The sequence below is a fragment of the Giraffa tippelskirchi genome, chromosome 5 (genome assembly GCF_054371585.1).
Source record: "Giraffa tippelskirchi isolate mGirTip1 chromosome 5, T2T-mGirTip1v1.2.pri, whole genome shotgun sequence".
Taxonomy (NCBI): domain Eukaryota; kingdom Metazoa; phylum Chordata; class Mammalia; order Artiodactyla; family Giraffidae; genus Giraffa; species Giraffa tippelskirchi.
This window is the reverse complement of record NC_137279.1, coordinates 53,139,013-53,211,101: the sequence shown is the minus strand read 5'-3', so window position 1 is coordinate 53,211,101 and position 72,089 is coordinate 53,139,013.

Sequence of the window (72,089 nt, the reverse complement as noted above, 5' to 3'; positions counted from 1 at the left end):
ATAGAACTGTTCAACTTCAGCTTCCTCGGCATCACTGGTCGGGGCATAGACTTGAATTACCATGATATTCAATGGTTTGCCTTGGAAACGAACAGAGATCATTCTTTTCTTTTTGAGATTGCATCCAAGTACTGCATTTTGGACTCTTTTGTTGACTATGATGGCTACTCCATTTTTCTAAGGGATTCCTGCCCACAGTAGTAGATATAATGGTTATCTGAGTTAAGTTCACCCATTCCAGTCCATCTTAGTTCATTGATTCCTAGAATGTCGATGTTCACTCTTGTCATCTCCTGTTTCACCACTTCCAATTTGCCCTGATTCATGGACCTAACATTCCAGGTTCCTATGCAATATTGCTCTTTACAGCATTGAATCTTGCTTCTATCACCAGTCCTATTCACAACTGGGTGTTGTTTTTGCTTTGGCTCCATTCCTTCTTTCTTTCTGTAGTTATTTCTCCACTGATCTCCAGTAGCATATTGGGCACCCACTGACCTGGGGAGTCCATCTTTCAGTGACCTATCTTCTTGCCTTTGTTTACAGGTGTTTATTAGACATTCAACTGGACATAACACCCTGGAGTTTAGTCTTGAGATCCAGGCTAGAGGGTTTCTCAGAATGTGGATGGTGATCAAAGCCATCAGATTGTTCCTTTTAGTTTTTTCAAGTATAGTTGTTTTATAACTTTGTATTAATGTGTACACCAAAGTGATTTGGTTATACATGTATATTTACATTCTTCTTAATATTCTTTTCTATCATGGTTTATCACAAGATATTGAATATAGTTTTCTGTGCTATACAGTATGATCTTGTTGCTTATCCAGTCTATAGATAATAGTTCACATCTAAAGCCATCAGATTAGATGCCATTACCTAGGGAGTGAATATAAATAACAACGAGGGATGAGCTCCGAATTCTAAGGCACTCAAATATTAAGAGGTTAGGAAAAGAAGAAAAATCAGGAAAGGTGACTGGAGACTGAAAATAAGTAACACTAGGACAAACATTAATCTTCCCAGGTGGCAGAGTGGTAAAGAATCCACCTGCCAATGCAGGAGACATGCATTCAACCCCTGGGTCGGGCCGATCCCCTAGAATAGGAAATGGCAATCCACTTCAGTATTCTTACCTGAAAAATCCCATGGACAGAAGAGCCTGCTGGGTTATAGTCCATGGGGTTGCAAAGAGTCAGACACAACTAAGTACTGAGCACAGGACAGGACAGGACAAAAATCAAGAAGGTGTGGTGTCTTAAAAGTGAAATACAGAAAGTCTTTCCATAAAGAGTGATCATGGCGGCAAATGGCAAAATGTCAAGTAAGGTCATGACTGAGAACTGATCATTGGATTTGGTTACATGGGGGTTATAGATGCCGTGACAAGACCAGTTTTGGTGGAATAATAGTGTATAGCATCTAACATGGAGGAAGAAACCAAAAAGGGGCTGGGAGACTGTGAGAAAGGGAACATATCCAAAATATTAAAAAAATAATAATAATTGTTGGGAATAAGGGAACACAAGAGCTGATGGGCAGAATATTGTCAGAGACTTTAAGGCTTCAGGGAGGAAAGCCATCCTGGAGCATGACAGCTGTTAGAGTATGGCCGTGGGTTGACTCATCTGGCTTAAGTGGAGCTGAAGGACTTTGGAACTGCGGAATTAAACACTGTGAAGTCCAGTCTTGGATGAGTTCTGCACGCGGACATTGATGCTGCCTGGTGTTGAGGAAGAGCAAGGACTGGATCCAGAAAAGCAAGGCAAGGTCTCATCATGGGCTACGGGATAAGTAGGAGGGCCACCCTGTACCATGAAGGGAACTACCCTGTATTATATAACTGCAGGCAAAATACACACCAGCCACTCTTTCTACCCTGTTACCAGGATGGAACGTATAAGGAACAAAGCAGCTGCTCAGAATTTTAGGGATTTACCGAAAAGAACAAATGTATTCTGTCGTGTGGGCTGCATCATGCCATTCCTCAATGAGCTGAGATAAGTGATTCATGGGTATGAATCACCCATGACATCTGTCACCCTGGGCCTCTGAAGCTGCTATGGGTTCGCATTGAGGTTGACCTCTTGCTTTTATGTCCCTGTGTGTAGGGTGTGTGTGTGTGTGACTGCACATGTGCACACATGTGCACACTCATTATCATATCATTATAAATTAAGAGGTTCAACAGTTTTAAATTTAAAATCTTTGGAAATAAAAAAAAAAACATATCAAAGGAATCTGAGTGCTCAGATTTGACTGTCTTTCCTCTCTTTATAGAAAAGAGCTATTACCAAAACCTGACTCTTGAGCCATTCTCTGGTCTTCTACTGAGTGAGACTCAAGGTAGTGTTTCAGGTGGCTACATAACTGATTCCTTATACTTTAAAATAAGAATAAAATAGACTATTTCATTCACTTTGAATAGGGTATAAACTTCATTTTCCCTGGACTTGGAACTCAACATTTTAAAACGAAGATTATGGCATTCGGTCCCATCACTTCATGGCAAATAGATGGGGAAACATTGGAAACAGTGACAAACTTTATTTTCTTGGGCTCCAAAATCACTGCAGATGGTAACTGCAGCCATGCAATTAAAAGATGGTTGTTCCTTGGAAGGAAAGCTATGACAAACCTAGACAGCATATTAAAAAGCAGAGACATTGCTTTGCCAACAAAGGTCCGTCTAGCCAAAGCTATGGTTTTTCCAGTAGTCATGTATGGATGTGAGAATTGGACTATAAAGAAGGTTGAACATTGAAGAATTGATGCTTTTGAACTGTGGTGTTGTAGCAGACTCTTGAGTCCCTTGGAGTGCAAGGAGTTCAAACCGGTCAATCCTAAAGGAAATGAATCCTGAATATTCATTAGAAAGACTGATGCTGGGGCTGAAACTCCAATACTCTGTCCACCTGATGTGAAGAGCTGACTCATTAGAAAAGACCCTGATGCTAGAAAAGATTGAAGGCAGGAGGAGAAGGGGATGACAGAGAACGAGATGGTTGGATGGCACTACTGACTCAATGGATATGAGCTTGAGCAAGTTCTGGAAGTTGGTGACGGACAGGGAAGCCTGGCATGCTGCAGTCCACAGGGTCACAAAGAGTTGGACACAAATGGGCAATCAAACAGCAACAACAAAGAATCCCACAAAAGCAGCTGGGATCATCTGAGACCACAGGAGATGTCACATCAAAGCCATAAATGACCGATGTCAGGTGCTTACATAAAAACACAAAAACTGGAAGAACTAGTCCAAATCCTTAATCCCATTCTAAGCACCCATGACACCTTTGGTTCCTACACCTGCCCCCATATCACCTGGAGGATTTTTACCTTCTATATGTAACACAACCCCAGAGAGCACAAATGTCAGCATCACTGTGACAGTGAATGGGTGGGGGAGGAGAGAAGCTCCCTGAGTGATGTACTTCTCATATAGACACACACACACACACACACACACACACACACACATATACACACATGCATGCGCGTGTGTGCGTGCACACACACACATTCCAGCTTGGAAACCCAGGGCAGAGGGTCCAGAAGCCCTTCAAAAAAGAAAACATTTTTTCTAAGTTTGGCCCAGCCAATTCCAGTTCAAAACACTTCTGAGTTCCAAAACAATGGTATGAAGGAGTTGCGGTGGCCAGAGCTCCAGGCCATGCCTTCTGACCTCAGAGGGATAACAGAGCCCTGTGCCTGCCATGGAAAGCCAATTCTGGAGGTGCTCAGCCCCCGGGGGGGTGGGGGTCCCCACACCTCTGATATTCTACAGAAGTATCACTGGAAGGGTGACAGGTCTACTTGTTGTGTTGTGTTTTCTTTCAATGTTAAAATCAAATAGTAGTTATGCGTGTATCTATGTTAGTATGTGTTTGTGTGGGATGTAGTAAAAGATGTGTCAGAGTCACTCAGAAAGCTTTGTCAAAGTCAACAGCTAACCTTTCCCCTACCAGCCCCTAAGATGCCAGGATTCTGATTCAATCATTCTGAAGTGGCGTCTGGACACAGTCCTTTGATTAAAAAAAAGCCCAGGTAACTCTGACACCGCCCCCTCCAGTTGAGAGTATCAGTGATGAAATGTCCATGGGGCCCTATCTATCTATTCGCAAGCCGTTTGCTTAAAGTTAAAGCAACTCAGAACTCTTTCAGGCATGGCATGACCATTCAGTTCACAAAAGGCATCCATGTCACCTGTTAATATTTTTCTACCAAAGCCTATGTAACACCTTCTTTAGTCTTGCTTGCTGTCTCTGCATTGCTTTAATCCTCGCTCCGTTTTATTCATCGCCTTTCTGCCTCTTCTCTCTCTTATTAGCTCCTGTGGATGATCAGGACTCATCAGCATAGCATTCAGGAAGTTCGCATTTGCCTCTGCCTTATTGTAATGCCCCCGCTACCCTCGCCCACAAACATGCCTCTCTAGGACCGTTGGCTCTTTCACTGTGATTCTTTGGCTGCCTATGTTTCCCACAGCGATGCAGGGAAGGGGCTTGGCTGAGAGTGTCCTCTCCTTGTTGGCCACACTCTGTCCTGCCTGGGCTGTTCCCTGCCCCTCCCTGCTGTCCTCATCATCTCCTCACTAGGTGTTCTTGCTTCTCTAGGCACCACTGCAGAGAGCAGTGGTTCTCACACTTTTTTTTTTTTTTTGGTTCTCAGACTTAAACTTCATCAGAATTCCCTAGAGAAATTGTTAGAACAGACTCCTGGGCCCCTACCTCTGGATCTTCTGATTTCTAAGTCTGGGGTGGAGCCCAAGAATTTGCTTTCCTAACAATTTCTGAGACGATGCAAATGCCACTGGTCTGGGGACCACACTTTGAAAACCACTGGTGAAGAGGCCAGGACAGGGTTAGAGAGCAAGCTCAGTTGGATTCCATTAAAAGTGTAGCCACTGGCCACTGAGTGACCCAGACAACTTATTTGCCTTCTGAGAGACTCAGTTTTCTCAGCTATAGAAATAAGATGGTAATAACCTCACAGAACTGTTTTAGGGATTAAATAAGATACTGTTTCCTGGCCTCTGTTAAAAGCAGAATTTTTATTTTATTTTTTACATATATATTCTTTCTTATATTCTTTTCCATTATGGTTTATCAGAGGATATTGAATCTAGCTCCCTGTGCGATACAGTAGGACCTTGCTACTATACAGTAGGACCTTTATCCATTCTATATATAATAGTTTGAATCTGATAATCTCAAACTCCCAATACTTCCCTTCCCTGCCACCAGCCCAGGCAACCACAAGTCTGTTCTCTACGTCTGTGATTCTGTTTCTGTTTCACAAATAACTTCATTTGTGTTGTATTTTAGATTCAACATGTAAGTGATATCATATGGTATTTGTCTTTCTCTTTCCAACTTACTTCACTCAGTATCATCATCTCTAGATCCATCCATGTTGCTGCAAATGGCACTAATTCATTCTTTTTATGGCTGAGTAGTATTCCATTGTATATATGTACCACATCTTTTCATCCCTTCTTCTGTCAATGGACATTTAGGTTGAGAAACAGAATCTGTTAAATGAGATTAGAAGACTGAGCACTCCTTGCCAGTCATTACTAGCCATGCAAGGAGCACTGGCCACCAATGCCATTGTCATGCAGCAATCTGGATTGAGTGGCCTTGGCTCATGTGGGTAACCACTTAAATGTACAAAGTGGCAGGATTAGGTCACCTTCTCCTGACACTTAGGCTCTCTAGAATGTATTGTCTAGGGACTTCCCTGGTGGTCCAGTGGTTAAGACTCTGTGCTCCCCCTAAGGCAGGGGTCATGGGTTCAATCCCTGATTAGGGAACCAAGATCCTGCATGCCACACAGCACTACTAATACAAATAAAATAAAATAAATAGATGTTATCTGCTTGAAGGAAAAATTATGATGTACAAAGAAAAAAATGCATGTACTGTCTAAACAGAGAAGGAAAGAAAAACCACTTTCATCTTCCGGGTTCCCATTCCCCTCCCTCCCTTACTCATGCCATTCAATCTGGAATCCCATGGCTAATTCCAAGGGGTACATTTTGTCCTTAGAAGGAGTGTACAGAGCTTGCGTTCCTGTACTCAGAAGAGAGTGTGGTCTAATGGGTAAGAAGTGGGAGTGGCAGGGAGGTGGATTCTATTTAAAGCCTCCCCACTGACTCACTGAGGCATCCTAGGGAAATGGCTTCATTCCTCTGGGCCTTGGGTTTCCTCTCATTAAAGGGAGGAGAGCTATCTCCTTAGCAGGGCATGCCTGAGGACAGGGTAGTTAATGTGAGAAGCACTCGGAGGCGGGGAGGTATGTGGTCATAGCAAATACGGAATCTGGAGAGGGACATTCTTTCTCCACCCTCTCCTAAGTGTTACAAAATCCCTACTCTGGCCAGTCAGGCTGGTGAAGGCTCTATCCTGACCCATCTGAAGCCCTGACCTTGGGAAACAGTGGAAATAATGAGAATTTTGCAAGCCTTCCTGCTGAAACAGCATTCCCCTATCCTTCTCCCCTCTGAGGTCTGGGGGAGGCAGACTGGGGGACCAGGAAAGCCCCGCCCCAAGAGACTGAAATAAGATATCTGAACGTGCCTCTGTCTGTCTCCACCTTGGACCTGGGGCCAGAGCCTGCCCGACTCAAGAGTTTAAAACGCTAATGATATCCAACACCCCTTCCAACTCTTTGACACCCCGAGGTTCCATAACTCTGAACCAGGAGGTCTTTCCCAACGTGGTCAAGAATTCAAGGAATAGAACCGTAGCTCTGTTCCTACTAAGAGACACGTCACCTGCTCTCAGTCTTTTCTGCCTTCCCCTGGAGAGGTTCTCTGCATTGTCCTTTCACTAGTTTACCCTGTGGTTTTTGAGTCCCTTCTTGCCTCAGTCTGGAGACTAGCCTAGACCTGGGGATTGGAGTACACAAGCTTGGCCTTCAAAGCTCTTATCGCTAGCAAAAGAAATCAGGAAGAGCTCTTCCTTCTACTCAGTGGGGGTAGTTTTAGAAGAGTCCAGAAAAACTTAAATAAAGCTTAAATTTATGTGCCTAATGGCTGCACAGGAGCACAGTGAACCCTTCTGAGGAGTTTGGAAAGACCTTCAGAGAACAGAAGGGAAGAAAAAAGAAGCTCTCACTAATAAGGCAACAGAAAGGAAAAATGGCGGCAGAGGTTTATTGATTCATCTTGCCAGGTACCAAGTGAGTTGCTTCACATACATCTGCTTACCCACTATCAATCTCATGAAGTAGATTTTTTTTCACAAGTTAAAATTAAGCACAGTTGGGCATAATAAATTTCTTTGAGCTCCCAGAGCTAGTTCGTGGGAGGGCCAGTGCTCCAGTCGATGTGGTCCAGACTCTAATGCAATGCCTCCCGAAGACAAGTCATCTGATCTGGTCTCAAACAGTCACTAAGATTTTCCCTGGAAGAGAACGGGCAGTTTCCCCAGATCTATAGAGGAGGCTAAATCAACAAAGTCCCAGAGGTACAATTGGGCTAGCATACAGGATTTAAGAACTGATGCAGGCAGTGTCAGGAAATGACATAAGAAGAGGACCGGGGAGGGGGCACAGCCAAAGCTCCTGTGTGTCCCTCCAGGCCATGAGGTGCCATGGAAATGGAAATAACTCCATCCCATTTTTCCTTTTAAAGCTTCTGCTTTGATAGCACTGTGATGGGAAAAGAGGCTTTTTCAGGCAATGATGAAGTATTAATAATATTAAAGAGAGGGGGCAGTAAGGGGATGATCAGTAGCGCAGAAGAGAAATGATGAAAACTTGGACCAACCTCTTGCTCTGCTGTCTGTAACATTTCAGGGACTAGAGGAGCCCTGGGAAAGCCCACCTGTACTTAGAATTCTAAGCATTGTCAGGCTACCTACCTTGGCCAAGCTTCTAGAAACCACATAATAGGCATGAATTTAATAGATCAAGCCCTGAAGGTCTGTAGTTTCCTAGGAGGATGTTTCAGAAGCAGACTCTCTCCTTAAAGCTTCAAAGCCTCTTGGGGATTCCAATCTCCTAGAGAAAGGACCTAGGGAAACTTGATTTAAATTTCTCAGGATTCTTCCAAATCTATACCCTCTGAACAGAAGGAAGAGCTCTTTCCGGTATTGTCAGGAAAAAGAGTGGCATTCTCAGACACAAACTCCATTCACCTGATAGACACAAGAGAGCCAGCTGGCTTGGAATCAGATCCTTTTTAGACTATATGGTATGAGACAATCAGCTCAAGAGAGTTTGGGCCACAGCTGTCCTCGGAGAAGATAGGGCTTGAGTCCAGGCCACCCAGTGGAGCCAGAGGAAATCTGGAGGGCTGACCGAGGGGATGGTAGAAGATAAGTGATGTCACTGAGCCATCACAGCACAGATCAACACAGGGCCATCTGAGGCTCCAAGGAACCCAGACAGAGGCAAGAAGATGGGAAAAAAGTAGGATACCTGTACATCCACTCATAAGCAGCTGCACTGTCTCCAAAAGTGATCAGAAAATAGAAATGATGATATATCGTGTTCATTCTGAAAATCAAGTCGCAGGCTTCATCTTTACCTCTGTCAACTGAAGAGGAAAAAAAAAAAGCACAACCTAAAAGCTGAGAATTATGTTTTATTCAGCAGACTTTCTGGGGACTTAAGCCCAGGAGGCAGCCTCTCAGGTACCTCTGAGGGACTCTTCCAAAGAGGTGAGGAAAAGAGCCAGTATATATAGGAGTTTTTGCAACAAAAACTCAAACATCAAAAGATTATAATTAATTAAAGAAAAACAGATCTCTCAAATTAATGAATTTAGTGGGTTTCTATGTAAGAGATGATGTAAGAGCTTGGGATCATTGAAATCATTCTGTTGATGTGCACTTTAAGTATCTAGGGCCAGCATTCTGAGATTTCCCATCCTAATTTCATCAGCATGCACTGCTGGGGGCAGCTGCCGTGACTGATGGTTTGGTAGTGGCAACATCTTTTGTTTACTAATACAGCAGGTGACATTCTTCATCCACACCTTCATCAAAGAATTAAAAGGAATCCTCCTACACCATTGGTAGAAATGTAAATCGATATAGCCACTATGGAGACCAATATGGACATTCCTTTAAGAACTAAAACTAAAGCTACCATATGATCCAGCAATCCCACTCCTGAGTGTATATCTGGAGAAAACCATAATTTAAAAAGATGCATGCACCCCAATGTTCATTGGAACACTGTATACAATAGCCAGGACATGATAGCAACCTATATATCCATCGATACAGGAATGGATAAAAGAGATGTGGTACATATATGCAGTAGAATATTATTCAGTCATAAAAAATAAAATAAAATAACACCATTGCAGCAATGTGGGTGGACCTAGAGATTATCATACTGAGTGAAGGAAGTCAAACAGAGAAAGACAAATATACAATAACACTTATGTATGGAATCTGAAAAAATGATACAAATGAATTTATTTACAAAACAGAAATGGAGTCACAGATATGGAAAACAAGCTTATAGTTATCAAGGGGAAAAGAGGAGGTGCACTGGGAGACTGGGATTGACATAAACACATTACTATATATAATATAGATAACTCATAACAACCTACTGTATAGCACAGGGAACTCAGTACTCTGTAATGGCCTATGTGGGAAAAGAATCTAAAAAAGAGGGGATGTATGTGTAACTGATTCACTTTGTTGTACAGCAAAAACTAAAACATCACTGTAAATCAACTATGCTTCAATAAAAATTACTTTTTAAAAAGAAAAAGAATTTACTTCTCTCATTCAACTCTCACCCAATGTCTTTTCCTCCCACTATTTAGAAGGGCAACAGGGAGCTTGCACAGCCTACAGAGAGTTGAAGGACCCGAGTGAGTTCTGGTCCCGTCACTGTCACTTGTGAGCTTCCTGCCCCAGCAATCTCTGCTTTGTCTCTTTATTACGAAGACCGGGAAACCATGAAATGATGGGGTTGGAATTGCAGGCTGCCCTTTTCAGTCCCTTCCAATCCCAACAAGCTCTCCTTTGTCTCAGTCTCCCACTCCTCACCCCCATGTATTTTCATCTTTATTTTGGTCTTTCTCTGTTTTTTCTTGCTTATAAAATCTAGCCCGTGTGAGTAATGTTCATATGGTTATGAATACAGTTGGTTCTTTGTCATCCGTGATAATGAGCTTGGGATCATGTGGATAACCCCAAACTGCAAACACTGTTCATATATACGACTGAGGCATGTCCCAGTGTGACTAACAGTCTAATATTTGGTTTGGACTGCATTCGTGGAGTATACTTAGCTGGTTAGCAGGATGGGCCCAGAGAGATTAGCTGGGCAGCCTTGGGAAGAACTAGGATTCGAGAATGGATGCAAACATTGCCAAGTCCCCTCCACCAGCAATGTCCTGTTTATACATTAGACTTTTGTGGATGGTGCGATTAACACTGCAAAGGCCCGTGTGTAGAGCACCCCTGGGAATAGGGTGGAAGCTACACTTAGAAAAGATCATCACTGGCCAGAGGTTTAGGAAACTGAGAGCCTCAGAACCACATAAGTTTAGTATCTCAGTTCCAGAGTGGCTCAGCCCACAAGACTGAGGGTCAGCCCTCCTCTCTGGATTCTGCTGCCCCTTTGCTTCATCTTGGGGCTGACACTGTGCTAAGGAAAAACCTCTTGGATATTTACAAGTTGAAACAACCCCATAGAAAGGCAAGCCCCATAGGAATACCAAGCCCTTGTGTTTTCCTGATTGTGCAGCCCTGCCATTTCTTCTAGAATGAAAAAGGGAAGAGGCTTTCAAGGCTATTTGTGACTACTGTCCTAGGACCCAGGTCCTGCTTTCACCCTACCTTCTCCTCTAGGGATCTGGTCTCCAACAGTCTCCACATCATCAATTATCCCTGATCAATCAATCAGTAAAGGCAGTTCAAGTGAGCTGAAAGGTAATTTTGATCTGGCTGAGTCGAGATACTATATAAAGTTTCCTCTACTCAGAAAAGGTTGGAAATTTTTACATAAGATTACAGAACACATAGTTCATCTGGACCATTTTTCTAGATTCCACATATATTCATTAATATCGGATATTTGTTTTTCTCTTTCTGATTTACTTCACTCTGTATTGTGACAGTCTCTGAGTGTGGAATGAATTGGGAGACTGGGATTGACATGTATACACTACTTGGCTTCCCTGGTGGCTCAGATGGTAAAGAATCTGCCCCAAATGCAAGAAATCTGGGTTTGATCCCTGGGTCTGGAAGATCCCCTGGAGAAGGGAATGGCAACACACTCCCGTATCCTTGCCTGGAGAATTCCATGGACAGAGGAGCCTGGCAAGCTACAGTCCACGGGGTCACAAAGAGTCAGACACAACTGAGCGACTAACACACACACACACTACTATATATAAAAAAGATTACTAATGAGAACCTGCTATATTTCACCAGGAACTCTATCTATTCAGTGCTCTGTGATGACCTAAATGGGAAGGAAATCCAAAAAAGAGAGGGTACATGTATATATATAGCTGATTCACTTTGCTGTATAGCAGAAAATAACAACACTCTAAAGCAGACTGGAGCAACTTAGCAGCAAAGCAAGCTATATGCCAATAATTTTTTTTTTTTTTAATCACAGGGAACAAAGTTTTGCATGTTATTTTATCTTACAATAAAGTTTTAATCCTCTTTTATTATTAATGTAACATATTCAGTGCACATTTGGAAATTGAAGTAAATGTATACTGAAGAAAAGGTAAGAGAGCTACACGCTAATACCAGAGATAAGCACCCTTAACATTTTGGTTTATTTTTACTCTCTTTTCTAAGGGAATAAAGAGACATGATAGAGAAAGAGATAAAAAAAAAAAGATAGATATTTTGTTCATAGTTTTAGTTTTATAATTCATCGTTTCTTTGTAACAATCTTGTAAGCATTTTCATATATTTAATTTTTCTAATGCTATTTAGTGTGTTTCTGTTACTTTCAGTTTTAGGCATGTATAATAATTTGCTAAGCATTTCTACATTGTTGAGATTTTGCTTTCAGTTCTTTACTTATTTTATGTAAAATGGCAATGAAAATCTTCTTACATCAGTATTTCTTTGTATTACTGAGTTTTTCCTCAGAAGAGATTCCTTTAAAAATGAATTTCAGGGCAAAGGGGCACAAAAATTTTTAAGGATCTTGACTAAATGATCAAAAACTTTTCTAGACAAGTGGTAACAATTTATACTTCTATTGGCAGTGTAAATAGCATAACCCCTGCTGACATGTAAATTTTTAATAGTGTTTAATAATTATATGTAGTTATTCATAAAGCAAAAATGTGATAATTCAATTTTTTCTTTTTTAATTTTTTTTGGTCTTAGTTCTCAGACAAGGGATGGAACCCTGCAGTGGAAGCACAGAGCAACCACTGGACCACCAGGGAAGTCCTGATGATTCAACATTTTAATTAGAATTCCCTTGAATTTAATTCGTAAATATTTCTCATATGTTTATAGAACTCTCAACTTATAATCTTTGCCCATTTTTCTGTTAGGTTATTCTTATTTATTCTATGAGCTATTCATATCAACTTTATATGAGCTATATGCATGCTCATTCGCTTCCTTCGTATCTGACTCTTTGTGACCCCATGGACTGTAGCTCACCAGGCTCCTCCGTCCATGGGATTCTGTAGGCAAGAATGCTGGAGTGGCTTCCCATGCCGTCCTCCAGGGGATCTTCCCGACCTAGGAGTCTAACTGGTGTCTCCAACGTCTCCTGCATTGCAGGCAGATTTTTTGCCTCTGAGCCACTGGGGAAGCCCTACGTTTATGATAAGTACATACATATGTGTAGTAAGTTTTTACTACTTATGCTTAAAATATTTTTCCTCATTTGATTTTTGTTTTTTAATTTTGTTCATGATTTTAATATTAATATTTTAATTTGATTGTATTCAAATTTCTGCTTTTACTTTATTATTTCTTTCACATTTTACGATTTCATCTCCACTGTAAAAAGACTGGAGAATATTTATCCTTGTTTTCTATTAATAATTATTTGTTTTTTAGTAATTATTTTTGTTTTACTTTTTATATTAAACTTTATAATCCATCTTGTGTTTATTTTGCACATAATATGAGGTGAAAATTTTACTGGAGATCATTCTCCAAACTATTTGCTGACTAATCCATCTCTTTGTGACATTTCCATTATCACATGTTAAATTCTCATACATGCAGTAATGCTGATGCATCACTCAGACTCCCCTGTGGCAATAAAGGATTGGTTCTTCAGTTTAGAAAGACAGCCCTCAGTTGCCAGACCTCTTTTTGGGATCGCCTCAACAGAAAAAAATGAAACAAAACTGTCTTGCCCTGGGTCATATCTTCCAGAGGCAACCCTCATCCAGCAATGGACTGATACCAGAGTATAAAGGTCCAGGCCTCTCCCCTCAGTTCAGGACAACTCCAAGGGCGGTCCCAGCCCCACAGCTCCCTGTAATGCCAAAGCCCTTCTTGGGACTGATTCACACCCAAGCTCTTCCCTTTGCCCAATTTCACTTCCATCTTTTTCCATTCTGGCCGATCTGAATAGCACTCCCTAACCAGTAGCCTGCAACCAAATCTCCATTTCAGAGTCAGCTCCAGGCATACATATATACAGCCTTTGACATACATACAGTCCCACAGTCTGTAACCCACAATTCTGAAAGTTCAGGAAACAGAGGTTTTTGTTTATAATATGTATTTTTACTGCACTGGATCTTACTTGCAGCTCCCAGGATCTTTTTAGTTGTGGCATGTGAGTTTCTTAGTTGGGGTATGTGGGATCTAGTTCCCTGACCAGGGATGGAACCCAGGCGCCTGCATTTGGGAGCACAGAGTTTTACCCACTGGACCGCCAGGGAAGTCCCCCCCCACCAAATTTTTTAATCACGAGTTTGATGCAAACATTCATTTGGGAACAAAGCATGAGCTGAATCAGTAGGAGACTACTTACCACTTTGATGTATCTTATTCACTTTCATTGCAGAAGATTCTTGTCTAGACCAACTGGAAGAATTAAGTAATTTTTAGGATATAACCAAATCGCCTTACTAAAATTCAGTTTTTATTTGTTTTTAATTAAGTATAGTTGATGTACAATAGTATATGTTTCAAGTGTGTAACAGTGATTCACAATTTTTGAAGATTTAAAATCCAGATTTTAAATTCCAAAACACATCTAGCCCAAAGAGTCTCAGATGAGTCACCAAGGACCTATGCTTGAGTACGTTTTGAAACTTACCTTGAGGCATATGTTGTTTTAATGGCAATATCATCATGAAGCATATTTAAACCTAATAGATTAAAGTCTCTCCTTCAGCACTGCTGGGCTTCATTGGTGGCTCAGACAGTAAAGAATCTGCCTGCAATGCCAGGGACCCAGGTTTGATCCCTGGGTGGGGAAGATCCCTTGGAGAAGGAAATGGCTACCCACTCTAGCATTCTCTCCTGGGAAATCCCATGGACAGAGGAGCCTGGCAGGCTACAGTCCATGGGCTCACAAATAGTTGGACACAACTTAGCAACTAACACTTCAGCACTACTATTCCTTTACAATATAAATTTTGCTATTCCTATCAGTTTGTTCTTGGCGATAAACTTCAGAATTCTTTTATCAAATTACAACCCAAATTGAGAATTTCACTGAAACAATATTAAGGATAAAAATTAATCTGAGAAGAGTCACCGTCTTTAAAGTATTTAACCATTCCATCTAAGAACATGACAAGCCTATTCTTTTGTTCATATTTACTTTTACATAATTAACTAAGCTTTGCAGTTTCTTTGGAAAAGCTCCACATATATTGCAATAATTTTGCTTTGGATTGTTATTCTGAGAGAAGCTAAGAAATTCTTTTTCCCCATTAATTAAGCTTTACTTTTAACTGCTTCTCTACTACAGACTGAATGTTTGTGCTGCTGCTGCTGCTGCTAAGTCGTTTCAGTCGTGTCCAACTCTGTGTGACCCCATAGACAGCTCTTCCCATCAGGTGGCTAAAGTATTGGAGCTTCAGCTTCAGCATCAGTCCTTCCAATGAATATTCAGGACTGATTTCCTTTAGGATGGACTGGTTGGACCTCCTTGCTGTCCAAGGGACTCTCAAGAGTCTTCTTCAACACCACACCACCAGGCTCCCCCGTCCCCGGGATTCTCCAGGCAAGAACACTGGAGTGGGTTGCCGTTTCCTTCTCCAATGCATGAAAGTGAAAAGTGAAAGAGAAGTCGCTCAGTCGTGTCCGACTCCTAGCAACCCCATGGACTGCAGCCTACCAGGCTCCTCCATCCATGGGATTTTCCAGGCAAGAGTACTGGAGTGGGGTGCCATTGCCTTCTCCGAATGTTTGTGCTCTCACCCCCTAATTCATATATTGAAACCTGACCCCAAGTGTAATGGTATTTGGAGGTAAGGCCTTTGGGAAGTGTTTAGGTCTTGAGGGTGGAGCCCTCATGAATAGAATTAGTGTTCTTATAAAAGAAAGCCCAGAGAGCTCTCTGGCCCCTTTTTACAATGCGAGGTCACAGAGAGAAAACAGCTTTCTATAACCAGGAAGTGGGACTCAACAGACATTGTATCTGCCAACACCTTGGTCTTGAACTTCCTATCCTTCAGAACTGGTAGAAATAAATGTTTGTTAAGCCTCTCAGTCTATGATATTTTGTTATAGCAACCTCAATAGACTGAGACAGTCCCTTTCCAAAATTACACTAAGTCTAACAGTTTTTCAGTTGGATTTCCTTGAATTTCCCTTGTATTTATTTACATCATCTGCAAATAATGATAATTTTGTTCTCTCATAAAATATTCATGCATTTCCTCTTTCTATTTTCTACCACATTGTGCTGGACAATACATTTATAACAATATGAAATAATGATGGCAGCAGCAGGAATCCTGGCCAGCTTCCCAAATTTAATTGGAATTGTCCCCAGTGCTTCACCATTAAGCATTATGCTGGCTAGTATTTTATTACACTTATTCTTAATCTTCTACAGAGGTATTGTGTTCTTAGTTTTCTAAGAGTTACCTTTTTATCTGTAAAGAAATATATTGTTTTGTATCATATATATATGTATATATATAAAATATATATATATTTTACATCTGTTGAAATTACTATATTTTGTGTCGTGAAATACTGATGTGTTATAATATATTAGAGCTTCCCTTGTGGCTCAGACCATAAAGAATCTGTTTTTGATGCAGGAGACCTAAGTCTGATCCCTGGGTTGGGAAGATCCCCTGAAGAAGGAATACCCACTCCAGTATTCTTGCGTGAAGAATTCCATGAAGGAGCAGCAGCTGCAGCACATGGGTAGCAAAGAATTGGACTTGACTGTGTAACTAACACTGCATTAATGGATTCCCTTATAGTAAATCATTCTCAAAGTTTAGGATAGACTCTATTTCATCGTAGTAGGTGAGTTGCACGGATTGTTTACAGAAATACAGATTTTCACACGCGTTTGTAATTGGGATCAGTCTATAGTAAAAGATCTCACATGTGAGAAAGCAGAAGTATCACCTCAGGAACAATTTAAAAAACAAAGATTACATAATCCAGAAACTGTGGCAGAAGAGAGATAAATTTGAGTTCAAATAATTTTAATTCCCTAATAGAAAAAAAAAATGCTTCATAGCCAAAAGACAAATGGAAATTTGTTACAAAAAATAATGAATTGACAGATCATTTCCATATTTTACAAAGTGCTCAAGCAATCAATTGCAAAAAGAGAAGAAATCCAGTGGTAAGGTAAGCAACAGTTACAAATAAGTAGTTTACAGGAGGAAAAAAAAATCTATAAATGGACAACATAATTTGAAATGATGCCCAACCTCTTTGATAATTAAAGAAATACAATTCAGATTTATGATTTAAGCGTATTAAAATAGCAAAATTATGAGTATTTAATAACGACACCCTGTCTTGGCAAAGATATGGCAAAATAAGCACTTAATATCCCTTATGGTTTCTAGAGAAGGACTTGGCAATGTTTATCAAATTAAAAGTCCATGCATATTAGATCCAGCAATTCTGCTGTGAAGTATTTGCCATATGGCTCTATTCACAAAATATATGCAGAAAATGCAAAACTAAACCAAAGCAACCTATGTATTAGCCAACAGAAGACTAGCTAAATAAATTATATTCATTTTTAAGTTGAAGAATAGTTGATTTACAATGTTGTATTAGTTTCAGATGTATAACAAAGTGATATATGTATATAAAATATTCCTTTTAGGATTCTTTCTCCTTATAGGTTATTACAAAATATTAGGTACAGTTCCCTGTGCTATACCATAGGTCCTAGTTGGTTATCTACTTTATGTCTAGTAGTGTGTATATGTGTTTTTGATAGAATAATATATTGCCATTAAAAAATAGACTGATCTGTGTGTGCTGATATGGAAATTTTTCGATATAAATTATTAAATGAAAGAAAGCGGGTTGCAAAGAAGTGAACATAGTCTGGACACTCTTGTAGATATATTGAAAGATGGATAAAGATAGATACTGGTATGTACATCATTTTCAGTTTTCATACTAGAATGTTACCTTTGGGGATTGAATTTAAATAAGATGGTACAGAGGGATAGTATCAAGGACACTTTTTGTTATACTCTCTATACTGTTTAAATCTGTTTGAATGCCATTTCTATTAAAATGTAATACAAGCAAAGATTTTCTAAGAGCTTCAAAATTCGTTTTCTGCTATATACTATACTTTTCTATATTAAATTGATATCAAGAATATAAAATAAACTATATTCCTGGGCCCCATCCTTAATGACTCTGATCTGTGAGTAGTGGGGCCTAGGAATCTGAAATTTTTACAAACATTCCCAATAATTTAGGAAGATAGCCAAGAAATACATTAAAAAATCTCAGTTCTATACCTATGCTGCTTTGTTTTACCTTATTTGGATATTACAGCAAGGTTAAGCTAACACAGTAAATTATTTGCATACTACCATTTTCTATTTCTGAAAGAAATCTATGATCCATGATTTCTATAAGTTTCTATGTAGTATCAGAATTATTAATATCTAGACAATTTGTGAAAAAAAATTACCAGTAAAATAAGTCTTTGTGGAAATAATTCTTTATACTGCATTTACTTTCTTCCAAAGCTATTTTTGTATTTAGTCTTCCATCCTGTTTTTTTCCTCCACGCACAATAATTTATTTGAAATGGATTAAAAACTTAAATGAAAGAGATGAAACTATTAAATGCCTATAAGAAAACATAAGGAAAAATCATGACAATGATTTTTTTTTTATATGACAGCAAAACACAGGCAACAAAAGCAAAAATAAACAAGTGGGATGACATCAAACTAAAAAGCTTCTGTAGATCAGAGGAAAAAACAAAATGAAAAGACAATCTACAGAATGGAGAAAAATATTTGCAAACTATTATCTGATAAGAGGTTAATATGATATGAATTTTTATAATCAGTTTGTCAGTTTCTGTGAAAAGGCTGATGGAATTTTGATTGGAATCTTTAGATCAGTTTAGGAGATTTAAAATCTTAACAATATTGAGTCTTCTGATTCATGAACACAGAATCACTCTATTTTATTTGGGTCATCTTTAGTTTCTCTCAGCAATGTTTTTTTAGTTTTAATCATATAGGTTTCCCATATCTTTTGTGAAATTTATCGCTAAGCAGCTAATTGTGCTATTTTAAATGGTATTTATTTTTAAATTTCAATTTCCATTTGTTTATTGCTAATATATAGAAATACAATTGATTTTTGTATATTGATCTTATATCCTGAAGCCTTTATAAATAGACTCATTAGTTCTAATAGTTTTTTTGTAGATTTCATTGAATTTTCTACATAGCTGATTATTTTTTCTATGAATAAATACACTCTTAATTCTTTTTCCATCTAGATGATTTATTTCCTCTTCTTACCTTATTCAACTATCTAGAATTATGGGAAACTTTTAAATAGATGAAATGAGACTGGATAAATTATCTTATTCTTGATATTAGGCAAAAAATATTCAGTCTTTTGCAATTAAGTATGATATTAACTGTAGATTTTCCAAATTTGCCCTTTATAGTATTGAAGAAGGTTTGTGTTGATTTTGTCAAATGCTTTTTCTCCAATTGAGAATGATCACATAGTTTTCTTTTTGGTTTGTTAATATGATGAATTTCAGTGGGATTTTTTTTGTTTTTTGGTTTTTCTTAAGTTAAAAGATCAGGCTTTTTCAGTCTAAATAATCCAGATTTTCAAACTTACTGCCATAGAGTTGTACAAAAAAAAACTCTAATAAATTTCTTCTCTACCAGGTCTATTTTATAGCCCATTTCTTATTTCTCAGTTTTATTTTTCAGTACCCTCTCATTTTCCCTTTATTATTCTTGATCTGTTTTATAAGTATTTTTAGATTGACCCTCGAACTTTTTAACCAATACCAATTATTGTGTTTCTGTTCATCAACTGTTTAGTATCTGCTTTTATTTTCATTATTTCTCTCCACTTTACTTAAATTTATATATTTTTTTTAAATGCTAAAGTCACTGTCTTACTTTTCTGCTTAATCATCAATTCAGTTCAGTCGCTCAGTCACGTCCGAGTCTTTGCGACCCCATGAACCGCAGCACGCCAGGACTCCCTGTCCATTACCAACTCCCGGAGTTCACCCAAACCCATGTCCATCGAGTCGGTGATGCCATCCAACCACCTCATTCTCTGTCCTCCCCTTCTCCTCCTGCCCTCAATCTTTCCCAGCATCAGGGTCTTTACAAATGAGTCAGCTCTTCGCATACGGTGGCCAAAGTATTGGAGTTTCAGCTTCAACATCAGTCCTTCCAATGAATATTTAGGACTGATTTCCTTTAGGATGGACTGGTTGGATCTTCTTGCAGTTCAAGGGACTCTCAAGAGTATTCTCCAACACCACAGCTCAAAAGCATCAATTCCTCTGGCTCAGCTTTCTTTATAGTCCAACTCTCACATCCATGATCACTGGAAAAATCACAGCCTTGACTAGACGGACTTTTGTTGACAAAGTAATGTCTCTGCTTTTCAATATGCTGTCTAGGTTGATCATAACTTTCCTTCCAAGGAGTAAGCGTCTTTTAATTTCATAGCTGCAATCACCATCAGCAGTGATTTTGGAGCCCAGAAAAATAAAGTCAGACACTGTTTCCACTGTTTCCCCATCTATTTCCCATGAAGTGATGGGACCAGATGCCATGATCTTAGTTTTCTGAATGTTGAGCTTTAAGCCAACTTTTTCACTCTCCTCTTTCACTTTCATCAAGAGGCTCCTTAGTTCTTCTTCACTTTCTGCCATAAGGTGGTGTCATCTGCAAATCTGAGGTTATTGATATTTCTCCCGGCAATCTTGACTCCAGCTTGTGCTTCCTCTAGCCCAGCATTTCTCGTGATGTACTCTGCATATGAGTTAAATAAGCAGGGTGACAATGTACAGCCTTTATGTACTCCTTTGCCTATTTGGAACCAGTCTGTTGTTCCATGTCCAGTTCTAACTGTTGCTTCCTGACCTGCATACAGGTTTCTCAAGAGACAGGTCAGGTGGTCTGGTATTCCCATCTCTTGCAGAATTTTCCATAGTTTCTTGTGATCCACACAATCAAAGGCTTTGGCATAGTCAATAAAGCAGAAATAGATGTTTTTCTGGAACTCTCTTGCTTTTTCGATGATCCAGTGGATGTTGGCAATTTGATCTCTGATTCCTCTGCCTTTTCTAAAACCAGCTTGAACATCTGGAAGTTCACAGTTCACATATTGCTGCAGCCTGGCTTGGAGAATTTTAAGCATTACTTTACTAGCGTGTCAGATGAGTGCAATTGTGCGATAGTTTGAGCATTCTTTGGCATTGCCTTTCCTTGGGATTGGAATGAAAACTGACCTTTTCCAGTCCTGTGGCCACTGCTGAGTTCTCCAAATTTGCTGGCATATTGAGTGCAGCACTTTCACAGCATCATCTTTCAGGATTTGAAATAATTCAACTGGAATTCCATCACCTCCACTAGCTTTGTTTGTAGTGATGTTTCCTAAGGTCCACTTGACTTCACATTCCAGGATGTCTGGCTCTAGGTGAGTGATCACACCATCATGATTATCTGGATCGTGAAGATCTTTTTTTGTACAATTCTTCTGTGTATTCTTGCCACCTCTTCTTAATATCTTCTGCTTCTGTTAGATCCCTACCATTTCTGTCCTTTATTGAGCCCATCTTTGCATGAAATGTTCCCTTGGTATCTCTAATTTTCTTGAAGACATCTCTAGTCTTTCCCATTCTATTGTTTTCCTCTATTTCTTTGCATTGATCACTGAGGAAGGCTTTCTTATCTCTCCTTGCTATTCTTTGGAACTCTGCATTCAGATGGGAATATCTTTCCTTTTCTCCTTTGTTTTTCACTTCCCTTCTTTTCACAGCTATCTGCAAGGCCTCCTCAGACAGCCATTTTGCTTTTTTGCATTTCTTTTTCTTGGGGATGGTCTTGATCCCTGTCTTCTGTACAATGTCATGAACCTCTGTCCTTAGTTCATCAGGCACTCTATCAGATCTAGTCCCCTAAATCTATATCTCACTTCCACTGTATAGTCATAATGGATTTCATTTAGGTCATATCTGAATGATCCAGTGATTTTCTCCACTTTCTTCAATTTCAGTCTGAATTTGGCAATAAGGAGTTCATGATCTGAACTACAATCAGCTCCTGTTCTTGTTTTTGCTGACTGTATAGAGCTTCTTCATCTTTGGCTGCAAAGAATATAATCAATCTGATTACGGTGTTGACCATCTGGTGATGTCCATGTGTACAGTCTTCTCTTGTGTTGTTGGAAGAGGGTCTTTGCTATGACCAGTGCGTCCTCTTGGCAGAACTCTATTAGCCTTTGCCCTGCTTCATTCTGTACTCCAAGGCAAAATTTGCCTGTTACTCCAAGTGTTTCTTGACTTCCTACTTTTGCATTCCAGTCCCCTATAATGAAAAGAACATCCTTTTTGGGTGTTAGTTCTAGAAGGTCTTGTAGGTCTTCATAGAACTGTTCAACCTCAGCTTCTTCAGCATTACTGGTTGGGACATAGACTTGGATTACCATGATGTTGAATGGTTTGCCTTGGAAACGAACAGATCATTCTGTAAAAGCACATAAAATACTGAATTTGACCACAAGTATAATTCTAGCTTCATATCACAACTTAATATTTTCTCAGTATTATTTCATGACCTATAGAAATAATTTAATATTTTTCTTTAGTTCAGTAGTTTAGAAATTATCATGCAGTTGAATATTTTTGTTTGTTTTAATTATTTGATCAAAAATCAAAGGTGTCAGAAAATGTAATAATTTTATATCTGTATTTTGAAATCCACTGAGGTTTTCATTGTATTCTTCAATTGCATATGCTTTGTGAATGTTTTAAATGTGTATTATATTTTTAATATGCATTAGTTCATTCTTATTAAATTATCTTATTATTTAACTTTGTTAAACTACATTATCTGTCTTTGTCCTTGATTTTTGGACCTCTAATCTTTCAAAATATGAGAGGGATATGGTAAATTTTCCTATAAAATTTTACTTCTATTTATCTCTATGTCTTTGTCCTTTTATTTTAGGTGTACTTTTATTTTTCAGCTCATTTTTACAGTCTTTATCTTATTAAAATATATGCTTGTCCTAACCTCAGATAGTATGTTTTATTCATGTAGTCATTTAGCAAATATTTATTTAACATTTGCTGTGCATCAGTAAAAGTTCAGCAAGCCATTCGATAGAGTTCTGACCAATGAGATATAAGGAGAGTGACTGACTTTCCCTTTCTCCTTCCTCCTACATGGATGGAGTCAGCAGGCTGGAGTCATAGCAGTCATCTTGTGAGCATGAGGGAAGGCCCAAGACTTATAGATATATCTCCCAACATTACTTACTTACTGAAACAACACAAAAAAAGTATCTATCTCTGTAAGTCTTGATATTGGGAAAAAAGTTTAAATAACAGTAATGGAAGCTACTCTTAGTTGGCAACTAATAGTTGCAACTGTTAGTTGCAACTGAATACATTCCTAATTAATATGTCTTTCTATATACTTCAAATTTTTCACAGGTGTATTCGGAACTGCAATTTTTAGTTATAAATTAAGTACCCTGCAATGACTTTCTATATAATAAAAGAAATTAGAATACTTTTAATTCTCATTTTCCAATCCTTATAATTTGTGAAATCAAAATTTTATTGAATTTTATATCGTTACATTTGTGTTTAATTTTATAGTTATAGCAATTATTTATAGTTAACATTTTGTGCTCTATTTTCAACTCTGTAGCTCTTTAATGATTAAATGTGTTCATTCTCAGGTAAAAGTGATTCATCTTTTGGGCAGCAGTCATACGTCTTCAGGCACAGTTTCTAGAAGTTACAAAAGTCCTATTTTTCTTTTAAATCTTTCCATAATTAAAAATGCCTATCTTTTGGCCTTTAAGCATGTACAACATGTTAGAAAACAGCTTCCTGTCTACTGCAGAATTCTTGGATTAAAATTTTTCATTAAAACTCTACATTTTTATAACTGTCTTATGAATTTTTTAATAAGGTACTATGAAGAATAATCTAAGGGCACAATGAGTTTTTTCCCTTGTTGAACTACATTTTTTAATTCTCTAAAATAAAATGTTGCAACAATGTAATACTTTATGAATAATTCACCCTCAAAAATGTTAACCTCCTTGGATCACAATTCACATGATTGTAATGATGATGCTGTTAGGTAGTGATGATGATGAGGTTGATGTTGAAGATGAGGATGATGGTGATGATTTTAGCTCAGGAAAGTGTTATACTTTGTATATTTTATTCCTTGCTTTGTTTTGGTCTCTTCTGAAAGTTGTGTATGTAAAATTAGTTTCTGTTCTCCATATCAACTTCCTCTCTTTCATTTTTTAAAAATATATTACTTCAGCATTCATAAAGAGATATAGTTCATCTTCTACATCATTGACTTGAATTTCTGCAGTATCAATTCTATTTCTTATCTTCAAAGCATATTTTACTTCTGCTATTGCATTTTTAAGTTCCCAGAATTCTCTTCTCACTTCTGTCAGATCCTTTTTCATGTCTGCTGGCACTCCATAAGAACACTTTTATCTCATTTCTCAACCGTTTCACAAGCCCATGCTTTCTCATATTTATTGAGACTATAAAGAGAACATTTAGCTTATTTTTTTCTTTTTTTCTATCTATGTTTTTTCTCACGTGGCATTTTTCTCATATAGTATAGACTTTTGAACTACTAGACTATTTCTCATTAACTTCATTGTATCTTTCTGTTTGTTCATCCTTGAAAACTAGATGCTGAGGATTTATTCTGTCACTGAATATTTCTTTTTTTAAAAAACTTTTGTCCACACTGGGAGGTATGCAGTATCTTAGTTCCCTATCAGAGATCAAACCCGTGCCCTCTGCAGTAGAAGCACAGAGTCTTAAACACTGGATCACTAGGGAAGCCCCCTGTCACTGAGTATTTCTTAACAGGTTATTCTTTCCAGAGATTAGCAAATATTTGGCCAATAGCCTTAGTTTCTGGATGTTGAACTTGACATCTGAATTATCACAGCTGGTTCAATGGAAAGTAGAATGAGTGAATCAGGTATCTCCCATCCTACCAAAAATCCTTCCTTTTACTAAAAAAGGGAAAGCCCATGTTACATTCATTATGAATGATAGACCATAAATTTTTTTTCACTTGAATGTGATTAAAAAATAAGCTAGTAAAGTTTGATTACTAACACCCTATAGAAAACTGATACCAGAGAGCGGTTAAAAGTACAGATTTGGAGACAACTTGTGTTTCTGCCTCTTATAACTCCTTAAATAGTGACATCAGGAGATTCACATCTGCGGATTTTCTTATATGTAAAATGGTGCTCAATGATACCTATCTCACAGGGCTATTGGGAGAATTAAATAATGTATTTAGGATATATGCATCCTATTATTAAAGTATGCTGGGCCCTGTTACTATAGAAATTAATATATGACATGTATTCAATATATAGTAGCAACTATAGATATTTTGTTAGTTGCACAGTATTTTATAAGACCTGATAGTTCCCCCTTTTTTGTTTGTATTAAACCATCTGTATTAATTTATTTGGAGTACCTAGTGATCAAATTCGTAAATAAATACAATGGCATTTGAAAAAATAATTTATTATTTTTAATAATTTATTATTTTATTCACATAAAAATACATGATTACTAGCCACTGATCAAGCTAACAAGACTACAAATCATTCCAAAAACTTTAGGAGGTATTCAATCAGTATATAATTCAATTTTCACTCAATTTTCTGTACTGATGATAAGTAGATCAAGAGTTTCATGATTAAGTCTTTTCACAGACTAAGACTAAAATATATCCATTATTTGATTTAATTTTTATCAGGTGAAAATACTTTCACTGTTGACATTTTTTGCCAACTTGAGTTCACAGAAAGAACATTTTCTGTTGTTGTTTAGTCACTAAGTCATGTCCGACTTTTTGCGACCCCATGGAGTACAGCCAGCAGGCTTCCCTGTCCATGAGATCTGCGAGGTAAGAATACTGGAGTGGGTTGCCATTTCCTTCTCCAGGGAATCTTCCCGACCCAGGGATCGAACCCATATCTCCTGCTTGGTAGGCAGATTCTTTAGGACTGAGCCACCTGGGAAGCCCTCTCAGTTGTTTGCAAATATCAAAATAGATTGGTCATACTAAGAGAAGTAAGTCAGACAGAGAAAGACAAATACATGATATTGCTTATATGTGGAATCTTAAAAAAAAAAAGATAAAATTATTTACAAAACAGAAACAGACTTACAGACTTAGAGACTGAATTTATGGTTGCCAGAGGGGAAGGGTGGGAAGAGAGATAGTCAGGGAGTCTCGGACTGACATGTACACACTGCTGTATTTTAAATGGATAACCCACAAGGACCAACTGGGGACTCTGCTCCACATTACATAACATGGAAAAGACTCTACTCTATATTACATAAATGGAAAAAGAATTTGAAAAAGAGTAGATAAGTGTATATGTATAACTGAATCACTTTGCTGTACACCTGAAACTAACACAACATTGTTAATCAACTATACTCCAATGTAAAACTAAAAGTTTAGAAAAATGAATTGGGAGGGGGGAAACTGGAGAACTTGAGGGGCTAACAAGTTGAGAAAACACCACCTCCTTTTATCTGGCTAGCCCACAAACATAACCTTGATCCAAGATACAACCAAAGTTGAACATGCTTCTTCACATAGAAAAATTAGGAGCAACTTTAATAACTGCCTGCTATATAATTGAATTGATTCCTTTAAAACTTCATGGAAGGTTTCAAACTGAAGTTCCACATACAAGGGCTTTCCATAGTCACTGAGTTCTGAATCACTGCTGGACAGGACTGGAGGGGATGGAATGCCTTATACTATTCCCTTCGATTAATCAGCCTCTAGAGACAGCCAGGGGTCCCCATCCTAAAACCACAGGTGTCATCTTGAACTCAGGAGCTAGCGAAAGCACAGTGGATTGAAGTTGTTTCATTTCTGCTCAAGGGAGCCACCTACTGTGTTGCTTTTACACTGTCCTTGTGCAGCCTAGGTAAAACAGGACTTTGTGGGGGGGGGTGGGAAGGAAATTACATTTTTAATAATTCAAAATTATTTTAGTGGCCTTTTTCAATTATAGAATGTAAAATCTGATCCATGACTTTGAGAATCTATCCATGACTTTCATTTATAGAGTATAAAATCGATCTGTGACTTTCTATCTGAAGTGAAATAGTTCTTACAGAAAAGTATTCATTTGACTAGATATGTAAAATGCTAGAGGGCACTAGTAATGAAAAATCTAGCCAAGATAAAAGTATCTTTCCCACGATGAAGTAGGTCAGTGGCTGGGGAGAAGGGAGAGATGAAGGATATTTAAAATAGGCTACATCCTTCCAGTTCACATTCAGAATCAGCTCTACCTAAAGATCCCTGTGTGTAACATTTACTCTGATGTTTAGAAGATGGCACGGGATTGGAGACTCATTTCTAACTAACCAATCAAACTACATGATTTTGCACAAATCCATTTATCTCTCTGAACCTCAGTTTAAACATCTTAAATGCAAGGACAATAGACTGGATCAGAGGCTCACAACTACATGTTTAAATAAATGTTGCCAGAACACAAGTAAATGAAAAAAGATAAAAATCATAGTGACTTCAGAGCACTCCTAAGGAGCCTTAAGGCTCTGTGGGACTCAGTTTGCCAACCACTAGACCAAGTGATTTCTTAGACATTCTTGGAACTAACATTCTTTTACTCTAAATGAAAACATGTTAAACAACGAAACCCAGAGCTCTATGTCTCCACCTATATAATATGTCCATGAGGTTCAGCACTGTGAAAACTGGTCCAAGTTGTGTCATTCCAAATGTGAGAAAGAAAATAACAAGAAGGAAAAATTGTTTGGCTCTGACAGAACCAAACAGAAGGTGATTAGTATTTTTGGATTTTTGCCAGAGCTCTAGCCTCCCTCAGAAGAATTGCACATGCAGGGCACCAAGCCCCTTCTAGTGAAAAGAGATGGAATGCACAGAAGGACTTGCTAATACAAATGTTCTTAAACTTGAATTCAGCAGGATCAACTTGTACGGTGAGACATTTCTGACACTGGAGAAAAAAAAAATGCTTAGTATGAAACCTTTGTCCTCACAGCAGGCTTGTCCCTGTTTATTGCTTTGTGAACTAATGTAAATTGAATAGAGCAACACACTCAAACCACGCTGGACTTGATAGTATAAATGAGGAAAAGATGGGGAGTGAGAGTGCAGCTTCATTCATATTCCAAGAAGTCAACGCATTGTAAAAGTGCTGTAATTCACACGACAAGTGTCCAGAGCTATCCTCACATTTTCTCCCCTAAACTCAGCTTCCCAACTTCTTACCCTTCTCATAACACATACAGTCCTGGGTGATGCCAGTAATACAATTAATGGCTTATGATTATTAAGGGAAATGGACTTTTTACTGAAGTCTTATCTTCAACAATTCTGGTTCCATTCCTTTGCTTTCTTTAGTTTTGACATACAGCTCTTTGCATATTCATCCTTAACATGCCCAGTTTCCTTATATATTTGGGGCTACTGTCAATCCTCAGTGCATATGTCTTTGGTAAAACAGGTATATTTCCTGTGTTAGATGTCTACTCTTGCATAACAAACCACTCCAAAATTTAGTGGCTTAAACAGTACATGTATATTATCCTGCAGAGTTTCTATGGGCCAAGAATTCGGGAGCTGGACGATTTTCACTTGTCGTCCCTCATGAGGCTGCAATCAAGATGCTGGCCAAGGTTACAGTTATCTGAAGGTGCGTCTGGGGCTGGAGGATCCACTTACAAAATGGCTCACTCACATAGTTGTTGGCAGGATGCCTACATTCCTCATTGCTCTTGACAGGTGGTCTTAGTTCCTCACCATATGAATCTTTCAATAGGGCTGCTTGAGTGTCTTTACAACATGGCAGTTGCTTTCCCCTAGAGTGAATGACCAAGAGACAGACAGCAAGGAGACCACAATGCTTCTTATAATCTAGTCCCAGGGGCATACTCCATTGCTTCTAGAATATTCTGTTCATTAGAAATGAGTCACTAAAGCTGAACCCATGGGGGTGAAGGGGAAAGATCAGGTTCCATCTGTTTAAGGCAGGATTATCAAGGTATGTGTGGACATATTTTAAAACCTCCAGCCTCCCTTCAGGCTAACCTAGAATATGAAAATGGAAACTTTGAAAACCAATTACTGCAAGAATGGCAACTCAAATGACCAAAGACTTATGCAGGATTTTGTTATTCCACAGTGACACGCTCCACATTAAGTATCGGTTTATAGCTCATTAATTATTAGTACTTGACAATGAGATTGAGTTTGGGAAACAGAAGATCTGTAACATAAACATTAAGAAGTAGAAAGAATTGCAGGTTTCTCTGTAATGATGCTATAAAAGAATGGGGAAATTATTTAATTCATAGAACACACCTGAAGTCTACTGAATATACCTTAGAACTTCTCTGCTACTACAATGCAGGGAAGTCAAAACAGAGACATTAACAATCATCTAAGATGCTAACAATAATGTTAAGCTGGTAATGAAGAAGAAGAAATTGAAGTGAGTGCTTAGTGAGTGCAGTCATTTCTTCTTTGAAATTATTTTCATGATTTTCCCAAATTTTATAATAGCCAATGGAAGAAAAGAAGTAGCAAAAACTGTGCCATTTTAATTGCATGGGCTTGGGAGGGAGAGCACAAAGCTTAACATTAGCATACCAAGGCCAAAATTAATTTTTGCCAAAAGTAAGTAAATAAAAAGCAGTCAAATTAGGTGTTCTCCCATAGAGACAATCAACTTGTTTGTGTTATTTTGTTTGTTCATTTTCCAACTCGTTGTTTCAGCAACACACAAATATAGCATCTCCTCTCCTTTCCCAGGGCTTCCCAGGTGGGTGCTAGTGATTAAGAACCAACCTGCCAGTGCAGGAGACATAAGAGATGCGAGTTTGATCCCTGGGTCAGGAAGATATCCTGGAGGGGGTCATAGCAACCCACTCCAGTATTCTCACCTGGAGAATCCCTTGGAGAGAGGAGCCTGGAGGCACATACCCTCCCTTCCCCAGCAATAAATAAATATAAGATTTTCTTGATCAAGCCAAAGACACTTATACTCATGAAACAAACTCTTTTTAAGTTTCGCTGATAAAGAAAGATGTGTCTACAAATTTCTTAAATAAATACTGCTCCTTCTTAGCAAGTAACTAGCTGTGGTGGATTAAATAATAGACAAGAAATGGTAAGGAGTCTCCATGCTTCCTGACATTTATCTCTTGACATGCTCAGTCACTAAGTTGTGCCTGGGTCTTCTGTGATCCCATGGACAGTAGCCCACCAAACTCCTCCATCCATGGGATTTCCCAGGCAACAATACTGGAGTGTTTTCTATTTCCTCCATATGTCTTGATGGGGACCATCCATTTACCCCCTCCTGAGCTGTCCAGCTAAGAACCCTGTGTTTTCTCAATGAATAACACTTCTCTCATTGTACCTATTTGCCTCCTATTCAAATGTATCCCAGACACCAATGTATCTTTTGCTTCAGACAGATTTTTGTTTATTTATCACTTACCCTAAGAGAAAGTCTGCAGTCTCAAGTTGCATGACTGTAGAGAATTTTGTGAATTGAAGAGGGTCTTTCAAAAAACCAGTTCTCTCCTGTTGTCTAAATAGCCTTGCTTTTCCAAGAGAGGTCCAAGAACTAGAGACTGCTAGTCACGCGGAAATCTCAGGCACCACTGCAGACCTACAGGATCAGAATCAAGGTTTGTTATAAACCAAGTCCCCATTTGACACCCATGCGTGTTAAAGTTGGGGAAGCTGTGGAATTTGAACCAAAAACATTTACATACTGGATAAACAACAAACTGTTCACAGGGGTTAAACCAATGGCTGTTTCCCCCTTATCAGGTTGTACAAGGAATCTGAGCCTGGACTCAGCCTAGAGTGCAGAACAAAGATTGCTGGATGCCACAGAAATGTTCACATCCGTGTGACTTACCTCCTTATGTGGTGGGGACTTGGGCTATCTGACCAGGCCATCAAGACCAGACAGACCAGTGTTTCAGCTAAGAGCTCCTAGCAGAGGTTTACAAATAAAATCCTTCCAACAGACTAATCCTGGCTGGAGGGAAAGGCACAAAGCCGTAGGATTTATCCAGGTTATGGAAAAGGGAGAACCAATTCAGACCTTTTTAGTTCTGTTAGCTTTTCTGGGCTCACTCAGCTTCCTATCTCTCTGTTGAATTGTACACAAAAAGGCTGGCAACTTCTAAGTGTGTATACAAAGGACCAGTGCTGCACTATTATAGGTGAAAAGGCATAGATACTCTATCTATAAACCAAAAGGCTCTATTTGGGACTGATGCAGAGTTACTTTATAGGTTCACATTTGAAAGTAATACTCATAAAATAAATGATTGAAAGTCATCATAATTTAAAAGTTAGTAAAAGGGTACCAGGTCCAGGTAGGGGAGGGTATTTTATGATCTATGCCAGGACTAACAAACACAGAAAAGCAGACACCATTCCCATTCCTTTGGACAGTGCAGATTTTATTATTATATGTTACCACAACCCTCTCTCCTCCCCTCACAGTCCTCAACCAAGACATGATCAGAATCCTTATCAGTAGTGTTTCTTTGAGCACTCCCAGTCCATCCAGAATGATACGCAAGGTCTTTGCCATCTATCCTTGATCCAGAACATTTTCATACAGGTGTGCTAACTCGCTTCAGTCATGTCTGATTTTTTGCAGCCCTATGAACTGTAGCCCACCAGGCTTCTTTCTCCATTGGATTCTCCAGGCAAGAATACTGGAGTGGGTTGCCATGCCCTCCTCCAGGGTGTCTTCCCAACCCAGAGATCAAATCCCTGTTTCCTGCATTGCAGGTGGATTCTTTACTGCTAAGCCAGTGGGGAAATCCAAAAAAAGCATCTTCAGGTATCCTTATTTTGAGCAAACCTATCAAATTGACTTCTTTCAATAATATTCCAGGACAACTTAAATGGGCCAAAGTTTGGAGAAAAACTTCTCCATTTTTTAAATGTTTCCTTCCAAGTGGAGGGAGATCCACTCCTGTGAAACTTCTAGTCAGTTTTATTTATTCTGCCCAGTAATGGAGGACTAAATTATGTGATTGTCAAATTTGCAAAGGATAAACTAGATGACATCCATAGCTCATTTCTTCCCATTTTACTTTTGGGAGGAGGAGTTCTCAGCATCTCTATTCCATGTGTTTTTCTCTGTGAAAATTTTTTTCTTGGTAAAGCCTGACCCACCCAAGTTGAACATCAATCAATGGGACATTTTGGTCCTTACACTACATTTTTCCTCAGGAAAATGAAACAAGGAAATGAAGTTGCATATTAGATTATATGTAATGTAGACATAAAAGAAAAATTACTGGGGAAATAAAAAAGAGCTCCTTTATGCATTTTAGTGTTATGTACCTTCACACCAAAAAGCAGTATGAAAGTGTTTTTTGGTTTGTTTGTTTTTTTTCACCCCAAGAACGATGAGTGGGACTCCATGTAAACCTGAAATAACCACAAATCTTAAAGGAAAAATCCATCCATCACTCAATCCAGAGCAGCAGTGTTCGGCAGAAAGAATAGAGATAACACACCTTGAAGGTCAGCTACTGCTTAAGGCTGAGTCCAACCTTCTTGGCTGGGGTCACTTGGCTGACATTTTATACTGTGAGAGTGTCATAATAGGCACAGAAATTTTCACAGCTTCATACACATGGGGGTAAAAGTGTGTGGATTGTTATAATAATGGCTCCAAATACATCCTGCTCCCCATGTCCATTATGAGTCTGTCACTCCTTCCATCGAGAGACAGAGTCATTTTCTTACCCTTTGCACCTGACTTCATGACTTGCTTTGACCGATAGAATGCTCCAGAAGTGAAACTGCATGACATTGTCCAATAAGACTTAGGGGGACTTGCACCTTGCATTTTACCCTCTTGGATTTCTCATCACTCTGTAAGGAAGCCCAAGATAAACTATTGCATGATGAGACCCATCAAGAAAAAAAATTAGCCTGACAACTAGGATCAAGGTTCCAGACAGGTGAATGAGGTTATCTTAAATGCTTCAGACCCAGTTAAGTTGCTAGCCACATGAGTGACCGCACATAAGACCAGCAGAATAACAACCAAGCTGAGCTCAACAACCCCCAAAATCATGAGAAATAATAAATCCATTATTGCTAACTTCATTTTTATTTAATTTTTAAATTTATTATTTTTTATGGGCTTCCCCAGTGGCACTCGTGGTCAAGAACTTGCCTGCCAATGCAAGAGACACAAGAGATGCACATCCCTGGCTTGGGAAGAGCCCTTGGAAGAGGGCATGACAACTCACTCCAGTATTTTTGCCTGGAGAATCCCATGGATAGAGGAATCTGGTGGGCTACAGTCCATAGGGTCACAGAGTCAGACACGACTGAAGTGACTGAGCATTATTTTTATATAATTTTTAAAGGCTACTTTCTATTTAGTTATTTTAAAAATTGGCTGTATTCCCCACATTGTACAATATATCCTTGAGTCTATCTTATATAAACCACTGTTTAAGTCTTTATATTTGGGGGTGTTTTGTAATACTACAAAGGCTAACTGGTGTAAGGAGTGTGTTGCTCTGTGGACATGAAGGCTTTCTCCAGAATCTTTCTCACTACTAACCATGAAAGTCCTGTATCTTTGCCTTTAAACCTGTACAAGTACCAAAGATTTCCTCCTTTATCATACACTGCCTTTTCCTTCCCTCACTCCCTCAGGCTGCTTTACCAGGAACCTACTTAATTTTGCATCAAGAATTTTTAGGAGAAGCTACAGATGACTAAGTTCATTTCCCATTTTTATTGTCCTCTTAATTAAAAACATACCCCTCTCTCGGATTCATAGTTCCACCATCTAAAATATCTTCTTTTCCTCCCGTATGCTCCAAAGTAATTGAACAACAAAGCAGGGGAAGCTGGGGGCACACATTTCTTGTGAGAGGAAATGCATTTTTTTTTCCTGGACAAATCCTTATCTTGTCAATGGCACAAGCCACTCTGGCTGATCCTAGCTACGCACAGGGGCTAAACACTGCTAATTAGAGACAGGCCAGCCTCAAAGGGATTTCACTTGGGTTCCAATTTGCAAATGGGGTTTGTGTGTTTGGATTTAGATTTAGAGTGAATCAAAGCTTTCCTTTGTGCATTGACTTGAAGTTCTTTTCCTTAAACCCAGCCAAAATGAAGTACTCTCTCTTATGTGTCAGAACACACACATAGCAAAAATGACAAACTCTTTTAAAGTCTAGATAAAGGGTTTTAGTTGATATCTTCCAGCTGAAGAAGAATTGGCGACTCATATTTGCAATTTCTCTGCCTTCCGAGAGCCTTATTAGCAACAAACCTGTGTACTTTTTTGAGGGGATGGTGAATAACAACTGGGTGAAAAGTCAAAGAAGTATTCAAAGCAATGTGTTCTTTGATCGATGTGATGGTTAACAGTCCGTATATGTTTTCATAGATTCATAGTATCATTTTAGAAATATTATATATCTGTTGACTGTTTACTGTGTAAGTTTGTTCTTAATTCTTACAGCAATCATAAGAGGTGAAGTGAAGTGAAAGTCATAAGATGAAGTGAAGTAAAAGTTGCTCAGTCATCTCCTTCTCTTTGTGACCCCCATGGACTCTATAGTCCAGGGAATTCTCCAGGCCAGAATGCTGGAGTGGGTAGCCTTTCCCCTCTCCAAAGGATCTTCCCAATCCAGGGATTGAACCCAAGTCTCTTGCATTGCAGGCTGATTCGTTACCAGCTGAGCCACCAGGGAAGCCCAAGAATACTGAAGTGGGTAGTATATCCCTTCTCCAGTGGATCTTCCAGACTCAGGAATCAAACCGGGGTCTCCTGCATTGCAGGCGGATTCTTTAGTAGAACTATTATCTCTATTTTGCAGATCATATATATGAGAAGGAGGTTAAGAAATTAACCATGTCATGCTGCCACTTATGCTTGATCTTAGTCCCACAAAGTGCAGATCATGGAAGGACAGTCATTCATGAAAAGTTCTTCTACCATAAATACTTACATATTAACTGTGGCATTCTGAAATAAACTGCAAAGAATTAGCCCTACATTATATAAATCACAGTTGAGGCATGAACCCTAGAATCTTAGAGATCATTACTTTGCTGACAAAGGTTTGTATAGTCAAAGCTATGGTCATTCCAGTAGTCTTGTATGGATGTGAGAGTTGGACCATAAAAAAGGCTGAGCATCAAAGAATTGAAGTTTTTAAACTGTGGTGTTGGAGAAGACTCTTGAGAGTCCCTTGGACTGCAAGGAGATCCAACCAGTCCATCCTAAAGAAAATCAACCTTGAATATTCATTGGAAGGACTAATGCTGAAGCTGCAGCTCCAATACTTTGACCACCTGATGTGAAGAGCTGACTCATTAGAAAAGACCCTGATGCTGGGAAAGCTTGAAGGCAGGAAGAGAAGGGGACAACAGAGGACAAGATGGTTGGATGGATCACTAACTCAATGGACATGAGTTTGAGCAAGCTCTGGGAGGTGGTAAAGGACAGGGAAACCTGGCATGCTGCAGTCCATGGGGTCGCAAAGAGTCAGACATGACCGAGCGACTGAACAACAACAAGAGATCATTTGGTCCAGTTCCTTTATTTTGCACATAATGAGATGAAAGCTTAGGAGGAAAAAAGTGATTAGGTAAAGGTCACACCAGGATCACTGGTAAACTGGTTTAGAACCAGTTGCAATTTACACATTAAAGCACATGGTGCACAGTCATAAAGGAGTTTCGCTTGGAGAATGTTGGCTTGCTCCCCCAACAAGTTTCACACTCAGAATGGCACTCATTTTGCTGAATTTATCATCAACAGGGACATGGCCATCAGCCTTACATTTTCTGAAATTTTTATTTATTTTTACCATAGGCTAGGGGATATATCTCTAAGAGGTCGAATCAAACTAATGAAACTCATGGATTGAAGTACCATAAACCAGAATGTGGATTCTTTTACACTGAAGAATGTTATCCTTCCTCTGCCAAACACACAGATTAGTAGTTAAAATAATGAAATCGCTTCCTGAAAAACATAGCCGTGCTTAAAAACAAGACAAGCACATCCACAGACCAAAAGCAGAAGAGAAAACCCAGAGATAATTAGAAGCCACCTATAGATTGCCAGCACCAGAGACAAGAAGAGGCACCTGGGAGTTCATCACCTCCAGTGTAAAAATGGAGTTTCTCAACCTCAGCATCAGGGACATTTGGGGCTTGATAATTCTCAGTAGGAGTCATTCTGTACATTGTAGGATGTTTAACAGCACCCCTGCTCTCTACCCCTCTCTCTCTGTCCCCTACCAGTCATCATAACCAAAAATGTCTTCAGACATCATCAAAATCACCCCCAGGTAAGAACCATGAAGGCTGTCTTAAACATACACTATAAATGGTGGGGCTCTAGAGCCAGACTCACTTTGTAAAACCAAGGGCTCAGGTAGCAAATATTAACTTACAAACAGAAGCATCCAAACCACCATCACTATCTAGGTAAGGCCAGCTGTTTTCACACCATGCCTGGGGGATAGGCAGAACAAAGAGAGCCACTCTGCCAAAGCCCTGGCCAAGTCTTCAACTGGCACAAAGGACGAGATCAGTGATTTCCTGGTATCCCCATGAGTTGCCCATATCTCCAGTTTTTGTGAGGTTATCTCAATCTCTCATGGACCAACATCAATAACCTTCCGTCAAACCCCCAATCCAATGTTTTCTGCATCATACCATACTACCTGAAGCCCACTCAGACTATTATTTTAACATATAAACTACGCTTTATTCATTATTATATTATTAGTTCATATGAGAATCTAGCACAAACTAGGATAAAACGTGTGTGAAATGAATAAATGAACAACAGGGTGAATGAACTAGTCTAAAGTGAGCACCTATTATGTACTAGGTTCTGAGCAGGGTTTGTTACAACATGAACTTTGACATAACACAGACCTGGGCTTTGATCCTCAATATGCTTCTCACTAACTGTGGGACCTTGGGACTGTTACTTTACTTCTCTGGGCTTCGTTTTCATTCATAGGAAACAGAGATAACAATGAAATTTTAGCATATTGCCTTACGTACAGTATGGTTTTCATTTTGTTTCTATTTTCCAGTAGAGCATTTAATGACCATTTAATTCTGACAACCCATAAAATGAAGGGCTTTCCTGGTAGGTCTACCTCAATAAATGTTTTTGAGTGAAGAGACAAATTTTAAAAATACTCATCCTTTCTATTTCTTAACAGTGTTGCCTTATTCGTAGGTTCGGCTTACTCAAAGCTCATATTACCATTGCTGCTTTGTGATGTGTGTTTGTGTGTGTGTGTGTGTGTGTGTGTGTGTGTGTGTTTAGCTTCAGGTTTTGCCATCTCCTACTTCCATTTAATTTCCCGAGTTGAATTCCACAGACCAAGAGAGAGAAAGCAATTGACCTAGTAAACTGCCATTGTCATTGCTTAACCAGTGGTTTTTTCGTACAAAGTCACCCTAGTCCAGTCAGCTTGTCTGTTTGTTTGTTTTGTCTGATCTCTTGGTGGGGGAGAAGGCAAGATCTTATGCTTCAGAAGTTGTCTACATTACACTATCCTCTACTAAGGTAGCAAGATTTAGCAAATAAAAATGCAGGATGCAATATTTGGGACTTAACTTATACTAAAAATACTTATCATTTATCTGAAATACGAATATATCCAGGTGTCCTATATTTTGGGTTTCCCAGATGGTGCTAGTGGTAAAGAACCTGCCTATCAATGCAGGAGACCTAAGAGACGTGGGTTTGATCCCTCAGTTGGGAAGATCCCCTGGAGGAGGGTATGGAAACCCATTCCAGTATTCTTGCCTGGAGAATCCCATTGACAGAGGAGACTGGCAGTCTACAGTCCATTGGGTCACAAAGAGTCAAACACAACTGACGCAACTTCGCATGCATGCATGTCCTATATTTTATCTGGCAACAATTCTCCCCATTCAAACAGACTGAGTGAAGCAGCTTCACAAAGATGAGATGACCAGGTACCCTCAGAGATGGGCCCAGCCCAGTCTTTAATGGACATCTGTCTGAAATACACATGTGATCACTGTTTTAACAGACAAAGACATGAAGCACAATTAACCATGTCTTGATCATACCGGGTCACCATTGTCAATTTCAGTTCTGTGTTCAAAGCTTATTACTACATGCAGCTCCTAGCCTCTGCACTGGAATTTCCATTTCTTGGCTGCTTTTTCCAGCTTTAAGCTAATTCCTCTCCATCAATCATCACATCTTGCTGCTGGCCATATGCTTGCCTCTTGCTTTCAAATGTATAGAGTTATATTGGTACCAACCATCAGCTAGAACAAGATTAAATAGAGACTCCAAGGAAGAGCATTAAGGAATTTCATGAGACTCCACTTGAACATAGCGTCTCACAGTTTCAAAACTTGTGAGTTCTAATACTTGGATTTTTATGGCATTGGCTGTTCAGAGATATTGTTGTATTTAGAGAAGGGAGAAAATGCATTTATTTATTGTCACTGAGTATTGTTCCAGATTCTCTGCTATACGTGACACGTAAATTACCAGTGTGCTTCAGACACAGGACATTGAAAAATGGCTAAATTCCTTTAAAAATAATTTTTTTTGAAGTATAGTTGATTGACAATATTATGTTAGTTTCAAGTATATAGCAAAGTGATTCAAATTTGCCTGCCAATGCAGAACATGCAGGAGATGTGTGTTTGATCCCTGGGTATGGAAGATCCCCTGGAGGAGGAAATGGCAACCCACTCCAGTATTCTTGCCTGAAAAATTTTATGGTCAGAGGAGCCTGGCAGGCTACAGTCCAAAGGAGTTGGACGTGACCGAGCACACATGCACGTGTGTGTGTGTGTGTGTGTGTGTGTATTCCTCTTGAGATTTGTTTTTCCTTGTAAGTTATTACAAAATAACGAGTAGGATGTGGTGTGCTATACAGTAGGACCTTGTCGGTTATCCATTTTACATATGATGGGATGGCTAAATTCCTAATAGGAGAGGTCTATTACTCTATTTTTAAAAATCTTATAACATTATGTAATCCTTAATTTCCCAGGCTCTTCTGGAGTGAGAAAAGATGACCAGGGTTAAAGTTACCAATTAAAACCGTAATTCAAAAAAACAAAATTCTGAGCTTCCACCAGTGTAATTGCTGACACCTTAAAACTGCACCTTACCAAGCTTCCCACAGCCCATTTCTCCGCCTGTAACCAGTCCCAGTTTGATCAGTGACACTACCATCATGGAGTTGTCCAAGCCAGTAACCTGGGGGTCCCACTTAACCTCTTCTTCTCCCTTAAAATGAATAATCATGAGTCTGGTCAATTTTGCCTACTGATTACACTATTAATCTTTTCCTTCTTTCTATCAATTACCCTTTCCCTGATTGGGTCTTTTTAAATCTGCTGGGACTATGCAAGTAGCTTTCTATTTATCTCCCACTTTCAATCCTATGTCCTCTGTCCCCACAAATCGAATGCGTGCACCATCATCAGAATATCCTATGTGAAATACAAATCCATCCATGTCACTGACCCCAGGAGGGCCAGATTCTCCTAAACTTGTGAGCCTAGTCTCCCACTGGTCTTCTTCAACTGACCTTGAACTTTACACTCTGCAGAAGCAGTTTTTATTTCATCTTCCATGCGGCACTATTTCACACCTCAGTAGCTTTGCTAATACTGTGTCCTCTGCGAGAAACACTCTTAGCAACTCTATTGCTTCGCCAGCTTCTGCAAATGTCTTTCAAAACCCCATTCAGTCATTCTCAGCTCTATCCCCTCTTGACCTAAACCTCAAACTGTATTAAGTGCTTCTTTTTATATGTCCCTGAGACATCTGGGATCTCTCCTTCTTACAACATTTACTGCATAACATCAAAACAATCAGGGTGAACTTTCCTTGAACTAGACTCCCAGCCTCTTGAGGGTAAGGGTTTATTGCTCATTCTATGTCTTAAGTACTTAGGACAGTGCCTTTTACATGAGAGATGCTGAATGTCACTGGATCTGCCTGAGGAAACCAGGGCATGCTCTTGAAAGTCCTTGAGTTCCTCTCCTCCATTCTCCATGTGGATCTTTGCTCAGCTTCATGCAGCCATATTCTGTAGGAGCTGCTGTCGGGGCTGATATAGATAATGATGAATCATGGCAATTTAAGCTACAGGTGATGCTGTAGGGGGTGCTTCTGCTCAGATAGATGAAAGCTCCATTCCTCCCTGGTATTCCATCTTTTCCAAGGCACCCTACCACACAGGCTTTACATTTCTGTTGTTCCTAGTACCTACTCATCATATAATCAATTTTTTTTTTGTTACACTTATAATCCCAGCTCCCTACAGTACAAACTTGGGAGTGCTTCCTGAGGAGTAACTTGGAGAACCATGTAAATGGCATCCTCTAGTGCCTACAGAAAGCCCTGCTCACCACTGACCAACCTTGTCCCTCACGGAGTCCAGGAATCACTCCTTCATTTTCCAGGTACGTGCCCATCCTGCCCATCAGGAACAGTATTAACAGTATTAGAGTTCATTTTTATCATCTTAACTTCTGGCAAAACTTATATACTGTGCATAAAGTTTAAACCTCACTGTTGTGGGTCCTTCAATACCAGGATCCTTAAAAAGCCAGTCCAGTTTTTGTCTCAGAGCTCCACTAATTTTCATGCAGATAAGATTCCTCTAGACTTTTCTCTTGGGCATCCCGTTCTTTCCAGGGAATGTGTTGCACTCCAAACCTCTCATACTTTTTCTTGGAAATGAAGCAGCTGCCCCTCTCAGAGGGGATCAGAATCTCTCATGCACTGTGAGGCTCCTAAAGCATTATTCCAGCTCTGCTACCATCAATATTCTTGATTGATGACAGTTAGGTTATAGAATGGCTTTAGCCCAATTGCACAAAACCTGCACTTTCCTCACTCATTGATCATGCATGTATCTGAATTCCTTATATTTTCTTGCAAAGTGTAGCTGTTCAAACAAGTCCCCTGACTACTCTAAAGAGCAGGGTTTTAAAATTCACTAAGTAACCCACAGAGGAGCCTGGCAGGCTACAGTTAGTGGGGCTGCAAAGAATCAAACACGACTGAGGGACGAGCACACACACACTCAAATAACCCACAAACCCTTAAGTATATTCTTCATGGTCAAATGATTAGTATAGCAATCCTACATACGATTTGGGCTTTGGTTTCTCAACCTAGCCTCAAAGATAATATTCTTTGGTGATTGTTCCCTTCTTACACATTTGTCCAGGCCTCTTTTCCCTGGAGATAATATATATATTTACAGGAAATCTTCTAATCAACAAGGACCTACTGTATAGCACAGGAAACTTTACTCAATATTCTGTGATAATATATATGAGAAGAGAATTGGAAAAAGAATGAGTATATGTATATACATAACAGAATCACTTTGCTGTATTCCTGAAACTAACACAACATTGTTAATCAACTATAATCCAAAAAAAATTTTTAAAAGATATCATCTGTCTCTTCCTTGAAAGCAAACCACAAGGAAGCCCACAGCAGGTAAAGATTTACGGTTGGATTAATTAGAAACTAAATTAAGACGTTTAGAGTTTTTAATTATTTATTAATGAATAACACACTACCTCAACACTTAGTGGCTTAATACAGCAATCATTTTATTATATCTCACAATTTTGTGGGTCAGGAATTCACACAGGCTCAGTTGCATAAACCCTGTATTCCTTGTAGTGTAAAGTAAGTACACAGTCTTAAAGGAAATCAAACCTGATATTCATTGTGAGAGAGTCAATTCCTAGGAAATTTGGTAAGAAGTCCAGGGCCCTCAAGAAGGAGAAAGGGATCCGAAGCTCTCAAGGAGGAGTAAAAGACAAACTTTTTTTCTACATTGCTTCCTTTAAGTCAATATAACAATGTATCTTGCTCATGCATCTCCTTAACAAAAAGGTCTTCTGACTAATCTTGTTATCTTAAGATGTATGTTGTGGGAGTGGGTCTGGTAAGACCTTTCTATTGTTAGCTCTAATCTTTTTAATCTAAGATGTATGTTGTGGGAGTGGGTCTGGTAAAAGTATATAAGGCCTAGATAAGACTCTCCACCCCCCTTCTGATGTCTATGTCAGAAGCTTTCTCTGTCCTCTTTCACTTTAATAAAACTCGGATACACAAAATCTCTTGAGCGATCAATCCTGGTCGCTGGTCCGGAAGCTAAATCTTCTCCGGAGATCACGAATCCAACACCATTCACAGTAAGCTATCAATTGGAAGGACTGATGCTGAAGCTAAAGCTCTAATACTTTGGCCACCTTATGCAAAGCGCCAACTCATTGAAAAAGACCTTGATGCTGGGAAAGATTAAGGGCAGGAGGAGAAGGAGGCGACAGAGGATGAGATGGTTGGATGGCATCACCGATTCAATGGACATAAGTTTGAGCAAACTCCAGGAGATAATGAAGGACAGGGAAACCTGGAGTGCTGCAGTCCATGGGGTTGCAAAGAGTCGGACATAGCAATGGAACAATAACAACAAAATACACTTACTGCAGGGGGGTTTCTCCTTTGGTAGATGGGCTGGTCAGGGGGTTGAAGGCAGCATCAATCACATGGCTGGCACCATGGCAAGGATGTCTGCTAAGCTCAGAAGGGATGGCCAATTAGAGCATCTACACATGGTCTTTCTGGGATGGCCAACTCAGAGAAGTCAGATGCTTTCTATGGCTGGCTTCCCTCAGAGCAAGTGCTCCAAAAGACAGGAAGTGGAAGTTTATGGTTTTCAAGGGCAGTACAGGGTCACTTCTACCATTGTGTATAGGTCCAGCAGCCCCAGAGATCCCAGAGTATTAATACGAGGAGAGGATGTAGACCTGACCTCTCGATGGAAAGAACAGAAAAGAGTCCGCAGCCATTTTTTGACGTCCCTCTCAGAGCGTTTTCTCAGATATTGGCAGAGAAAACAAGACATCATGTCATTCTTCACCTGAGCAAATATTTACTAGACGCTCACTATTGAAGGCAGCACACCATGCTGGCTTCTGGGTTGAGACTGCAAACTAGTGGGTCACACATTAGGGCAGCTTCCAGACATGGTCAGAGGGTCTGGAGGGTTTATTCTTAAGTATTTGAATTAATTGCCAAGGTTTAAAAGTTGGAGGGTTTCACATAAAATGTGAGTTTTTGACTTTACTGGAAAAAAGCTAATTTTGTCAGCAGGTGACTGGAATGGCCTGAGGAACCACACTCAGCTTGAGGTGCCAACATCTCAGGCAGAGAGGGGACCTATCATTCAGATATCCCTGTCCTTGTCCCTCCTTGTCCCTCAGTGATGGTTTTTGTCCCCTTGGGAATTTCAGCCTGCCACTCACACTCTATAGACAGAAATGTGAATAAACCCTTAAAATCGTGTCCATGTTTTTCACTGTCACCAAAGCCACAGCTTTTGGGACAATGGCTGAAAAGCCAAAATGGTCATGTCAGTTTCCAGGGTTATTTATAATTCCCTACACCCTTCTCTGAGCTTTCCCTGTGGCTTAGCAGTAAAGAATCTGCCTGCAATTCAGGAGACACAGGTTCAATTTCTGAGTGGAGAAGATCCCCCGGAGGAGGGAATGGCAACCCACTCCAGTATTCTTGCCTGGAGAATCCCATGCACAGAGGAGCCTGGTGGGCTATAGTCCATGGGGTCACAAAGAGTCGGACACAACTGAGAGACTAACACACAGCCCACACACACAATGTAAGGTCTAAAGAACAATACAATAAAACATGCACACACCCACCACACAGCATAGAAACAGAACATTATGAATAGCCAGTTTTTTGCCTGTCTGTCTCTCCCTGAACTCTTCAGAAATAACCAAGTCTGGGAGGTTTTGTAATTGTCCTCCCATTGTTTTTCCTATAACTCATCTTTGTGCATCTTGAAACAACTTGGTTAGTCTTGCAAATTTCAGCATTTACATAAATACAAATACTCCATATGTATCTGTGACTTACTTTCTCTGTTTAGTGTTATAGTTGTGAAGTCCATCCATTTTTGAAGCCTGCAGATACCATTCATTCATTCTTTTACTGTCTCAAGCAGTCTGTGATATGATATATTACAACTCATATAGTCAGCTCACATAGAAGGAAACAGATTTTTTTCTGTAATTTGGGGTTATAAAGAATAATATTATTATGAATAGTCTCTTATGTGTGCATGAGTACAATGGTTTCTTTAGAACACATGGCTAAAATAGAAATATTTGGATCTTCAAAGGATGCTCATCTTCAAATATTTCAAGTATTGCTAAATTGCTTTGCAAAGCAGTTAACACCCCAGCAGCAGTGACTGTCAGCACCTACTGCTGTGGTGTTGATCAACACTTAGTATTATTAGACATTTTAGTGTGTACCTCTCTGGGAATATAAAGCAATATTACATTGAAGTTTTAATTTGTATTTCTTTGCTTACCGATAAGGTTGAGCATTTTTTTCCTCTATGTTAATTCTGAATTCTGCTTCTTTGTGAAATTCCTATTCACATATTTTTTAGAAGTTATTTTTACTTGGAAGATAATTGCTTTACAAGCAACATTGTAAAGCAAAGTGAATTAGCTGTATGTATACATATATCCCCTCTCTCTTGAGCCTCCCTCCCATCCCACTCCCTCACATATTTTCTACTGGGATGTTTTTCTTCATCTTGTTGACTTGCAGAAATTCTTTACGTATAAAATACACTATGCATTTGCAGGGTTTTTTGTTTTTGTCTTTACTTTATGAAGAGTATGTTTTACTGGAAATTTTTCACTTTATTTCACTGGAGTCATCACATTTTTTATTCATGTTTTGTAATTTTTATTTAGTTTAATGGTCTCCTTACCCTGAATCTGTAAATATATAGGAGAAAATTTCCCTCTAAATATTTAAGACTTGACTTTTCACACTTAAATCATTAGTGTTCCTTGAAGTTATTTTTATGTATGGTATAATGTAGGTATATAATCTTATTTTTTTCATATGCATAATAAATTTTCACAGCACCATATTCCCTTTCTCCCACAATATGTAAGCTCAATCTGATGGTAACTTTTCATATGTGCAAAAATAGGTTTCCCAGTTCTTGAGACTGTTCTAGAGGTCTATTCTTTCAGTGCTGTCCTGCTGGTACACTGTCTTTATTAATATAACTTCAAAAACATCACATAAGGCATGTTTCCCCACCCTGTTCTTCTTCATGAGTGTTTTGGCTATTCTTAGTCATTTACTCTTCATTGTGAATGGTATTTTTAACTGCATTTTCAAAATGCTTATTGCGGGCATATACAGTTCAATTTTTAAAATAGTGAGGTTAAGTCCAGCAACTCTGCTAAACTCCTTTATGAATTCTAGTAATTAGTCTTTAGATTATCTGAGTTGTTTTTTTTTTTCCATACAGGACAACATGTTGCCTTCAACTAATGATGATTAGGTTCCCTAAGTATCCCTGTCCTGTTTCTGATTTTATGGAGAATGCTGTAATCTTTAACCATTAAATATATTTGCTGAACTTTTCTGGATTACCTCTTATGAGGTTACAGAATTTTCTTAGTTTGCTAAGAATTTCTTTCCATGAATGTTACTGAAGTTTATTGAAGGACTTTTTTTTTCCTTCATCTAATAAGATCATCATGTAGTTTTAGCATTAGAACAAATTTGCTTTCCTTGGATAATTCAATATGACTGTGACATTATGATATTGGTAGAATTATAGTTTTTATACATTCTTTGCTGAAATAATTTGCCAAATATCTCTGCATCTATATTTCTGATGTAAGTTAAACAGTATTTTTTTTCCTTTTTGTACAGTCATTGTCTAGTTTGGGAATTATAAAATAAATAGGAGAGTTTTCAGATTTGCTATTATCTGGAAGATAATTTGAATAATTGAATAATGAATTTGAATAACATTGAAATTTGAATAATATTGACATTCCTTTGAGTGTTACTAAAACTACTCTGAAAAATCATTAAGGTCTTGTATTTTATTGCAAGAAGTATTTTAATAGTAACACATTAATCATTTTTAAAGGGTATAGGACTACTCAGGAGTTTTGTGTCTTCCTGTGGTAATTTTAGAGATTTATATTTTATATGATTTGTCTATCAGGGAAGAGATCTGGACTGAAGATACATCTATCTTTGTATCTCCTATATCAAGAGCCAACACCAATTGAATAAACATGCTAAAATAAAATGGAATGAATCAGAGATACAAAACAATAAATCACCTGTCATTTTCCCAGATATGCTAACTCATGGGCTTCTTGAAGTCCATGCCAATGAATCTTGAAGAGGGCATGGTGAGGTCTAAGGCCTGCCTTGGTCAGTGCCTCCTTATACAGCTTAACTCAGCTCTCAAACTTTTAACTGGAAATTGAGGCTAATAGTCCTGATAATCTGTCTGCTTCACGGTGTCAGGGTGAAGATGTAAGGTGACAATACACACATAAAATTGTGGAAAATTACTAAATGCTTGTGTGAATGAATGTGTGAATCAAGTCTCCTTTCAGTCTATCTTAGGGTTTATGGCTCACATTCAAAAGAGGTCACACACTCTATCAATGTCTCACAAATGTAACCACTGGCATGATGACCACCTTAGCTTTCCTCTATGGATCATTGCTCTTTTTCCAGTATATAGTGTACTTCAAACAACCAGACAATGATGCAAGTTCAGACATGCTGCCCACATGGTTACTGGTGACTCACAGTGCTGAAGGCATATTCCTTGTGGTCTTGGGTTTACCAGACAGCAGCGCTAGAGGAGAAAGAGTTTGGAATGTCTAGTTAGGAGACCTACCCAACATAACTCCAAATCTGCTAGATTCTAGTCATGAGACTGTGACTAGACTCACATAACTCCTTGAATTTCCTCCGCTGTAAAGGAGGATGAAATCACCTCCCTCAAAATAGTGTTAATGATAAGTCACTTTAGTCATGTCTGACTCTTTGTGACCCTATGGACCATAGCCTGCCAGGCTCCTCTGTTCAAGGGATTTCCAGGCAAGAATACTGGAGTAGGTTGCCATTTCTTCCTCCAGGGGATCTTCCTGACCCAGGGATCAAACCTCGGTCTCCTGCATTGCAGGCAGATTCTTTATCATGTGAGCTACCAAGGATGAAAGATTCTCACCTCCTTTGCAGTGTAATACAAAGACTAAGGGAGATAATGTTTGTATACACATGTTTAAAACTGTGAAGCACAATATAAAATAAATTTTTTTCTAAGGTAATCCAATAATATGGAGGAAAAGCAGGATGGTGTCATGGGAAAAGATTGAAACTTATAAAGAGAAATGGAGGTTTGATACTTAGGGTTGCCTCTTTTTAGATGTGTGATCTTGTTCAAGGTATCCTTTCTGATCCTCAGCTTTCCTACGTAAAAATGGAGGGATTTTTCCCCTTTTCCTATTAATGAGAAATACATGTTTTATAAGTAAATTAGCACACATAAAGCTCTGGCAGACAGTAAGCACTTAATAAATGTTATTTTGTTCTCCCTCCCCCATCACTGGTGGTGGTGGTTTAGTTGCTAAGTCATGTCTCGCTCTTGCAACCCCATGGACTGTATAGCCTGCCAGACTCCTCTGTCCATGAGATTCTCCAGGCAAGAATACTGGAGTCACTACACCACTATGAATTTGGTTAAAGTAAAATAAACGTATATTTACTTTTTTAACTTGTTCTATATCATTGGTTTCAAACTGATTCACTTTTAAAAAATCTCAGCCTGATGAAAGGAAAAAAGATATATGCCTCTGAAGTTCTATGTGAGAAATGTTTGAGTGAGAAAAGTCGATTTCTAGATTCATGCTTGAACTCTACATGTTATATCTTTGCTTTATCTCTGAGCCAAATTTTAGCAACTTACCTAAATTTATCTCACCCATGATTAGACTCACCAGGGATCTGACACCTGAATGGAGATACCCAATCACCGGGGCCATTCCCCAGGAGCAGTGTCCAGGCAGCCATTATGAAACTGCATCCAAAACTAAAGCCAAAATACCTTTCACTGTCAATTTGCAAGTTCACTTAATGTGACTGTTAGATAGAGACTAACTCTTGTAGTCACTCTATCCACATTGAAGCAGGAAAAACCCGCAATCACATGGATAGACCTTGAGGGCATTATGCTAAATGAAATAAATCAGACAGAGAAAGACAAACACTGTATGTAATCTCACCTGTATGTGGAATCGAGAAGAAAAGAAAGAAAAAGAAAAGCAAACTCATACAAAAAGAGATCAGATTCCTGCCAGAGGCAGACAGTGGAGGGAGAAGTAAGTGGAGGCAGATAGTCAAAAAGTACAAACTTCTAGTTATAAGATAAAGAAGTACTAGGGGTGTAATATTAATATAAACATAATGACAATAGCTAGCACTGTTATATGATATACAACAACATGGATGAAAATGGAGGGAATTATGCTAAGTAAAATAAGCCAGAGATACACAAATACCACATGGTATTAAAACAGAGTGGGGCCCTGCGGGACTCCCTGGCATGAAGGCTTCTTACGGGCAAGCCTCCAACCCTTCTTGAGTCCCAAAGGGCAGATTCCAACGGTTGCTAATCAAGGGAGGACACCCAAGAAAGCAGCTGAGGCAAGATTAAAGGGATGAGAGAAACTCATCAAGATCAGGATATGGACCATCTGAGATTAAGGGAAAGAAGGCCCTCAGTTCAGTTCAGTTCAGTTGCTCAATCCTCTCCGACTCTTTGCGACCCCATGGACTGCAGCACGCCAGGCCTCCCTGTCCATCACCAACTCCTGGAGTTTACTCAAACTCTTGCCCATTGAGTCGGTGATGCTATCTAACCATCTCATCCTCTGTCATCCCCTTCTCCTCCCACCTTCAATCTTTCCCATCATCAGGGTCTTTTCAAATGAGTCAGCTCTTCGCATCAGGTGGCCAAAGTAATGGAGTTTCAACTTCAATATCAGTCCTTCTAATGAACATTCAGGACTGATCTCCTTTAGGAAGGACTGGTTGGATCTCCTTGCAGTCCAAGGGACTCTCAAGAGTGCTCACACCTTAATGTTGTCAGAGACTCCACCCTTGAACCATTGTTATAAGCCCTTCATCATTCCTCTGGTTTGGAATACAGTCTTTCAAGGGAGAAGGCTGCTGCATCCTCCTTTGCCTGGCAAAGCAATAAAGCTCTCCTCTTCTACTTCACCCAAAATTCAGTCCCTGAGATTTGATCCAGCACTGGTTCAGAGAAGCCAAGCTTTTGGCATTGATATCACTTACTTGTAAAATCTTAAATTGAACCAAAAAAAAAACAAAAAAGGCAAACTCTCATAGAAGCAAAGTAGAATGGTGGTTGCCAGGGGTGGGGGAGTGGGGGAAATTAAGAGAGGTTGGTAAAGTTATAAGATGAATAAGATCTGAGGCTATAATGCACAACATGGAGACTGTAATTGATTATACTGATTTGTATACTTGAAATTTGCTCAGCAAGTAGAACTTGTGTTCTCACCAAATAAATATGTGTGGTGAAGAATTTTTTAAAAAGAAGAAGAAATCTACATCAAAACTTGGTGCTGAGGTGTCCAAATCAGAAACTGGTCTTTAAGGAGCTGAAGTGAGTAACTTAGAGATGAAGGTTGGCTGGAGCAATTTTAATCAGTCTCTGACATTTTAGTTAAATCGCCTATAAAGAAAATGTGGAGGTTCAAGTTTCCTAGCAATAATTCCCTGAGTTATATTATCAGCAATTCAAGGATGGGACCAAGTCACCTCATTCACTTATAATCCCAGGGATGTTGCTGACAGAGTTGAAGCTCAGTAAACATTTCTCGAATGTTATTCTTCTCTCTGAACTCAATTTGCATTGTGTGTTCTTTGGCATCTGCCTCTCATCTAACCTCCCATTTACTTCTTTCTTTCAGTAAAAGATGACCAAGGTGTCCTTCTAAGACCTGACTCAAACCTATTTCCAGCAGAAAGCCCTCTTAGATTGGCCATATCCTCTGTTCCCCTCCTCCCACCTACACTTTGCATTTCTTCAGCCCCTCAGTGTATAGATTGCTTTACACATGTCCTTAAATTGCGTTTTTTTTTTTTTTTTTTGTAATATCTGTTTCTTTCCAGTTAAAGAGGGAGGAATGCTTGGACCTATGCTAGGTATTTTAACATTTGCATAACAAATATGTATTAAAATAGAATACAAAGAAGGAGAAAGAGCAAAGAAAGTAAGGAAAAGTTAGAAAGACCCTGATGCTGGGAGAGATTGAAGGCAGGAGGAGAAGGGGATGACAGAGGATGAGATGATTGGATGGCATCACCAACTCGATAGACATGAGTTTGAGCAAGCTCCGGGAGTTGGTGATGGACAGGGAAGTCTGGTGTGCTGCACTCCATGGGGTTACAAAGAGTCGGACATGACTGAGTGACTGAAATGACTGAACCGATTCCATGTCTAACATATCCTGCTCCTGTAGATATAGCATCATGACCAGATTAGATGAATAAAAAATGATACAAACAGAAATGGGAGAAATCCAGAGAAACTGTGAACCACAGAGAAAGAAGAGAGTGTTGTTTGTCTCTTCATTCAATCTAACCCTTAAAGAACTATAGGGACTTCACTAAGGTGTTCACCTTCTATATTTCTTTATATATATATTTGGCAAGCCATTGTTTGCTTTTGTAAAGAAGGTGTCAATACTTTATTGGTATTTATCTGGTAAATACCAGATAAATACCAGATAAATTTATCTGGTATTTATCTGGGAGGACAGACTGAGTCAACAAGTAAGGGAGTTACAGTTAAAAATCATTTTAATAGTGATCATGAGTCTTAGTTCTGGAGCCTGAAACTCCAAGGTGAATATGCCATTCTCAGTGAGGGCCCTCTTCTTGGCTTGCAATGGCTGCCACTTTACTGTATCCTCACATGGTGGAGAGAGAAGTCCAGCCTCTTTCTTCTTACACTGGGGATTAAGGCTTCAGTATACGAATCCATAACACCAGAAATGCTTGGTCAGTTGGGAAGCTACATGGGGGTGTTCTGACAACGGTGTCTTCCATGAGGGTGATCATTTGCATTAATTCATGATTCAGAAGATAATGGCTGGCTGGATGTAGGTTCTTTTTGCCTCACTAGGGTAAATTCTTCTTTTTCTAAACAAATTAAATTTAAAAAAATATTTCTTTATTTGGCTGTGCCATGTCTTAGTTGCAGCATGCAGGATCTTCAGTCTTCAGTATGGCATGCAAACTTTTAGCCCTGACTAAAAATAGAACCCAAGCCCCCTGCTTTGGGAGCTCAGAGTCTTAGCCACTGAGCCACCAGGAAAGTTCCAAGGTGGATTTTTCTTGAAGCTGAGCACTTCATGGAAGAGATAATCTTCCTATTTGTTTGTCCTTCCTTTGAACAATTATTTATTGAATACCTACTATGTGCCAGGAACTCTTCTATGCACCAAGGATACAAGCTCCAGGAGCTTGTGTTCCCTTCCCTCCAGGAGCTTATGTTCTAGTGGAAAGAGATGAGTAATAAAGAGAAAACAAATGGGCAAGATCATTTCAGGAGGATATATATTGTGAAGGGTAGCGTGACAGGTCGTTATTCAACCCAATACACATGACTGTCTTTTCTCCCTTTGCTAAAATCTCCAAATAGGATCTCCAACTTTGTCCTCAAATAAATTGCATTTTTGTCAAAATCAAAAGAACATCTTATCTCTCTCTGTCATGCCCATCCTCTTCCTCTTAGCTCACATTGATTGAAGCATGGGTTAAAGTGCCTTATAATGCATCAGCTCATTCAATCCTGAAAACAGGACCATTAGTTTAGTATCAGGAAACTAACCATTTCACAGATGAGAAATCCAAGGCAGAGAACAGTTTAGCAACTTGAATTTAGACATACGGCAAGTAAGTAGTGAAGCCAAGATATGAATGCATAGCCTCTGAGTCCAGAGGTCCTGGCAAAGCTAATGTGTCAGCATTGTCCCCGTGGCAGAACTAGTCCTTCCAACAAAAGGAGGCACCAAACAGATGTTCTCCATCTCCCCAAAGAAGAGAAGGAAGATTTCTATTACAGCTGAGGGTTATGAACTAGACATGGTAAAGAATCAGTTCAGTTCAGTTCAGTTCAGTCCCTCAGTCGTGTCCGACTCTTTGTGACCCCATGGAGTGCAGCACACCAGGATTCCCTGTCCATCACCAACTCCCGGAGCTTGCTCAGAACTCATGTCCATCGAGTCAGTGATGCCATCCAACCATCTCATCCTCTGTCATCTTCTTCTCCTCCTGCCTTCAATCTTAAAAGCTAAAAACTTCCTAGAGAAGTTTAGCAATTTTTTTCTCCTACTAGAGATTAGAACAGAGGTCAGCAAATTACTGCCCATGGGTGAAATCCAGCTACTTGATTTCATAAATAGTTTCACTGGAACATAGCCACGTTTCTTCATTTACATACTGTCTATGGCTGTTTTCACGTTACAGAATTGAGCTAGTTGTGACAGAGACCATATGGCCGGCAAATCCTAAAAGATTCACTTTGTGGCCCTGTATAGAAAATGTTTACTGACCTTTGACGTAGAATACCAGGATGGATTTTTCCTGTGTTGGCTTGAGTATGTTTCTCTCCAAATTCAAGGAAAATCTAATTGAAAATTTAAAGTCCTTCTCAGCTCTAGGAATAAAGAAGTAGTCCACCTTACTGGTGGAACTCTCCTCCCCATTTTGCCCAGCTTTCTCCCAGCTCCAATTTAGCTATGTCTCTCCATATTATGGGCTTCCTAGGTGGCGCTAGTGGTAGAGAATCTGCCTGCCAATGCAGAGAGTCAGGAGATGTGGGTTCAATCCCTGGGTCAGGAAGATCCCCTGGAGGATGAAATGACATGCCACTCTAGTACTTTTGCCTGGAAAAGTCCATGGGCAGAGGAGCCTGGTGGTCTATAGTCCATGGGGTCACAAAGAGTAGGACATGACTGAGCACACGCACTACATTACATTATTCTACTTTATATTTAAAAGGTGCATGGCTGACCGAAGTCTCCCAGATTACATTGCAGACTACCAGTAAGCACAGTTTAGCAGTTGTGGGGATTAAGGGGGCAACAGTAATAAACTCTACCTACTAGGAAATTCAGAGTGGTACCTGCCTGGATGTTAATTCTGCTTCAGTCACCATTTAGACTGAGCATGAAGGGATGGCAGATTTCTGCTGTTCCGGTGATTAATATCATTGCCATGATCTCTATCACCAGTGATCAGGACATGCTGTGCTCTGCTGTACTTAGTCGTGCAGTTGTGTCCAACTCTTTGAGACTCCATGAACTGTAGCCCACCAAGCTCCTCTGTCCATGACGATTCTCCAGGCAAGAATACTCAAGTGCGTTGCCATGCCCTCCTCCACGGAATCTTCCCAACCCAGGTCTCCAAAATTGCAGGTGGATTCTTTAAAATCTGAGCCACCAGGAAATCCCAGTAATAAGGATATATCTTATTTAATTTTACTTTGGGTAAAAGAAAAATGGGTTGTTAGAACATAAAGGGTTTCTAGCTTTTCTAAAGAGTTTTTGTGGATCGAACAGAGAGGTAGAACTGAGCCACTTATGAGGTTTTTTGTTGTTGTTTTTTTTTGGAAAACACTACACACACACACACACACACACACATCCTGGGGAAAATACATACTAACTGCAAACATTTTTCATCCCTAAGAAATTCATGAGGGAACTTCCCTGACAGTCCAATGGTTAAGACTCTGAGCTTCCACTGCAAAGAACATGGGCTTGATCCCTGGTCAGGAAACTAAGATCCTGCATGTCACAAGGTGCAGGCAAAAAAAAGTTAAGAAATCATGAGTATTTTCGCCACTCAGTTCAATGTAAAATGACATTTCCTTTTGCTTTTTTATACCACCCCTAAGAAACTGAACTGTGGCAGCCAGCCTCTTACAAGCTGTGTGATCTTGAACAAGTGACTTTGTCTCTCTGAACCCTACTTTCTTTAGTGAAATATGTCTACAGAATGGATGTTCTTTTCCTAGCCAAACAAAGAGGCAGCATGCCTGTGGGCCTTAAGAGTCCTCCATCCGACCCCAGGCACCACCCTCTACCTGGTATCCAAACCATGTCTCAGTCTGGTGTATTGAACAGATGTGAACTGCAGTCAGCCAGCCAGACTTAGGTCCAACCTTGAAAAGCACAGTTTTGTTAGTAGTTCAAGCCACATACCCACCTCTGGAATGACAGGCTGTCACACTATTGCACATGTTCTTCCTTCCTCCTAGAACACCCTTCCACAGTCAGATCAGAATATTAATGTTCCTAGCCACTCTCCTCCCCCTCAGGGAAGAGGTGTGCGTCCTCTGATACCCTGGGAAGTTTTCACTATTAGTTGTGCGGGTGGACTCTTCCCACAGACAATGACTTTCTCAAGGTCAAGCACTGTGCCTTGGGGACGTCCACATGAAAAGAACTCCCTGCTTAAGACTATCTACAGCTTTTCTGTCTCAAACCCAAAGCTCTTATCCTGGATTCAAGGATATCCTGGCACAAACTGACCTTTGCCAACTTTTCCAGTCTCATTTTAGGCTATTCAACCTCTTTTCTTAGGTTCTCTAGGCCACGTCCCATCCCCTCATTTTCTTTATATACGTCTAGTTCCTTCTGTGGAAACTTTCTATACACAGCTCCCCCACAGCCCTTTACTGGACCTTTTCCAGATCTTAGGTTTAGTCCATTCATTCATTTATTTAAAAATATTTCATGAGCACTGTTCTAGGCACTGGACAAAAATCCCTGCCTAGCTGGTGTTCTCCATGATAGTTGGAGGCTACAAACAAATTTAGCAATAAATGCAAACTGTGTCTGATGGTGATATGTGCTAGGGAGAAGAATAAAGGAAGATGGAAGGCTGGGGCAGGTGTGATTCCATATGAGGAGGTCAGAAAGGTCCCATAGAGGATAATGGATGAGCAAGACCTGGCGGGAGAGGGAGATAAAGTGTAACTGTGTTTGTGGAAGGAGAATTTAAGTACAAAGGCCCTGAGTCTAGGTGGACTTGAGAGGGTTGAGGAAGAGCAAGAAGGTCAGTGAGAGGGAGAGAGGGGTGGGTGCAGAGATAGCAGGGGTCCAGGTAGTACAGAGCCTTAAGGCCACTGGAGGACTTTGACTTTTCTTCTGCATGAGATGAGCAAATCAAACAAAATGACCCAACTTCTATTTGGAAAGGACCACTCAGCATATTGAGATTACATGGCCAGGGGACAAGTTCAGACAAAGACTAGTTAGGTTTTTCCAATAATCTAGGTAAGAAATAAACTTAGCTTAGACCAGAATGACTGAGATTATAATGTGGTTAACAAATGATTGGGTTCTGAATAGGGTTGGAAGGTAAAATCTATAAGATTTATAGGTGTGTTGGAAATGGAGGATAAGAAAAAGAAAATAATTCAAAGATGATGCCAAGGCTTTGATCTGAACCTTGGGAAGGATGCATTTGCTGTTTACTAAGATGGGCAGGCTGAGGGAGAAGTTTAGGGGATGAGGTTAGGAGATGAATTTGGTTTCAGATACATTCAGTTACAGATGTCTGTTAGACAGCCATATGGAGAGATCAAGCACACAGTTTGATACGTGAATTAGGAGTTCAGAGGAGAAGACATGGGTGGCTGCAGGGGCACTTCAATCTTTAGAAGACACAGATATGAAAACAAGATGTTAGTTGCTCAATCATGTCTGACTCTTTGTGACCCCAGTGACTGTAGCCCATCAGGCTCCTCTGTCCATGGAATTCTCCAGGCAAGAATACTGGTTGCCATTTCCTTCTCCAGGGGATCTTCCAGCCCTAGGGATTGAACCCCGGTCTCCTGAAACAGCTAAGGAAAAGGAAAAGAAGAAGTCTGTTATGCAGAGGTGGGAGCCAAAAGAGAGCATGGTGTCCTGGAGGCTAAATGAAAAGAGTGTTTCAAGAGGGAGGGACTGATCAACTGCCAAACGTTGGTGATAAACGAAGCAAGACAGGACTGAAAACTGGCCGTTTAGCTTAGCCAACTGGAGGCCATTGGCAGTCATGTCAATGGTATTTCCTTGGAGCACCGACCTGAATGAATTTTTTCTTCTTCTTCCATCTTGCACAAACGGTAAACCTTTTGATCAAGTCACGCCCATTTCATGATTCTGTAAATCCTAGAGGCCCATCTCTGCTGTCATTAACAAGCTCCTTGAGCTTGGGCAAAGCTCACTTTTTCTCCTCTGGATTTCAGTTTCTTATCTTTTAGCAAAGTGTGTGAGTTAATGGCCCTGCCAGCTCTATTAGCCCACTGTTCCATAACAGGCCTAGGTCAGGCTCCCTCATTTCCAGACTATGGTGTCACTTCAGTCCTTGCCACCCCACAAATGTCTCCCACTGGCCTGAATTCTATCACTAGATTTTAACACTTTATTTTTTTTTTTTTGGTAAGAAATGAGGAAGCTTCTTTTTTTTTTAAATTATTATTTTAAATTGGAGTATACTTGATTAACAATGTTGTGATCATTTCAGGTGTTCAGCAAAGTGATCTAGTTATACATTTTCTCTTTTAAGTTGTTGCATAACATTAAGCAGAGTTTCCTGTGCTGTACGGTAAGTCCTTGTTGATTAGTCATTTTAAATACAGCAGTGTGTACATGTCCATCCCAAACTCCCTAAGTATCCCTTCCCCTGCTCCTTACCCCACTCTATAACCATACGTTCACTCTCTAAGTCTGTGAGTATGTTTCTGTTTTATAAATAAGTTCATTTATATCATTTTTTTAGATTCCACATATAAGCAATATCATATAGTTGTCTTTCTCTGTCTGACTTGCTTCAAGCAGTATGACAATCTCTAGGTCCATCCATGTTGCTACAAAAGGCATTATTTCATTTTTTTATGGCTAATATTCCATTGTATATATGTACCACATCACCTTTAACCATTCCTCTGTCGATAGACATTTAGGTCACCTCCATGTTTTGGCCATTGTAAACAGTGCTGCAATGAACATTGGGCTGCATGTAACATTTTGGACCATGTTTTTCTCTGGATATATGATTTTACCACTTTTGAATTCAGTCTGAGCTCTACAAGATACACAAATGAGGAAGCAACTACTATCAGCCATTTTTGCCAGAGTATGAGTACACTTCCCTCATCCTCTCCTGATGACAGTTTTAGATGAGCACTTGAGAAAGCATGAGAAGAGTGTGTGTTCAGGAAGTGTATTGCTGCTGAGGTAGGAAAGGGGGTCCAAAAGGAACCTAACTGGGAAACAGATGAACTCCCTGAAAATCTGTGTATGGCAAGTCTCACTTTATAGACCTGAACAGTAAAGTTTCAGTAAAGGTTAATTTGTGCCTCTAAGCAACTCTACGGAGAAGGCAATGGCAACCCACTCCAGTACTTTTGGCTGGAGAATCCCATGGACGGAAGAGGCTGGTGGGCTGCAATCCATGGGGTATTGAAGAGTTGGACACGACTGAGTGACTTCACTTTCACTTTTCGCTTTCATGCATTGGAGAAGGCAATGGCAACTCACTCCAGTGTTCTTGCCTGGAGAATCCCAGGGATGGCGGATCCTGGTAGGCTACCGTCTATAGGGTCGCACAGAGTCGGACACGACTGATGCGACTTAGCAGCAGCAGCAGCAGCAGCAAGCACCTCTAGCTCCTAAGTGAAAGCCCAGTGATGTTGACTAAATCGTTTCTCCAACCTGTGTTTTGATATTAATGAGAACAGCAGAGCTGAGCATAACCTGAAAATTCCATGCTCCCTTTAAAGGCAGAGTTTATCTGACTAGGGAAGACTTCTCTGACTAGGTAAAGCAAGGAAGAGAACCCATTTCTGCCTTATAATGAGAGATCAAGCAAGTAGTCCCACATTTGCAAACACAAGGTTGGTCATGTCAGCCCCAGGAAATACTATCCAAGCATCTTAGCAGAACAACAACAATAATTCCTTAAATTTATTCAGGTTCTGACAAAAAATTTTAAATGCCCCTTGCCTGCCTCTGGCCAGACCCTATAAGCTTGGTCATATGCGCTGTATGTGTCAAAGGTCACAGAATCCACTTTTAGCATTGCCTTTGGCTGAGACTATGTATATAGAACTAGGGTTAATTTAGTCCCCATGGTGTTGACCTCCCTTTAATGAGCCTGCCAGCATCAACAATAAGGATTGGGCTACGGGCAAATTTTCCAGTAGGGGATTGGCTTGTACTGGGTCATGTCTATCTACATGTACAATATCTATAACAAGATATTTGTAAGCCAGTGGTTTGGGTGGAGTCTATGACCTCATCCCAAATCTATATCTGGTGAAGGGTGAGTATAAATAAACAGATCAACAGGCAAGTAAATAACATTTCTGACCATTTCTTTTTCAGAGAGTGAAGTCAACGGGATCATCAATAGAATCCAGCCTGTAACTTCAGCTTCCTTAGCACAGCCCCAAGGACAGGATAAATGATGTTTCTGGATAACCAGGGTGAGATAAGAAATTTGAGAATCACCATCTGCTGCTGTCAGATCTACCTTAAGTCAGGGAGCGGAAGCCTTGGCACAGGGCACACGTGGATGTGTTTCAGATGGTGTGAGCGTCTGCTGGTGTGTGTGTTCAAAGTTCTTGTGGGTGGTACACTTAATACAGTGCTTTTCTGTTCAGGAAAACTATATCCCTTCCAAAGCCCTGAATTATTAAAATCTTGAAGTTTCTCACATCTGTTGCGAGCTCCTTATCACAATTTCTGGACGCTATTGGATGCCATTTTCAGGGTCTGAAGTTATGGGCATGCTTGAACTCTTCCACTGCCAAGCTGGGAGATTGTTTGTTATAACTGCAGCCAAAAGACCCAGGGAGCATGATTCTGAGACAAGTCAGCAGGCAGCAGGGCAGGGAGCTGGCCGAGCTGTGGGGTGGTCTCAACACTCAATATTCCAGTCTCTTGCCTGAGTGTAACCAGAGCCCCTCAGAGACAAACCAGCCTGAGGTGCTTCAGCAGCTGTAAAATTCCTCTAATGGCCTATATTCTAAGTTCCTCTTGCGCAGACCACCACCATGTAGATGGAAACTGAGTTAGGTCCAAATAGGATGAACCAAACTTCTGTTTAAGCAAAAAAATTGGCCCAGGACTGCACAGCTTTAAATGGACCATGAATAATATTTTATTGCCTCAGCACTGGGGTAAACTCGGCCCCTACACTTAGCCTCACCTTTCACAGTGTTATTTTTAGAGATCTCATTACATCCCAGCTTAAACTAAAAATACGTTCCCCAGGAATAGCAGCACCTAGTTTGAATTGTGTGGAGTGACCCAAGGGCTCCTGGACTCTGATTACATATGACGTTTCATGCATGTGATATCTGCTTTAGGATCAAGGGGGGAATTGCTAAATTTCATTTTTTAAGAGCAGCAACAAGACTGGCTTTGGGGCTGTTGGACTCCATGGGCTTTTTCTAGGCTGGAATTGTTTCCACCAGCTTTGGTATCACATCATTTGGTATGATTTATATAGAATCACTGGTCCCAGTCCCAGGAAGCCCTGTTCATGAGAAGCTCATCTCCACCATTCTCATCCAACCCCGATACATCCTTCCCTCCCAACAGTCCCGGGGCTTGGAAGGAAAGGTCATGCAGTAGAAGAACTTTGGGGTCTGACAAACTGGCTGCTGCATCTTAATTCTGTCCCTCTACCTCTGTGACTTCAGGCATGTTATTAATCTTCCTGAGTCTGATTCCTCACTGGAAAAAAACAGAACAGAAGTTGTATGGATACAATGACATAATTTCCATATTTAAAGCAGAACCCTAATAAATTATCACTTGTAAAAAATTTAACTTGCCTATACACTAGTCAAAGCAGTAGGGATATTTGTTGAGCCCTGACTAAGGTCAGATCCTGACAAAGATGCACGGGGGCAAGATGGCCAGGAGCAAGGCAGCGTGGAATGTCACATCGGACTTGAGGTACCAGTGTGGACTGTGAGGCCACTAGCAGAGCAGTTCAAGCTGGGGGAAGAAAGTCTCCTGAATTCAGACTGGTCTTTGAAGGTTTCCTCTCTCTACTGGCCCACTTAAGGGTTAAGGTCATAGCCTGCCCCACATGGAACCCCCGTTTTGACTGCCAGTGCAACCTTGCATATGTTCCTTGAATTTTTATGCCTTTAGTTTCCAAAGCTATAAGATAGAGATTGATAACACCTGTTTCATAACATGCTTATGAGGATTAGATGAGCTACATAAAATGATGCACATGTCTTTAGCACATTATCAGAAAGGAATCATTCAAGAGACACTGGCTGTTAAGGGTACTGTGAAAAGTATGTTCTCAAGAGAGGTACCAGTTTGAACAAAGAGAGGAAAGTGCAGGACAATTAAAGGAGTATCTTGTGTCCTAGTTTGACTGACTCATAATGTATGTTAGGAGAGAAAGGCAGCATCTCACGTGTTCTCAGAGTTGATCTTTGCATTCACTTGTGATGTCTTCTAGGTTATCTTCAGTATACATTCCATCTTTTTGCCCAGTTAATGCATCTTCGCATGACAGGAAGTTCCACTGTAACCACCGAGAGAGCCTCAGAGCTTTCTATTCTCGAGTGGAATCGTTTTTCCTTCCTGTCTCCATATTCCTCTGGTTGCCGCAGTTCTTCAAGATCAGTGGACAATTCTTGACCTTATGACGAAACTCACAGTTTCATGACATCAGTGTGATCACTCAGTCTGGTTAGCGAGAAAAGCATGTTTGTAAAATTCCTCTTTGCAGAGATATCCAGAGGCCCCATCTCATTCGTGTAACCTCTCAAATCTCAATGACCAGCCTGAAAGGGGGCTTATTCATCCTGGACCTGACAGCCATGTTCTACAGCATGAGGGCAGAGACAGGGCGGAGGGATGCTAAGTGACAGGCTGACCATGGAAATTCTGAATGGGGCCTCACACTTCAAAAATTAGATAGCCGTGAATGCTCTTTGTATATGATCCACTGCTGTAAGGTACTCACTAATCCTAATCCAAGCATTATTTGGGATCTTGGCAGGGTATACACTGGTACCCAATACCAGGAACCTTTTATATTCCTTTCTTTTCCAGAGAGTTCTTACCATATTTGCACATAGAAGTGGGTCCCGTATCATTGACTTTAGGAGGAAGAATAATTATTTTGTACACCAAGGTGAACAATTCTTTTGCACATTGGTATGAATGAAGAACAGAAAGTTGGAAAATGAGAGGAAGAGGAGACATACTGGCCCTGGTCCCAGAGTGTAGTATTGTCACCTTTGTGTACCTCAGACTCTCTGACTACTGCTTTCAGATCATAGTTTCCCTCTAACCCTCAATATCTAGAAGCAGAGGACCTGAGCCCAAGCAAAGTCAGCAAAACCTCCTGGGAGTTGACTCTCGCTGGTGGGTCTCCTTAGACCCCAGGTTCTGCCTCAGGCCACTCACCCTGAGGAGCAGTGAACCTGGCCTCAGGGAAAGACTCGCCCCAGGACCACCTCACACACCTACTCCTTGGTCCCTCTGGACAATTCCAAGGCTCTCATGTCCTGGCATCCTGGGAGAGACCCAGAGCATCTGAGAAGAGCAGAGAGGGCCCTGCATAGCATCTGGACAACAGAGGTGCCATAGGGCCCCTCTCTACCCTGAGGAGGCCGGGCTCCCAGGAGCGAGCCTCACTTGACAGCTGATCCTCTCTAATCCCCCTGGGGAGGGCCAGCCTGGTCGTCTTTCATATAGCTATGACTTGCGTGTTCTTTACATCGCCTGCTTTATTTTCAAACCTGTCAACAGGTTTCTGAAAAGGTTGCACATATGACCAGAGGTCTGGGCGGCTCGGAGAAGGAGCCACAGGCAAGGTGGGGAGAGCGGCCACCCCAGACCTGGGAGACCCAGTCAGGAAACCATGGACTTCCCATTTTCTTGGGTTTTCTCTAATCAAAGCAAAAATGACGCAAATGTTTTTACACCGTGACCCCTTCTGGTCAGGTTAGAAACCTGGCTATAAATTTGAGATGGACCACACACTTACTGAACTATATTTATCAAGTTTCTTAATAAAGCCAAAAGCTCAGGGGCCTCAGGGAGTAAACTTTTTTTCTTTTTGACAGAGACAGAAGCCAGCAACAATCGGTTTACTGTTGTTGTCCTGTTGCCAAGTGGGTGATTCAGTTAAAATAGGCACTGCCTCACATCTGTTTACAGGAACCCGCGGGGTTGCTATTTGTACAGGGGCCCAACTTGTCTGACCTTGGTTGCTGCTAAACTTTTTTTTCCCCAAGACTGTTCCAAGGATCTAAAAGAAGATGCACTGCCCTACCACCAGTGGTGCCATTTGCTGGCACATCTTGTCCCTCCCAGGACCATCACGTTGCTGTGACAAATGCTGGAAGAGCAGACTGAGGCCCCCTTTGAGGCTGGATGTCATGCCAACTCCTTTTTCTAAGCTGACTAGCTAATTAAACTAACAATGGAGTTCAGGATCAGAAAAATCAGAATATTTGAACGGGAGGGGATCCTGGGAGAGTACATAGTACAACTCCCTCATTTTCAGTTGAAGAAACAGAGGACTAAAGAGATGGTTGAAGGGAGCTGGGACATGAAGGCAGAATTATGGGGCTTTAGCTAGTTTTTCATGCTCCCCAGGAAGTGTGGCATCTTGAGATTTAGCCTGGATCAGACCAGGCTATAACTTCACACCTGACCATATGAATGTGTAACCTGACAGTGTGGGAGAGGAAAACCTTGGTGTCGTCCGTGCGGAGAGCAGCATTTTGGATCCTCATATCTGCAGGGCTCCTCTCGAAGCTGGGAAGGAGCTTCCAGATTTTTTCACCCATAAACCACACGGAGAATTCAAAGTCTCTGATGGGCCCCAGAGGAAAACTACAGAGAAAAAAAAATACCAGGATAGCCCAGGGATAATGAGTAATGTAATAATGTATGGGAAAAGGACCCTTTCTGTAAAGCCTAAAGCAGTCTTCAAATATCTGAGTGTCACAGGATGTTAAATTGGAAGTTTTAATTGAGATGTCAAAATATAAGTATCGGATATAAAAATATCAACACGCCCACTCAATAACAATTTCATATTTCTATAACCCTCTCTGGAGAAGGCTACATGTGAATACCACTCAAACTCTCAAAGGCTCTTAGAGAGTTTGTCCCATGTCCCCCCAATAATTAGGGGGATAAATGTGGACTAGTGTCTTATTCTCTGCCACCAACCTTTAAAATGTAAGAAATGGGGAGTAAACTCCTGGAGTTTGCACAGCAAAACACCCTGAGTTTCCAAGGACGAGACATGGGCAATGTGATGGAGCTGGCATGGGTGGTCTACAGAGAAGTTGGTAGAGGATTATCTGATTTCCGAGGGCTAAGGACAGTAGCTGGGATGGAGAGCACCAGCAGGGTGAGAGGGTCTGCAGGCAAAAGACCACCAGTGAGCAGAGAAGACCCACAGATCACCCAGGGAAGATATCAGCCTTCAACTTTTCCCAGGCTTGGAGAGCTCGGAGCCAGCTGCCTCTGGTTGGGCTGCCTTGGAGCAGAGCCTAATATAGGGATTCTTGTGGTTTACGGAGGGGATGTTCTCCCGGGAAGGAGTTAGGGAATCAGGATAGAACAGAATGGGGGAGGACAAAACAAGGATGAGGTAGGTCTCTGTGAGCGGCTCACCTCTGACTGGCCCCACAGGTTCTGCTGTCCCGTGGAAAAGCGGACCAGGCTTTCAACACCAGGCCAGTTGGTCGTTGGCTCCTGCTTGTAATGTGGGGGAAGGGGGACACTTGGGGAAGTTGGGGCATGTCTGGGTCATCACCCAGCAGATGTGGCTTGTATCTGATCAATTACAAATTCTCCCAAAAGGGGGAAACTGTGGGCCGTTAGCAGCACCTATGGATGGGGCTCTGGGAGGAGCATGAGAAAGATTCACTCTGCCCGCTTCTGGCCCACCAACTAAGAGCTTGTCAGTTCTCCTTACATGTCCTCCCCCCTCACAACTTGCAACCCCCACCCCAGGGGTCAGGAACAGGGGGTGAGAGATGAATGAGGAAGATGGAGAGGAGGTGATCTTCTCCACACACACCACATATACACTACGTACACCACACCCCACACACACACACACCACACACACACACACCACACCACACCACACACACACCAGACACACACTACACACACATACATCACACACACCATACTACACCACACCACATACACACTGCACACACCACACACACACCACACCACACACACACCATACACACACTACACACAAACACCACACACACACCATACACACACTATACACACATATACCACACACACACACACCATATACACACTACACACACATACACCACACACACCATACTACACCACACCATATACACACTCCATACACCACATCCCCCCACACACACACACCACACACACACACCACACCACACACACCATACACACACTACACACACATATACCACACACACACACCATCACACACACACCATACACACACTACACACACATATACCACACACACACCATACACACACTACACACACACACACACATCACACACACCACACCACACACACCATACACACACTACACACACATACACCACACACACCATACACACACTACACACAACACACACACCACACCACACACACCATACACACACTACACACACATACACCACACACACACCATACACACACTACACACACACACACATCACACACACCACACCACACACACCATACACACACTACACACACACACACATCACACACACCACACCACACACACCATACACACATTACACACACATACACCACACACACACCATACACACACTACACACACACACACCACACCACACACACCATACACACATTACACACACATACACCACACACACACCATACACACACTACACACACACACACCACACACACACACACATACACCACACACACCATACACACACTACACACACATACACCACACACACCATACTACACCACACCACGTACACACTACACATACCACACACACACTGTACCACACACACTACACCCCACACACTATACCCACATATACCACACCATGCACACACACACTACACACACCACACACACACACCATGCACACTACACATACCACACACACACACACTATACCACGTACACTACACACTATACATACCACACACATACACTACACCATGCACACACACACACCACACACCATACACATACCATACCACAAATACCACACACCACACACACACTACACATATATACCACACACACCACACACACACTCTTCATACCACACACACACCACACTACACATACACACTATGCACTACACCACACACACACACACACACACACACACACACACACACACACACTTCCTTTCTAAAAGGCAAAAGACCCTGTAATAGGGCCTCCCAAGAGGCGGGGGAGAAATCATAACTTTGAGTGAAATTGAAAGTTTTGATTACTGCATAGAACTGAACAAAATTTCATAGAAATACGACATCCATATAGAAAAGGCTCCTAACAGAAACCTACAGCTCAATGAGTTGCCACAGAACACACCTGTGTAAAAATCCCCAAGATTGAGACACAAAAGCACCAGCCACCCAGTGGCTTCCTTTCGGTCACTTCCCTCCTGTGTCCATCACAAGGGAAACACTACAGCATTCTTCCAACAACACAGATTCATTTAACCATGGGATTTTGACCTAGCTGGAGCCTGAGGTTTATAACAAATGTTATCAATCTCCAACTGATCTCAAACATCCAACTTCAATTCCCATTACCATAGGGTGAAGGAGGGTAGGTTTTCATAATAAAATAGACAAGAACCAGATTTTTATCTCCTTGATTATTGTGGGGGAAGAGGAGAAAGAAAAACAGGATTTTTTGGCAGGTTTCTTCCCACCCAATTCCACCTGCCCTCCCAGCTTCCCAAGGGAACACACACAAAATAATCTCATTCCCCCACTCAGAGACCAGCCTGGGCCAGAAGGCATCCCCTCAGGACATGTGTGTGTGTCCTCATGTGTACGTGGGGCATACCAGCCATTGCTGAACTATGCAGGACTTGAGATCTTAGGTCCCTGGATGGGCCTCTGGGAAGCGAGCCCAGCTTTTGTTGTTCCTTCCCATATTTTTGTCCAGTCAGTTGTTTCCCTGAGAGAGTGAGGGGTGTTAGGAAATCAAGTTGCTGCAAAAAGCCTTTGTTTGGGGGAATTTTCACCCAACGTGTTATTTTCTAATTGGTGCTATTTGCTGTGGTCCTCCTGCCTGACTACATTGAGACAAGATTATAATTATAAACAGAGGAGCACCATTTCCATTGAAACTCATCATGTGAGTCAGTTTCCCTGACTCATCCTAATGAACTATGCACCCCTCAAAGGGAAGGGATGTTTTTTCCCTGAAGAAAGTACTATGGTCATGACCTTAGTTGACATCAGAATGACCAGATGCACTTGTTATTCAATTTTTTAAACATTGTGCTAAAAGGCAGAAGAGGTGATGCCAAATAGTGTTTGTCTATGTACTGTGAATATACCTGTGTATTTTACATGAGACCTCTATTTTTTTAAAACTAAGATTTTAAGTTAATTAATTTATTTTATTTTTGGCTCTGCTGAGTCTTCATTGCTGCACACAGGCCTTCTCTAACTGAGGCAAGTGGAGGCTAATGTTTACTTCAATGTGAGGGCTTCTTATTGTGGTCGCTTATTCTATTGCAAAGCATGGGCTCTAAGGTGCTTGGGCTTCAGTAGTTGTGGCACACAGGCTTAGCTGCTCCACAGCATATGGAATCTTTCTGGACCAGGGATTGAACCCATGTCCCCTGCATTGGCAGGCAGATTCCTATCCACTGTACCACTGGGGAAGTCGAGACCTTTATTTTTTAAATTGTACCAATATTAGATGGCCATGTGGCCCTACCAAAATTACTCAAATGTTTTCTTCAGAGGAGACTACTTTTTATGCAAATGGAATATGACCACTGGACAAGTTAAGAAGAATAAAGGATGAATTAAATAAGAGGATCCTTGAAAATCTCATTTTCATGATATGGGAAAGTGGCTGAAAGAGCTATGACTTGGGAAGGAAGCAGTTTACCCTGCTCAGCTCAAGTGAAAGTGAAGGATCCCCAAAGTTTAGGAAGGATCCCATAGCTTTTGGGTACTTATGGTACAACTCATGGGGGCCATTCATGACAAGGTGAGTTTCTACTTAAAGGCCCTGCTGGCTGCCTTCCACTCATTAAAGTTTCCACTGCATCCTGTTGTGGGAAGAGAAATACAGCTCCTACTTCTCATGCCCTGGTGACATTCTGAGAAGTCATAGACTCCTGAAAGGTCAGACTGGGGAAAGACCTTGAGAGAGATGAGCTTGGGCACATTGCAGAGGGAAACAGGGTGCTCTGCAGAGATGGCACCAAGATCACAGGTATAAACCTGGATGAGCCAGGCCAATCAGTGGGGATCTTTCTAAAGATATTTCCTCCTGTGTCTGGTCCCAGACCTATTGAATCAGAAACTGGAGGTGGGTGAGGGGGGCAGAGGACAGCAGGCCCCTGTGATTCTGATGTGTACTCACATTTGGAAATCAGTGATTCTCATGAAAAGCCTTTATTTCAGAGTTTAAGATAATAAGATTCAGGAAAATGAGTTCCTTGCTGGGGATCACCAAGTGGTTAGTGACAAGTGTGTCCACGTGGTGTGTTCAGTGTTCTTCCCATGCTGTGTCCCAAACACTGGTTTGCCTTCTGGATGCTTCTCTTGCCTTGGTCTCTCACTTTCAAAAGGTTTCCAACTCTGCCATGGGAACAGGAATTCTGCTTCTCCGAACCTCATGTCCTCATCTAAAAAGAAGGGTGTGTGTGTGTGTGTGTGTGTGTGTGTGTGTGTTTGCATGCATGCACGTGCACACATGCATGCATGCACACCCAATCACTCAGTCATGTCCCACTCGTTGCAACCCCATAGATTGTAGCCTGCTAAGCTCCTCTGTCCATGGGATTTTCCATGCAAGAATACTGGAGTGGGTTGTCATTTCCTATTCCAGATCTTCCCAACCCAAGAATTGGACCTGCATCTCTTGCATCTACTCCATTGGCAGGTGGATTCTTTGCCACTGCACCACCTTGAATACTACTCAGCCATAAAAAGAACAAAATAATGACATTTTGCAACAACGTGGATGGACCTAGAAGTTATCATACTAAGTGAATTCAGACAGAGAAAAACAAATACCATATGATATCACTAAAATGTGAAATCTAAAATAAGACACAAATGAAGTTATCTGTGAAACAGAAAGAGACCCACAGACACAGAGAACAGAGTTGTAGTTGCCAAAGTGGGGAGGATAGATGGATTAGGAGCTTGAGATTAGAAAATGCAAACTGTTACACATAAAATGGGTAAACAACAAGGTCCTATTATATAGCACAGGGAACTATACTCAATATGAGAACCGCCAAATGAGGATTTTTAAAAATGATTAGGAAGAGCTTTGAAACTGTAAAAAGCAGAATACCGAGTAGGTAGGACTCATTATTATTTATACTGTGAAACTAACTTGTTCACACAAACTGTATAGGAATCTAAGAAAGAGAAAAGAGAAAAAAAAAATCTGTGTATTAGTGGGCAAAAGCCTTTAAAATAGTCAACCTTCTCAAAATGTGATGAAAGCAGGGCTTTTGGTGATTATTAAAATAAGCTTCGGATGAGACTGGGCCTTGGACCCACTGAATTTGCCATTTAGCTGATCATCATTTTCTTTTGCCCTCTCTCACACCTACCTTCAGAATACTTTGGTTTGCTGTGACATAGTTGAAAGTTTTCATGATGGTTGAAGCTGCTATAATGACACATCCACCCAAGACCTTCTCACTCATGCTGTGAACCCCCTGAAATGAAGACCACTTTCTCAATTCTTGAGAAAACTACCAGCCCCTCACTTATTGAATAGTATTCCATGAGAGATAGATAATAGGTGATTCTAGAAACATAGGACTGGAAGAAACCTCAGAGGTCCATTCATTCAACCATTGAACAGTATTTATTGAGCACCCATGATATGCCAGTCACTGTTCTAGGCTCTAGGGTTATAAGCAGTGAGCAAAAAATAGTCATCCCTGCCCTCTGATTCTCAGTTTCTATTAGGTAAGAGTAAATCTATAAATAAGCGTCTTAGTCAGTTCAGGCTGCTATAACAAAATACCACAGACCAGATGGCTTCAACAACAGACACTGAATTCTCACAGCTCTGGAGGCCAGAAGTCCAAGATCAAAGCGCCTCAGACATGGTTCCTGCTGAGAGCTCCTTCCTGGCTTGCTTTGTCCTCACATGGCCTCTCCTTGGTAGGAGGGGGTGGGGAGGGGTGGGTGGAAGGAGAATGAGGGGCAAGGGAGAGAGGGAAGGGAAAGTGAGGGAGGGAGGGAGGGGGAAAGAGAGGGAAGACGTAAGAGGAAAAGGGGAGGGGGTTAAAGACACCCACTTTGGTCTCTCTTCCTCTTCTTATAAGGGCACTAATCCCAACAGGAGGGCCCCGCCCTCATGACCTCACCTAAACCTCTGTGTGTGTCTGTGTTTTAGTCACTCAGTTGTGTCAGACTCTTGCAATTCCATGGAATGTAACACTGCAGGCTCCTCTGTCCATGGAATTCTCCAGGCAAGAACACTGGAGTGGGTAGCCATTCCCTTCTCCAGGGGATCTTCCCAACCCAGCGATAGAACCAGAGTCTCCTGAATTGCAGGCAGATTCTTTACCATCTGAGCCACCAGGGGAGCCCCCATCTAAACCTAATTACCTTCAAATAGCCACTTCCAAATACCATCACATTGGGGGTTAGGGCTTCAACATATAAATTTGGGAACAATAAGAATATTCAGCCCCAAACTGTAAGTAAACCAACAAGTCCATACTTAAGTGAGGCATCAGGTAATGCTAAGTGCTGTGAAGTAAAGTGCAGCAGGTTGGGGGTCAGAGAGTGGGAGAAGGGCAAGCACACTCAGGGAACCTCTGAGGAGGGAACATGTGAGTGGAATCTGAGGAGTGACTCGCGTGTGGGGTGAGGAGTGAGCCTCACTGCAATTTCACAGGCCCAGGTGAGGGGCAGGAGTTGGAGTCAATTCTTCAAACCAGAGAATGTCTCTGGGGGATTCTGAAGCAGGAGGTGTCCCAGGTCTGACTCATAGTTAACAGTATTCCTTTAGCCCTGGGCCAGAAAAGTATGGTAGAGAAGTAGTGTGGAAGCAGAAAATTAGTTGGGAGACTTCAGAGGTGACGGGTTATGGTGGCTTGGATGTGGGCAGAGGCCGTGAGGGTGACACACTCAGATACCATCAATTGCAGTTTGAAGGAAGCACGGGGTAAATCTACAGAAAGTCTCCAGTGAAGCTCACCTGTGTTCCTGAAACCCGGGGCTCCTAGCAAGAGCTGGATGCTGCGAAAGAGGCAGGCAGGGGAGTTAAGCATCTCCAGCACCCCCTGCTGGTCTCCACAGCAACTGCTTAGCTTTACCTGCTTCACACGTGTCAATTCAGTTCAGTTCAGTCGCTCAGTCATGTCCAACTCTTTGCGACCCCACGGACTGTAACACGCCAGGCTTTCCTGTCCATCATCAACTCCCAGAGCTTACTCAAACTCATGTCCATCGAGTCAGTGATGCCATCCAACCATCTCATCCTCTGTCATCCCCTTTTCCTCCCACCTTCAGTCTTTCCAAGCATCAGGGTCTTTTCAAATGATTCAGTTCTTCGCATCAGGTGGTCAGAGTATTGGAGTTCCAGCTTCAGCATGAGTCCTTCCAATGAATATTCAGGGTTGATTTCATTTAGGATGGGCTGGTTGGATCTCCTTGCAGTCCAAGGGACACTCAAAAGTCTTCTCCAACATGACAGTTCAAAAGCATCAAATCATTGGTGCTCAGCTTTCTTTATAGTCCAACTCTCACATCCATATATGAAACGTGGAGGGGTCAATTGAAACTACCCCCTTCTCCTATATTACAACGTCATTTGCAGTAATAATCATGAATGAAAAGAATACCAATTATGACCAGAAAAGAAATACAGTGTAAATTTGCTTTCATTAAATTTCATATGCCTGTATAATCATACCATTAAACACAAAAATAAATGAAAGATATGAGAGAAAATAAATATTATGGTACAAAAAGGGGAGGAAAGAACAATTATTTATTCACTAGCTTGATACTTACCTAACAGTTTTGAAATGTGATTCTCTGGTTATAGTGTTATAATATTTTATCTAAATGACTTTCCATTAACTAATAAGCAATCTGTAATAAAACTGAAATGTCTGCAAAGGGCACAGTTTGGACAACTATGAAATCGTAATGCTGATGAATGTTTTTTCCCTACTTTGTTCTTCAGCTTTAACTCGGTTTTGACTTTGGTTTTAACAGAAGAACTAGCCCGAAAAAAATTTACAACAGTGGTACATTAATTTCAACAAAACAACTAACAGTTGTTTTAGAAAGGAATACATTTAAATCTTACAGATATTATTCCATTTCAGTAGACTATTGCATGTATGAACTAAATTTGTATTTCTATAAACACAAAGAAATAAGCACATATATACATATTACACTTTTTTACTTTATACTGTTTCATCACTTTAAATGCTTAAGTAAATACAAACTCCAAGTGATTACAAAAAAAGAATCAAAGTAATTTTGACTCCTTTTTCCTTCTCTGTGCTCACTCTGCTGTCGTCGTTTAGTTTGAAACTTCTGTTTAAAGGCAGGAAAATGCAGCACATCTCATGGGACTGGTGACACAAAATGCATCCAGAGCCCTCAAAGGATGTCAAACAATGACCAATTCACCCTGCAAACAGTCAGCTGAGTCTCCAAGTGTGAGCAGTGAGTGTATAACCATGAGCATTTAGAATAAACCACCATATAAATTACAACGTTTATAACAGGGTAATTAATGAGCTATCCTAGTTAAGTTTACATATTATGAAAACTCACCAGCAACTGCAGAGTTTCTTGGAACTTAGACCAACAAAACATTTTTTGGTGAAGGAGTATTTTATCACTGGTAAAAAAAAAAAAAAATTTTAGTTGGTTTTATTGGAGTTTTAGATTTTCTACAGAAGATGCATCGTCTTTTTGCCTGAATCTAAGATGCAAGTCTCCCATTTGCTGGTTTAGCCCTGAATATGCCACCAGTGCCAATAAGGTTGCATTTGCATTTCCCTGGGCACGGAGAGTCAGGAAATGTCCACCTAGCCTGGTACCCTCATTGTTCAGGTGAGGAAGCTG